Consider the following 57094-nt stretch of genomic DNA (forward strand, 5'->3'; position numbering starts at 1 on the left):
GCCAAAATTAATCCATTATATTGTTCTAGTGTAACCCAGACAGGGTCTTGAACAAAATAATTGATTAAAACCAATGTTGATCGAATAAAATAAAAACATGTATATAAGAAGTCTTAATTACATTTTTCGTTTTCATGACATCAATTTACAAAGAACTTTAAAAGAGAGAAAGAGTTTTAGGAAATGCATAGAAAGTTTTCAAGATTCATCATTTCTCATCATTCAACAAGATCTTGAGCTAAAATCTTAGTATCCTTTTCTAAGATCAATGGAAGTCATCATCATCACCATGTTTACAAGAGCATTCTTCATTTTCTGAATTAATCACAATTAGGTATATCTTTCCTTAATCTTTATATTGAATCTGTCAGTATTGTAATCTTGAGATAGGGTATGTCAAGGGGATCTTGTGGTAGGGTTCTACAAAGGTTCTCAAGTTTCTTGTAGGGTTTAAGAACTTGAAGTGTGTGTACAGGGTTTTATGTGTAATTCTTTGTTTTTAGTTATGTGCTTGTAAAACATTTGAATTAGTGAAAATCTCAATCAAGTTTGATTAAAGACCAGATGTAACTCTCAATGTTAGAGAATGAATCAATATAAAAATGCTTGAGAAGACTACATCATTTCAACCTAGCTAGTCAATTGACAAGAAGATTTCCATTAATTTCAAAAAGGAGTTTGAAGGTTTTGAAAAATTTAGCGGGTTAATTTTTAATATTCAAGAGGATCTGATTCACCCCCTTTTGGATCAATTATATATTCTAATAGCAATTTTATGGTAAATGTTTTACATTGCCATAAGAATTATAGGGTGGAAAGAATCTTAGTCAAGAAGCTTGATAGGGGTTTGCCAAACTTACAATGCTGAATGACATTCCCTAAAGCCTTTATGGAGGTACTTTGTCACTTTTATTTAGAGCATAATCCCATTTTTCTTCTAAGGGTTTACCACATTCTCATGACATTGGCCATTTAGATTTGAAGTTAAGCACTTAACACACACAAAAAAAAAAAACTCTAATATTAAGGTTACTAAAATAAGTGTTTAAGTTAATTTTACGACTGAAAAATATATTTTTTTTAACTGAAGATACTCTTAACTAATAAAAAAACATTGTTGGTATGCTATTTAAAATTATTATAAAATTAAAAATTTATTAAATATAATAATTTATAATTAGATGATAAAATAAAATTAATTTACGTTTTCTATATGTGCATAATTTATTATCTCTAAAATAAAAATCAATATACATAAATAAAATTTACTTCTTAATACATGGAAATTAAAAGGAATATAGAACAAAATATGTTCCCATTAATTTATATGAAAAACCTTTTTTTTTAAAAATGTATTTATTTTATTTTCCTTCATAAATTCATAGGCCGTACATTTTTTATCTTGATTTTTTCATATGATAATTTTTTTAATATACTCATCGGTAGGTAGAAATGTCGTCACTTGGCATTATATTTGCTAATGAAAGATATGTGTATACACTCATCACATGCAGTAAATTTTTTATGGGTTAATTAAATTTTTAATCTTTAAATTATAAAAATTTTAAATTTTTGGTCCTTAAATTATTATTTTAAAATTTAATTTCTAAAAAATTTCTATTATTATAAATAATCCATACCATTAATAATTTTTACATGATAATATATAAATGGAGATTTTCAAAAAAAAAAAGAAAAAAAACTACATAATTCTTTACATCAATCATAAATTCATAATTTCCCTTAAAAAAAGTTTAATTGCAAATTTAATTTCTTATTTATCTCAACTCACAAATTTGGTTTCGTATAATCTAATTCAGTTGAGTCAGTGTCTTAATCCTTCATTTTATTTTGTTGTAATCATGTTATTTTAGTATGTCACTCTAAGATTGGATGCTGACAACAAATTGCTTACATTGATGGTAATGTGTCTTATTTCTATAGAATGTTAACTAGGTGTACCAAATTTAAGCACGATATGTAGGCGATCAACGTTCAATAAAAATTAAATATGTGACAGTCAATCTAAACAATTTGTTTAAATTCGGGATAAGAGACTAAAATTATTGAATTGTAAAAAAAAATAAAAAATGAGAGACTCAATTGCTGAATTAAATTATATGAAGATGAACTTAATGAGCTTAAATAAATAGAACAACTAAATTTACAATTAATAAAAAAAAATCATAAATCCATAACCATGTTGTCGATTGCTCCCTAATTCATCTTAAATAAAAGAGCAAATTATAATAACATTTCCTATTTTTTAAATTATTACTTTCAGAACGTCAATTAACCATTAGAATTGTTTGATTTTAATAAGTGGTTCAGAATTTTTCTTTCTTTTCAATCTTATTATTCTCCTTTTTTGTTTCTTTACCAGATTTACCCCTCTTTTCTTCACTCTTTCCCTCTATCCTCCTCCACTTCCGTCGCAGGTGTTCTATCTCTCTCTCCCTCTCTTAGCCTCTCACTGTAAAGAAACCAAACACCACCTCCACGATTGGAGGCATTTGTTGGACAGATCTTTGTGCGCCACCACGATGAGGCTGGAAGCGCCACCAATTTCACTCCCTGCTCAGATCTGAGTGAATTCTAGATCTGAATCGTTGATCTAAATAGGAAGTAATTTTCTTTTTGTAGTTAAGATTATGTATTATGTTCTGGACTTGTTGGTTCTCCGAAAATGATGCCGGCGAGCCGGTCACACAGTGGCTTGCCATGGAAATCAGAGAAGATGAGAGAGGGAAGGGTATATTTGGAAAATAAAGAAAACAAGGAATAAAGAAAAAAAATTCTTAAACATTAACTTAAAAACAAAACAAAAATCAAACGGTCCAAAAAACTTTGACACCGTGCAAGACATGTGTTTGCTTGCTTTGGCTACCACCGTGCTTTCGGTAGGGGTTACATTTAGGAATTTTAATATTTTCAAACTTAAAAAAGAAGTTTTTAGAAGAAAAGAAATTAAAATTATATGTTATTACATGAAATATCGTTGGAATTTGTTCTAAATAGAAAGATGTCAATCTTAACAAACTCCATTTCTTTGAGAGAAAGATTAAAATAAAGTTTTTATTTTTCTATTTTATCCAATTTGAAAAATTTGTTCCTATATGAATAAAAAATTTAAATATATTTTTTATATTTTTATTCTTCTATTTGATTTTAATTTTTATAACCTGAAATTTTTTATGTTTAATTTTAGTATTTATCATTAGTTAAAATTAAAATCCGTTAAGTAATGATGTTATTCTATTAACCTGTTAGTTCATCTCTTAAATAAAATTTATAATAAATAAATACTTTTAAATTATATTATAATTAAAATTAATAAAAAATAAATAAAGTTAATTCATGAATAGTGTTTTAACTCATAATATATGAACAACTTTAATATTTTATTATTTTTAAAATAAAAAAGATTAATAGGATAAATATTTGTTTTATATAAGAAAAATTATAGTACATAAATAATTTTAATTATATAAATTATATTTTTAGGAGAAGAAGATCGAGAGAGATCAAGTACGGTTAACTAATATGCATTGGAAATTTGTAATCCTATGGTATTGGGTGGAGAAAAGAGAGAAATAGCTATAAAGAAAGAAATATAAAGTGATAAATGTAATAAGTGATGCAATATAAAAAAGTAAAAGGGAGATTATTGAAAGAATAAAAAATGAAATTGCAATGAGTTTAAGTTTATATTCATTTTGATTTTTTTTTATCCTTTTGTCAATTGGCTTTATAATATCACAACATAGTTAAATAACACATACACATTTTACTTTAATGATATTGCTTTGACAATTACAAAAATTTTCATCGCTTAAAAGTCAAGGTCATAGTTATTTATAAACATTCTCTATTTTCAATCCAGTTAGACACATTTTACTAAATACAAAATCGTGATGGTTAATCAGCCACCTAAGCAAACGATGCTTTGGATACAGGTACCCTAATGATACGTGTGGATTTGAAGTCATAATATTGATGCTAGTCTTGACTGTAAGACTTGTTTCGATAACCACGAAGTTACTCATCGTTTAAAAGTCGAGACCCATGATTATTTATAAACAATTCCTATTCTCAACCCTCAGCTACAAGAATGATAACTATACCTACAACTTTAAATTAAGTCAGAACAAGTATAATTTTAAATAACCAAATGACTCTTTTTAAATGTCCTTTAAATTGCAAGAAAGTATTTTTTTAGTCATAACCAATAGAAGCTTAATGTAAATATCTCAACATGACACTTGAAAATGCTCTAAGACGTGAAGAATGTAGAGAATTGTGGGCGAACCATACGTTGTTCCTTTCTCTTGGTTAGTCTTCAGAACAGAATCCACACCTCTCATTCTCTCAACAACAACATCAACTTCTGTCTGTCCCACAACTTTATAACGGGCATCTTTACTATAGGAACCCGACTTTTTAAGCCTACCTATTTATTAATGTTGAAATCTTCAATGAAAGTGACGAACAATAAAACCAAAACAAAATAAAGACAAATGGGGAAAGAGAGGATAGCTAGCTAAAGCAGATAATTAATTCCTATAAGAAACATAGCAAAATTCAAGACTTTTCACGTTCAAAATTTACATTCCCTACAACTAACTGTATACTATTATTCCTGACGACTTTTTAGACCGCACCAAAAGGTATAGGCAATTCAAAATACATACATAGAGGTGATGTCGCTTTTCAATATGGTTGCCCTTGCTCATGTGGGGCAGTGTTTGAACAACACAGCACCTGATCGAACCAATTGCTATATATCTCAATAAATTAGTATTTAATGCACCAAATTAAAGTCCTCGTTAACCTGTAGATTGGGTGTTAATGCTACACGTGAATTCTTCTAATTTAGGTACGAAAATCCTCCCCCACTAGTGGCCAAATCAATTTGCTTATTTTTATTTCCATTTTTTTTTTGCAGAGAACGATATGATAAAATATTAAAGCTAACTAGTTTTTTTTGTATGATTGTTGTCCTTCAATTCCTGTGTGTGATGATGTTTTTCTGTGATAATGATATAATGGGTACAATTTAGTTCCAAGGATACTTAGTTCCTAAGGGATATATATAAGAGAAACATACAAGATTTTTCCAAACATTGATTAATCTGAAACGAATATTAGCTAAAATTATTGACATCTTCCGTTCCTAGAGTTCAAGCATTAATTCTTTAATTTGCAATTCAATGTTGTTACCTGGCTTCGTACAGCTTATTTGCATCTCTATTGATCAACCAACTGTATCCTTCATGGCAATGGTAAGATTTGCTTAGTTGCTGTGTATGAAAAAGAAAATTAATAAATAGAGAGAGACAATCTTAACTTCTCTGTTCAATTTCTATATAAAGAAGAAATTCAAAGTTCTGCCAATAGTAGAAAGTCCCAATCTCATTTGTCATAATTGCACAACTAGCCTATGCCCTTTTCTTTTTTCCTCTCTTGGTGAAAGTTTCATATCACATATTAATAAGACATAACCCTTTTCATACAAAATTGTTCATCTCCTTATATATAAGTATAAAGTTCACTCTGAACCATAAATATACAGTTATGTTAAATATTTAAAACAAAAATTTTATTATTTATCATAACTTTATTCAACTCAAATAAAATTGTCTTAAAAATACATGTGATTTATATAAAAAAATATAAAGTTCACGTTTTATGTTAACATTAAGTATCACAATTTCAACAAAAATACACATCTTAATTAATTGTATTCATTCATTTAAAATTAATTTTAGGAGACTTAAAAAAAATAAAAGTGGCTTAGTTTGATGATAAGTGCATGTGCCAATGTCACACTATTAAATTTATCAACAGAAGGTACGTCGTGGCGCAACTATTTTAGTGAAAGATGAAGCTCAGAGCAAAAATCTCAACGTATCAGATTTGTTATGAGTTATGAAAATGGACATGCCAAAGAAAGCACGTTATTTGAGCTACGTGCCAAGACAGGTGGGGAAAGCAAAAAGCTGTAGATGAGTAACTCTCATTATGGCAGAATAGTGAAAAGGTGGGGCCAACATGAAAAGTTCCACATAAGCACAAGACATGCGAATCCTATAAGGACTAAAATAATATTTGACAATTCCATGGGTCATTTTCTGAAACAAATTATTATTCGTGTGTGCGGAGTCATCTCGCGGAAAAAACCAAAAGACAACACTGCAACACTGAGCTTTCTGTCCAAATTAACCACATGCCATGATAAGAGTTAAACCTTATTCTGCTAATGCAATAATGGAAGAGGACCTTGCATGAAGCCAAAGTTGGCGTCTCCCACTCAAGTACAAGTACACTACCTGGCAACTCACGTTGTGTGTTTTCCAGTTCTATTATTTGAATCTCATATAATTTACATCCTTATTTTAAATTTTCCAATTGATTTCTTCAATACTTATATATATATATATATATACACGCATTTGATTTTTGAGTTTAATAGACATGTTCTCTTGATGCAGAAGTTTTTATACTATTACCTAGTCAGATTTTTTAGTATAAATTTTAAGATAATTTATTATAAAAATTAATAAATTTTTTAAATATAATCTGTAACTAAATAATTGTGGAAAAATAATTTAGAATGTTATTTCATTTATTATCTATTCTTAATTTTTTTTAAATTAATTTCTATGCATTATCAATTAATTAGAAATTATAATTGAATTGTCCAATTAAGACAGGTCCCTAGAGACATGATTGACTCATCCTTAAAGATTAATTGACTTATGGATGAGTCCATCAATAAATTAAGTGATACATTATGTCTTTAACATGTTAAAGACGCATAACAATACAGTTGTACCATTTAAGGATCTCATAAGATTATACATTTATAGATGCGTGCCTCCTAAGAATCAATGTTATGATGACACATATAAAGAATTGTTGGAAAACACTTTATATAAATAAAAATGAGTTCCATGCTACACCTCAAGTTTCATGGTTAAGGTGGGGAGAGCAAAGTGAAGCACTTGAGGGATACTTTGTCCTCCTAGAATAAACAATAATAAATATAACTTTTTAGATGATTATTGTTAAAGTAAAAAAAAAAAAAAAACACTCACTATACAATTTGTGACTAAATGACAATTCTTTACGCTATTAGTATGTATACTATTTACTCCTTTTTAAAATTAATCATGTATAAGTTAAAAAAAGGTAAATGTATAGTTGTTTTATTGGCTATTGCAATAGATACCGACCAAGGAAATTATGGGGAAAAAAAGATGTACTATAAGGATAAGAAAGCAAGAAGAGAAAGTAAAAAGGGAAAGTATCCATGATGTTCAAGTTTTAATAGGCCCCAAGAGTCATAGTAAAATTGATGATTTCATCCCCGAAAATTTTCTAATTCTAGCACTGATTTCAAAGAAGAGGAGCAGAACCGGCATCATATGGATGTCACATTTTTCAAGTACTGCAAGATCCGAAGGTTTACTTAGAATCTTTGTTCTGCTTTCCTGGCGCATCTCATTAGAGTTTATATGTCTTGTGGAAGGACCTGTTCTCATGGGTACGTAGAACTAACCTGTGGTCAAGCGTGTCCTTTGATTCCTTTCTATGTGCATGATAATGATATATTATGCACCTTTTTTTGGAAACAAAAGAACAGGTAAACATTGCAGTAGGAGTAAAGATGTAATATATTTACTCTTTATAAAATTTATATGGTACTATGATGCGTGGATTACATTCTAAGGAAAATCAAATAGAGAGACAGTGTTGTGTCTAAGCATGTTGTACTATCTTGGTCCACAAAAAAAATATGGCATGCTCTGAATGGGTCTGCAAATTGACATGTACAATTTTTTTATTATTTTTTACATGATAAAAATTATATTTTGATACACATTTTTTATACTTTCTTAATACATATAACATGTAAAATTATCATAAAGACTTTGATGTATAAATTTTATTTTTTGGTTACCCAACAAAGAACTAAGCTGGTTGGGGTGGGGAGGGGGGATTAAATAATTATGCTAAACCCCGTGTCTTATGGTGTCAATTGGTAAGAGGCATACAAAGGAACATAATGAGAGGGGTGTTATTATCTAACTCATACTCATATATAGATAAATACTATTATTTATAATAAAAATAGGGACACGTCTCATGTACATAACTCTACAACACATGAGTTCAAGTATGTAACACACTACAATCACAAAACCAACTACTACTGCACGCTCAAGTGCGTTTTGGACCAAACAGGTTATTTGGCTTGTACTGACTTGTTATACTTTGGTCATGTCAAGGACCACACATGCTCAATGTACTTGCATAACTCTTTTAACTTCACCATGGACCACAAACTAGTTACACTAAACATGTAGTAGAAGTTTGTCAAAACCATTGAAACTGATGCAAATTATACTCAAGGATAGATACACTAAAATTAGCAATTGTGACCATTTGCTAGTCGATCTGGTGTTGTATTTAGTCCTATCAAAATGAATCTCGGAGTCGTAGCATACTTATTCTTGTTGAAAACTTGTTTTAACATTAATTTGGGTACTGGTACTTTTCCAGTTTCACCATGAACACAGAAATACCATAAATTACAAATAATCTTTTTTTTTAGATTAAATTACAAAACTCTATACACAGGCAATATTGATGAAGAATGAAGTAACATTATATTGATATGTTGCAAGTGGTAAAGGGATGAACTGGTTATATTAAAAATATATTTATAATATATAAAAACTGAGTTTCTTAATATCTCATGTTAGTAAAATTAGTGATTTGGAAGATGGACAGCATAAGTTAAATTTTTTAATATCACACTGTCAAGCAAAATTAATGATTTAAAGGAATGAGAACATTTTAAATTTTAAGTTTTATATCACTATATTAATTCAAAGTAGTACGGATCAATAGTTGTTAATATGTTTTAACAAAATCAATAACTTCTCACATTAATAATAATTTAAATTATTTGTAATATTTAATTTTACATATTGAATTAATATGAAAAAAATTATTAAATAAAATAAATGTAAAAGTTTACACTGTCTATGTACAAATTTATTTATTTTTATAATTAGTTACTTTAAAATATATTTCTGGAAAAATAATAAATTGAATTCATGACTTTAAAGTTATAAAATAATATAATATAATATGAAAATAAAAAAATATATAAAAGTTATATATATATATATATATATATATATATAATTACTAATAGTTATATTCAATATTAATTATTTAAATTAGAACTAATTAGATAAATATAAATTAACGATAGAAGACTAATAGTTAATATAAATATAAGAATTTTTACATTTTTTTTATTGTAAATATCATTTTATAAACTAATATTTTAAAATAACTATAAATTTACTAATTAAATAATAAATATTATTGGCTTCACTTTTATATAAAAATAACTATATGTAAAAATATATGTTATAAAATCTATCATATGATAAAGTTAACAATAATTTTAAATTTTAAATTATGTTTTCTAAAATAACTCTTTGTTCAATGATAAAAAAATAATTATATTTTAGATTATTTTAATATCACATTGAAGTTACATAATGAATACTAATAAGATTTAACTGTTACATGTATTAAAATTCTATAAAATCATATTAAACAAGATTAATAAGAAATCATTATATACATAAATGAGTTTTAAGATTGAATTTTATGTAAAATAAATAAGTAAATGAATCTTAACTCTAAGTTAACTTATTTGTGAAATATAATTTTCAATTAAGTTCATCCATAGTTATTTAAATGTATTAATCCTAATTATATAATTTTGATACTATTTTAAATAATAATTTTTACAATAATAGTAAATTAAACAATATTTGGCTATGCTTAATTTTTTTAAAATAATGTACATTAAAGTATATATTTCACAAAATAACTAAAAATATTTATAATATTATATACAGTAAAATAATATATATTAAAATTGTCTAACACATTATTATTATGTAAATAAAATAGTAGACATTATTATTATTATTGTTATATATTAAAATAGTATAATATGTTATTTTTTTCTTACTTTTTTTCACTTGATTCATTATAAAAATTTACTATTATTTAAAGCTTTTAATATTGAAATTATTTTTAAAATTAATACTATTTATAGTCATTATTATAATTTACTATTAACTGTGATATTCTTTAACATTCAAATTTTTATTTTTAGTGTTTTTATATTTATATTTTGATATTAGGTCTAATTATTTCTTTAAATAATTTTTGTGAAATTGAATAAACACTTGAATCAGTTTCCTACTTTTATTAGAAATTTCTTACATGAATAATCAATCTCTTTGTCTTTCATTATTTTTTCTTTATTCTTTGCAAGAATTGCTTATGTTATTTTTCTTCTTCTTCATTTTAGTGTTATGTTATTGTAAATTTTAATTATATTACTGTTCAGATTTTTTATATATGCTTTATGTTTTTTCTTCTATAACTATTGTATTAAAAATCTTACTATTACATTATATTTGTTAACAAAATATGAAAAAATTCTATTATTGTGAAAATTTTATTTTTTTATTAATCATATTTTAAATAACTCTATTATAAATTTTTTATTTTTTCAACTCAAATCAATTGTCAAATGGTATGAATAATAATTTTTAACTATCAATTGACTAATCTATTTTCTTTAATAAAATGTATGTTATTGGTGTAAATAATTTAATAATTATCATTAACGCAATCAAATTAGTAATAATATTTTTAGTTTTGAAATATATGCTAAAACTTACAATAAATAATTTAAATGATAATAAATGTTACACAATAATAATAGTAATAATACAACAAGTATTTACAAAGGTCAATGATAAGAAGTTATAACTTAATATCCTTATACATTTAGACTATAAAGACTAATAAACATCAATTAAATACCATTAATTTAAGATTGCTATAGTATGTAAAAATATAATAATAATAATAATTATTATTATAAAGAAACAACAGAACTCAATAGTTAATAACATATTAAAGATTAGTAATAAATACAAATAATTGGTGACATCTTTAATAAGTTAATAAATATATAAGCAATAATATTTAAAGTTTGAAACATATAATTATTTTTATAAATAATTTTTGCAAATTAGTAATATGCAATGAAAATAAAACTAAAACTAAGGGAAAATAAATAATAATAATAATTATTATTATTATTAAATCGAGATAATTCAATTTATAGTGAGGTTAATTAATTCAAACTTCAAAACTTTAAAAATTTTACACAAAAATAATATATTCAAAATAAGTAAAATTATAGTTTTAAAAATAATTAATGACCACATTTATTTAATAGAATTCACACCATTTCAACAAATTTAAAAAATATTTAAATTTTTATCATAAATGTATACTCAAATTTAAATAAATATTGTACATTATATATATTATTTATTATTCTTTAATTTCTATGTTTCATATTGGTATTATGATAATACTATTATTTGAAGAAAAAATAAATTATAGTAAAATTCAACAAGACTTAATAAGTTTAAAAAAAAAACATGTGTTCATTAGAAATATAATATTTAACATTAATTTTTAATTTTAATATTTATATATTTGTTTCACTACTAAAAATATTTAAATTGAATAATTTTATTTATGTATATTTATTTTTTAAAAGATATTGTATCACCGTTATTACTTGAATGAACAAAAAATTACAATAAATTTTAATATACTTAATTTTTAAAATAAAATTAACTAAATTAAAAATATAATTAATCAACTTTTTCATTAATAATATAGTTATGTTTAACATAGTACAAAATATTTAAAAATCATTGTTTTTATCTATATAAATAAATATAAAATAATGTATATAATATTTTAAAAATCCAAGCAACGCACGCACAGATTCAAAGTCTAGTTGATAATTAAGTTAAAGCATTAGTATAAATATAAGTATACACGACCAGTATTCTATATATAATCATTTTAAATAACTAGTAGTAGACTTTGTTATCTTCAGGGACATATTTAGGAGTGTATTAAAGGGGGCTGACAATTTTTTTTACATAATTATTGAAATATCTAACTTCTAATAAATAATTACTCTATAAATAATAAATTTATCAAAAGTATTTATTTATGATCCACTAGTAGAAAGAAGTAAATATCAATTCAATTTTTTTTAAAAGATCTTGTTAAAGAATTAAAAGAAGAAGATAGTTATTATAGAAATTGCATAGGAGAATGCAAAAAAATTTATGTGCAATATAATTTTACGCATTTTAATAAAATATTTATTCTTTTTAATTTTTCTAAAGACACCTGTTAACATTTAAATTATCTCTATTTGCATTTTTTTAATTCTTTCTTATATATATACTTAAAGGATCTTAAGGGAGGAGGAGGGTGCTCTCCTAACAACTATTTTATTTTTCATTCACAATATCACCTAAGATTTTATTTAAGAACAACTATTTTTTTTACTGCTAAGAACAACTAATTAATACCTTAATTATCACCTGAAGAAATTCATATTGGATTCCCTTCCTTTTTCAAAATTAAGAGGATATTGTGCGTGTTGTGTAATTACATAAAGGTTTGAACAAATATAAAAGTTTTTTCTATTGTTGAAAAAAATAGTCTTTATATTTTATAAATTTGAAATTTGGTTCCTAATCAAGATGCCTATGTAAATTAATCTCATGGTGAGAGGAGTTTTTTTTTTTTGAAAGGCAAAGTTGTATTATATATATGATTGTAACAAAAGTTACACGCACAAGGTGTACATATACAAAAGATCTAACAATCTAAGTTAGATGTATTTCAAAAAGTCAATCCAAAAAAAACTACCACAATTCTCCTTCTCCCAGCACAAAAGTCTACTTATATTAGAAGGTTTTCATAGACAAGAAGTCATGCACAACGAGAATGACCTCTCCTTCGGCGTCTACAACGGGAAGCTGCTAAACTACGTTGTGGTGGAGTAGAGGTGTTGGGGAGATTCGAGGGGTACACCTTAAGGCTCAGGTTTATGGGTCTTTGCTCAACCTTTCCACTTCTACCCGATGTGGGACTTCACCTCACACTTGTAACCCAATCTTTATCATCCACGAGTATAGCCATGGCCACCTGTGGTACTTGCCCTGCCCGCTAGCCATTTTGGCCACCCCGCTTCACCTGCGGGGCACGCTGTGCCGCTAACCATTCTGGCCATCTGTGGTACTTGCATACTCGTTTGAGTCGGTCACCAACTTGAACCATCGGCTTTGATACCAATTGTTGGGGAGATTCGAGGGGTACACCTGTGGACCATGAGCCACCACATAAGGAGACTTGACACCACACTCTAACCCAAAACCTTAAGGCTTAGGTTTATGGGTCTTCTCCTCACTTATATGGTACTCAACCTTTCCACTTCTACCCGATATGAGACTTCACCTCACACTTGTAACCCAACAAGAGGTACTTCGATGTGGAGGTTTTTTCGACGAATGATGACCACCCCTCGCAAGACATGGCGGTCGGGGAGATGTTCATGAAGGAGGTGTACGAGGTTTTGAGGAAGAGTCCGTAGTGGGAGGAGATGGCGGTGCTGATTACTTATAATGAGCATGGTGGGTTTTATGATCATGTGGCGACACCGATGAAAGGGGTGCCTAACCCCGATGGGATTGTTGGGCCCCACCCTTATTACTTTTGGTTTGATAGGTTGGGGGTGAGGGTGCCCACATTTATTATCTCGCTTTGGATCGACAAGGGTATTGGTATGTGCTTTAAAGTTTTCAGATTTTTCATGTTGTGTTGGTTAACTGAGATTTGAGATGATTTAGGTTTTGTTTGGTTTGTTTTGTTTCTTTGAAAATTTAGAAGATTATTTCTAACACAAGTGTTTTCAAAAATAAAAAATAGAAACTGCTAATAGATGTTTTCCATTTTTTTCTAATCTTAAATCAGTATTTTCCATTTTTCTATCTCGCGTGCATGTGCTTTGTGTGAATGCAGACGGATGGGAAAATCGTTGGGTTAAATCAGATTGGAAAAAAAGATGAGAACCTGGTTGGGGAGTGGAACCACACCTCTGGTCAATGGAATAGAGACACTAATGACAAAGGTAAACTAAATAGCTATATTGAACAATGTTGTATTATTTCTTGCTCATGTTTACTTTTGGCTAAAATTGGTATTAAGATATGTTTGATTTTGGCTTAATGTTGATATCTATGCATGTATTCAAACTAGTGAGGATTACAGATTCTATGCTATTTCAGCTGAGTACCCTGAATTCAGCAACAAGGATAAGACACTAGTCTTCAAATTTTCTGTCAAGCAATGATCAGAAACTTGATTACGGTGGTGGCTACATGAAGTTGCTCAGTGGTGATGTTGATCAGAACAAATTTGGGATGTAGCACAGGTGATCCACCAATAGATTTTGAATATGCTTTGATATCATATTAAAATAGAAAAAAGAAATAATTTATTTCTCTGATAATGTTTCAATGATACATCAACTAATTTATAGACAGAATTAGTCAGAAAGAGGAAACCAAATCTGCTATAATCAGGAAAGTTCATGAAGCAATAAATAGCCTATTATCTATTTATCTATGGTCTAATCATAATTAGATTTTATTCAAATCTGATTCTGAATAGATTTATTACAAAATTGAATCAATGCATAAATTTGGAAATAATTGATACTCAATTAAGGACATACTTGCAACATATCCAAGATGCAAATGAAAGGAGAGACAACAAATCAAGAAATTCGGTTTTATCATTCTAGTTTCTTCAGAGCTACATAATTGAACACTGTTAACTTTTCCAATGGTGTATTTATTATATGAATTATTATTAACATTAAAAAGTTGGTTTCGGGTGACCTTGCAGTTTGTCAGAGGAAGCCATAGAAGTCCCCTAGCAACACATTTTTACTAAATGACTCTCAACTAAAGGCTTTTAAAAGATTTAATAAAACAACAAATAAAGCAACTAAAAGCATTAATATCGTTGATGTAAATGTTACTTTTATTTCCTATTGACACCACTTGCTCATAATGATATATTTTTTAATTAATTTGTAGGATGTCTCAAAACATGTCTTCCACATTGTTACAGATAGACTCAATTACGCAGCGATGAAGATGTGATTTTTGGTGAATCCACCTGGCAAGGCAACCATTCAAGTTCAAGACATGTTTTCATAATTGAATATATGTAAGATTAGTTACAAATATTATTTCATTAATAAAATTAATTGAATTACAATTACTACTTAGATCCGGCTAATACTTAGTCATTTGGCTATTGTTCTTAATGGTTCTATTCAATATTGATTGTAGTAGCATTATTTTTGTAAAGAAAATTTGTCATACATTGATACCGTAGTGTTTGATGATAAATTATTAACTTTGTGAATTTTTTACATGTATCTATAATTAGTCTATAGGGTAGTTAAGATTGATTTCGCTCATTAAGTATTGTAAATGCGAGGTTGTATTTCTTATGAAGCATTAAGGGAAAATGTTGTAGTGTTGTGATAAATGTCTATTCATGCGTGTGTACTGACGTCAAAGATTGTCCCTTTTTTCTGCTATTCATATGTTTTTTTTTTAAAAAAATAAATTCTAAGACGGTTCTCTAAAAAATCGTCTTAAAATGTCTTCTAAAAGACCGTCTTAGAATACAACAACAACAACAACAACAACAACGCCTTATCCCACTAGGTGGGGTCGGCTACATGGATCAACTTCCGTCATAATGTTCTATCAAGTATCATACTTCTATCCAAACCATTAATTTCGAGATCCTTTTTTATAACCTCTCTTATAGTCTTTTTGGGTCTTCCTTTGCCTCAAATTGTTTGTCTTCTCTCCATCTGGTCTACTCTCCTCACTACAGAGTCTACCGGTCTTCTCTCTACATGCCCAAACCACCTAAGTCTATTTTCCACCATCTTCTCTACAATAGGCGCTACTCCCACCCTCTCTCTAATAGCTTCGTTTCTAATTTTATCCTGTCGAGTCTTACCACACATCCACCGCAACATCCTCATCTCCGCTACACCTACTTTATTCTCATGTTGGCTCTTGACCGCCCAACATTCTGTTCCGTACAAAATCGCCGGTCTTACCGCAGTCCGATAAAACTTTCCCTTTAGCTTGATCGGTACCTTTGCATCACATAACACCCCCGATGCTTTTCAACAAAAAAAATTATTTTTAAAAAAAAATCATTTTAAGACGATTATTTGAAGAACCGTCTTAGAATGATATATTTTTTTAAGATAACTCTTTAGGAAATCGTCGTTAAAAAGTACAGACTTTCTATGTATTTTTTACAACGACAATCAGTAACCGATGTAAAAAGTGTAAAATAATCAACGTAAAAAGTATTTTTTTTTTTAATAGTCATTGCCATGTAATAAAGCGTATGAACTCAAAAACTTCAACAACCTTGACAGCTTGTTGACGAAAAGCGCGATTATTTCTTGCGTTCCAAATGCTCCACATTGTTGCATGCCAAATCACATGGCTCCATTTGTTTTTTGTCGTTAAGGTGATCAAATTGTTCATACAGCTGAGCTGGTTCCGCAAGTATAACAAAGTTCACATTTAACCAATAGAAAATTGCCTTCCAAACCTGAGAGGCGATTTCACAGCTTAGAAACAAGTGATTCCTCGTTTCTAAATTGCTGCCACATAAATAGAATGAATTTTCTATATTTTGAATGTGGATGTTTCTCCTTTGCAATTGATCGCAAGTTGGCAGCTTCTTCCACATATATGTGCTTTGATCAACGTTTCAAATGTCCACTACCATCTAAACATGCATGGATATTCATATTTGTTGATTTCATATAGGAAATAATGTCATATGAGAACATGTAACCAAAAAGACACTAAAGAAGTCCAAAATTTCTCATTGTCTCACTAAAGTTTCATACATCATATAGTTACTATATATTGAATCAATGACTTTTCTTTATCCACATTGACTTTGATTAGACATGTGCCAACTTCTTATTTTTCTGCTCCCCACCCATTTTCCTATACTTTTTAACGTTGTTTTCTCTGACTTTTTAATTGATGTTTCATATTATTAATTGAATACTGTTTTTTTAGTTACAAAATATAAAAAATGAAAAATACTATTTATTATTGATGCAGATTAAGAGCGATATATAAGATATGTACAATTGCTCAGGTCAAAACACGTTATAACAAAAAGAAAAATAATGCTGTATTTATAGTTGTGTTGTCTTAAGTGTGCTTCTAAAACCTTCATAAAACAAACAAAAATAAGCAACCTTCGTGAAGCAAGCAAAAACAACAAGAAACCACTCAAGGTAAAGATCAAACTGTAGTGCTAAGACTGTTCTAAATTGGTCATCGAGTCTTAAACATTGAAAAATAGAATGGAAAACTTGATCGCCATTAATTAATAGTCCTATGTAAGTTGAGTCTATATTCAAAAAGTATAATTTAATCGGTAACACACAAAGTTCCTGAGAAAATATTTGATCTCAATATAATACATTCTTAAAAGAACAAAGAGATTTAAGTTGAACTATATTTTGAATTGAAAATTAATCTAATAATTGATTTAAAAGATCAAAACTCGTGGAATAACTCAAGATCCTATTGAGAAGTCAAAATTTTTAATTATGATAGTTAAAAATAAACTTATTAAAAAAATAATAAAAAATAAATAAATACCAAATAAGTTAATCATCATGTGATAATGATGACATAAACATTTATCAAGGTTTTATTTTTTTTAACCAAGATTTTTTTGGAATTTTTATTTGACATCCAACTATTTTTTTTCCGATTGAATTAACTTATCTTAAGATAAAATTAAATCATATTTATAATTACAATCACGTCACATCTAAACTGGACATCAAACTCTAAACTTTAATTAAAAAACTTAATTATCGAATAGGTTATACTTGCAACTTTATTACTATAAGAAAATGACTAATAAGACATTTAACTAGTTTTTTGGAGATTATAAATCCTCACATTCCATATTCCCATTAATGATAAGGTCTAGGAGGGAGAATTCAGAGCCGTAAGATGGCAACAAAATTGCAATATCCGCCGAGGATCTCGCCAAAATCTGCTGACACTTTTTGGCGAACCAAAAGCAAATATATTCGTACATGTGCTTTGCCCACAACTTTTCAACGCAACCAAAGCAAATCAACTAGCTCAGTAGCTCTTCACTGGATCTGGTTGGTTACTGCTGATTACTCCACAAAATTTGAGAGAAGCAACTTAGCAAAGTGGAATCTCCAAGCTCTATGCTATGCTCCACGAGACCTCCTTTGGAACATTGTACATGCACCTAATGATATTGGAACATTCATGATATGATAGTGCCAGCTACCAACTCTGACCACATCAGATCCATGCCACTGTCTCTTTTCTTTTCTTTTTTCCTTTTGGTAACAAGATCCATGTCACTCTAATCTAGCACATTATTTTCAAATCATTATGGCAAAGGGAAAATTTGGTGGACAAATAAAGGCAATTAGTGCCAAGGGAAAAGAAAAGTTAAAGCTACAGTCTTGTTTTGAATAATTGATAAATTATTCCTTTCAAAAATAGGTTACTATTGGCTTCTATCAAATAAGCCTAAGCGATAATAAATTGTAACATTTATTGGATTTTCATTATATTTTTTGCACTGGAGATGCCATGGATATTTGAGGCAATCCATAATATATCATCAACTTTATTTAATTGTGAGCAGGAAAACGCTGTCGCAAAATAAGAAACATTCAACCTTAACAGTTTTACCATAAGTTATTGTATTCATAATTAAAAAACAAACTAGAAACTAGAACGATGAACGAATCATATCATCTTTTATAGAAGGTTCTCAGAGTCAAATTGCTTTGTGCTGTCCTACCATTCTGCATTGCACTACCAACATGGGCTTAAGTCCCCCATCTCCATCACATTCTTTGGGCTCAATACCCTTAATTGAAGAAAATTGCTTGGGGTACCCAGTAACAAATTTCCTAAATACCGAAAATGTCCTTATGGGTATTTTTAGTTATAAATAGTAGATCAAGGTTTTTCATTTTTGCAGTGCTTTTTTTTTTCCCGTAAAACTATACTCCTTTAGTGTAACTTGCTTTTGTTAGTGTTGTTTTTTTGACTGTTTGTTGTTTCCGGTAGTGTACGTGCATTATTTACAAATATACGGTGAAATTCGGTGAAGTCAGGACAAAACAAAGGTTAAGGATTAATTATTTTGGAGAGAATGGACAAGGATCTTGTAAGAAAATTCAGCTATATAGCTTGGTTGAACGTAAAGAAACTCTTATATATTAACCTCCCCAACTACCAAAGTTTCATCAAAATGAATCTTGAATTAAACTTCTAAAGCATAGCCACAATATTCTAAGCATGGCCCCAAAAAATGCAAACTTCTAATTCTAGTAACAAAAAAAATAGCTATCACTAGTGTCAAACATGGTTATCAAACTCTCGAGTTAACTCGCTAACTCTTACGAGTTTATGAGTCCACTTGTCCTCTGCGAGTTGACTCTTGAGTAAACTCTTTTTTAGTAGACTCTCGAGTTTATCACTGAGTCAACGAGTTAGCAAGTTAAAAAAATTAGACAAAAATGTAAGTCATTTTGATTGTTTTTCGTATGTTTAACATTCAACATACCTTCATTTAAGGTGTTATTCTCAAATACAAATTTCTCACCTTTAATAATATCAAACCCTTGTTCTCTAATAACATCAAACCCTCGATGAGAATGATCTACCACTACTATAACCTTTATAAGTTATTGTCTAGTGGTGATGTATTGTTACTAGACTTGATTATTTAAATATTTTCAACTTTATGATTTATTGTTTCTTTATTATATTGTTGAAATGTTTAATCAATATGTTATTTTTATATATTTTATTATTATTATTTTTATATGAAGTTGATTCTTACAAGTCTACGAGTTGAGTCTATAAAATTCTCACGAGTCTACATAAACTCTCGAGTTTGATAACGTTAGTGCAAGTGTTAGCCCAAAGGGAAATACTCTATATATAACTTGGGAAACTCTTTTCCCTCTAAGTCCAGTCCATTTCTAAAAGGGAAATATATGATAGGAGCATTTTTATGAGCGATAATCATTTTTACGTGAGTTTAAAGATTAAATATGAATTATAAAATTATACATGGATCATAAGATTAAAAAAAAAAAAAAATACACTGACATTTCATGAGAATTTTCAAATTATATGTAGTATCCCTACGTTTTGTACGTTTACAATTAGCAACCTCTCTTTTTTATTCTACATTTTTTTATCTCTAGTTCGAACCTAGATAAGTTCTAACCATTTCTTCTATAAAAAAGAACTAGTAACTCTTGTAGGATTCTTAAATTTTTTTGGAAAACGTAATTTTAAGATTTTTTAAACATTTAAGGGGAAAGTGTAATATATATAAGAAATTTTCACACAAACATACAACAAATATATAATATATACATAAATATACATGTGCCTCTAATATTATCAGAAACATAAATGCTTATTGTTCATAGTGTAAGTTGGGGTTTCAAAAAATTTTCAAAACCAAGTTAAGAATTTGGGTTCTCCCAAAATTCTTAACTTTTTTTTTTGTTTTAAAGATTTTTTTAAAAGATAATAAAATAATATAAATAAAGGGAATTAATTCAAAATAATAAAATTAGAGAATATAAATAAGGATAAATTAATTGTAAGTAATATTTCAACATGTTTATTTGCACATAATAATAAAAAAAATGTTTTATTTTTCATTTATGCCATTTCTTAAGATTTTTATTAAAATATATAATATGAAAATAATTTAATATAAATTAATATTTATATTTGTTTAAGTTATCACACAATTTTTTTATTATCACAATGGTACTTAAATAACCTGTAAAGTTAACGCAATTGAACTTTTATTTAAGTGGTTAAAATGATTTTTTTTGTTTTTCTACTACAATTATAAAAATGTTGTGGATTTTCCTAAGCTTCTATTTTTCCATTGTTGGATTCCTTGACATAAATATAATCATATTAAATTATGATATAATTTTTTTAATTATACTTAAATAAATTAAAAACTTAAGATATTTGAACATGTTGTAAATTTTTATGAAATTTAACTTTTGTTTTATTGGTGTTTTTTTCTTCTTATGTACATTATGTGCAAATACACAAGTTAAAATACTATTTAAAATTAATCTATCCTTATTTATATTCTCTAATTTTATTATTTTGAATTAATTCTCTTTATTTATATTAATTTATTATCTTTTTAAAAAATTATAAGCGAATGGGGGTGGAAACATTGAATGCATTGAATTTTGGGTCCTAAAAAAATAATGAAAATGCCAAGGTCCTCAAAAATAAAAACTTAGAATTTTGGGTGAGAGTGATTTCCACATAATACAACCTGGAGAGGAGCTATTCTGGTCTTGTGGAAGCCATGGGAGAGCAAAACACAACAAACTTGAATTTTACTGTGAGTAAGAGGGTATAAAAATTCACATATCTTATTATCAAAGGAATGGTAGAATTATAGACAAAAAAGCTTATAGGTTATATAAAAAAGCTTATAGTTAATGAGAAATGACTACATGAGAACTATGCTTAGATGCACAAATAATAAGCAATTCTCTCACTTTAAGGGTCGTTTGATACACATTTCTAAAAAGTATGACAAAGAGAAGTAGAGAACAACACATAACCATTAAATAAGTTGCAATATTTTTATTTTGTATTATGTTTGATGGACCGTGTACAATACAAACATAATAATATGAAAATTATTATAATAGCCTCTTTAATATAATTATTTTAATATAATTTATATTATTGTTATATTATAAAATAATATATAGTATTATACATTTTTTTACATTGCAAGTATATATTATACATTTTAATACCCTCGTTTATTTTTGTTCTTGAGCATTGGGGGCAAGAGCACGATGTTATCCAGGATTCTTCCAAACAAATTTCGAACTAGTGTTTCTTAATTAATAAAAAAAAATTGCATTTGTGTAAAAGGAGTTCAATGCTTGGGAGAAACCCATCTGAAAACCAATTTGTGGAAGGACCATGTGACGATGAGATAGGTTACTGCAACAAGCCAATTAAGGAATACGCAGCGTGCATGGTGACTTCAAGGTGGGGATTGAGTCAAGAAGAAAAATCTGTAACCACAAGTGATTCGAAACAAAATCAAATTCGATCAGTTTTTTTATGCACCACTACGATTGTTTTTAAGCGAGAGAGTGGGGAAGGGAGAGGTTGGACATGGGAGAGCGAGAGAGTGGCCAAAAAAGTGGGTATTTTTAATGGAGTTGCTTTTGTATTTACAAAGAAATGTTTATTTACATATTTGGGGTGCATCCTTTAATTGTTATGGAATTCTCATAATCCGAAGCCAGAGAACTAGCTACAGCATATATGACGTTGAGAAATGGTTCTGTCGCTCTAGTTAACAAGCAAAAGATTATGAATTCAAGCACATTGACATACTTTAAGTAAGAATCAAGATTTTAAATTACGAGTATAATTGAGTTTTTTTTTAATCATAATCTTTGATATTGCATACAAATGTAATTAATGCAGCCGTAATTGCAGTTACAATCCGATTGCTTAAACCCCAAAACATTTTTTTAAAACCTTAGTAGCAATGTACACTAAGTGATTGACCCATTTGAGTTACTTTTATAAACTTTTTATTAAAATAGATTCATTTTAAAACAAATTATTGGTATGGGTTTATTTTTTTACTTAGAAAAAAATGACACAACTATTTTGATTTTCTGTTTTATCATCATATATTTTTTTGGCTAAAAATAATTGAGAAAGACCTTCAACAATTTACAATTTATTAGATAGTTAAGACTAATGATGTTTCATGAAACAACAAAAACACATAGTGGATACATGAAATACAAACAAATAACAACCTTGAACAACCGGTGCAAGCAACACGTGCCACATGTCTTTGTTAGATACAAAACATCAATTTATTGATTACATAATAGTAAATATGTTTTGTTGGTCACTATTCACTTGATGTGACGAAACAACATATTACCATGCATTGTCTTGTCACAGCACGAACCCACTCGAAATAGCAAATTCATTCTGCTGCACCATGAGCTGTCTCGTCACATCAAGAGTTCACTTGTCATGTCATGTTGATGCAGAAGATCTTGTGAAAATAACTTTGATCCGACAAAGGTAAAATGCTGACTCTCCAAGTTAAAATAATAATTTTTACTCATGTTAAATAATGAGACCTAGACTATGTTGTTTTCACTTTTGTTCTTTCACTTTCTTCCCATGTGCTAGGATACTTTAGCACATTTCAAAATTGGTGTGCTCTCTTTGCACCAACTACTCAAGTTTTGTTAGCTTCTAAAATTTGAAAGTTAGGTACATTTTGTAGTTCTTACAATATTCTTATTTGAAATATTGCTTTTAAAATTTTTGTATGTGAAACATTGCTATGATAATTGAGTTATATGTGATTTTAGCATGTATAGTCAAGAAAGTTTATTTTTTAAAATTTGAAATCTATTTTCACTACTAAAATAAATTTTTTAGATATAATTTTTTTCTACAAGTTGATCTTTTGTAATTTTCACTACTAAATTTTTTCTTAAAAACTTAAACTGAATAGTAATTAAATTCATATATTAAAAATTGTATAGTTTTTTGTTATTGCCTTTAAATTTTTTGTGATTATATAATTCATCCTTTTGATATTGCAATTAAATTTTTTTGTGATTATATAATATTGATAGTAGTAGTCATATGGCTTCTTCTTCACAATCTTCACTAGGCCACATCCATGATATCTTATGAATGTAAGAAAATCATATCTCTCAACATATTTGAAAAATAAAATAGATTTAAACTTGTAAAAACATAATTAATAATATTTAACAAAAATGAAGTATCCAAAATCACATACAATATATCAAAATTAAAAATAAAATTACACTTTTACTGAAAATCATTTTATAAAATATTACATAAATCTTCACAAAATAGACATAATCATATAACATAAAAACATATACTACATATTTATCGAACCAACAAATTGTGTGAAGAAAATCTAAAGAAAACTATATTTATAATTACAAATCATGTTAATGCAAATTGTTGTTTTGATGCTAAGTATAGCATGAGATTGCCATGTATAGCATGAGATTGCTATATCAAGGAATCAATAATTTCAAATTGTTGAATTGGTCATGCTGAGGTGACAAACCAACAATTCAAATTATTACTTTCTTTTGACGTGACAAAACAACAATTTTAAATTACTACTTTCTTTAAAGTGATCATCCAACAATTCTAATTTGTTTTGTTCTTAGTAAACTATTAACACCTTTTACTTTTATAAAAAAAGGATAAGATCACTCGTCTGAGTGATTTGATAGCGATTCAACAGCTCTCGAAAATTATAGTATTGTGTTTAGAATGAAATAATTATTTAAAATTTCTGTTTTGACTGGACTCTTAGGTCCTTAAATTGTCAGTTTGACCCTGGACTTTAATCAAAACAAAGAACTCATTTAAGTAAAAAATTTCTAAAAATAATCCAAAAGGATCAATCACTCTGCATGCTTTAGATTGCACTTGTTGCTGCATTTTTATAACAAAGACAGATATGATTGTACTGTACATACCCCATGTATTAGTACTACTTATTACTTAGATGTTTCATTTGAAGTGTATGTTTGGTAATGCGATTTTTCGAAGCAACAGATAATTGCTTTTGTGGTGATTTTGCTATGATTTTGTATTCTCTGATTTTCTATCACCAAGCCAAATACACTATATAATAGCCAGCCAATGTACTTCGACGCTCGGAGGTTCTAAGAAGCTCCATAGCTCATACAAATTCACAATGAAAAAAAGATGCCAGAACATGTCAATCCCATTGCCCCAATTGAATGTAAAAAAATGTTAAAGCTAGCATTATGATGGGACATAAGCAAATTTACTTGTTGAGAGCATGCTCCTTTGTGATCTGACCTCAAAAACCGGGGATGCATACTTGGCTTCCCCCTTGTCATTGTGCACAAGATTTTGTGTATGCAAGTACCACCAACATGTCTCAGAATTCTTGTAAACATTGCCCCTCAAATGAGGGTACCCTTTGTGCAAGTTTTTTAATGGATTAAAAACAGGGATTTCTCTCTCAACTTTATGCTTGAAACTGCTTCCATGTCTATAGTCATCTGGATTGTAGAGGGGAGATTCTTTCTTTGCCATTGAATTTTTCCTAAGACAGTTCTCTATCACCTTGGCCTCCTCCTTCAGTCTATCTTTCATGTCCCTAATATTTCTCCAAACTTTGTAAGATCTTGAGTCCCAAATGATATTCCATGTCTTGAAACTTGAACCATTGGAATTGTTAGGGACACGTTTGGATGTATAAGGGATTCTATTGCACTCAAAGCAGAAATTCTTGTGTCTCTTTAAGTCAAAAGCTTTCCTTTTTGCAGCATCAGACAGACATATACAAGCCTACAGAAAGCACAACAAAAAAGTGAAGCCATGCCATGATTTGTGCTTTTTATTAAAGTATTCCCAATCATGGGAAACATTAGAGTTAACAAAAAAAAAAAATTTCACATTTCCAATAAAAATCATGATAACATGACATTTCACATAGTTATTACTATAAAGAAAACAAATTTTCACTATAATATATGATTGGATGATAATATAAAATTAGTATTAGTTAAAGCATTCTACATCACAAACTAACCTCAGAGACAAGCTTGAATGCAATTTCAGCCTTCGGGTGTGTATTCTTGTCCGGATGAAGTTGCAAGGCTGAATCAAAATAACAGTCCTTGTTATTATGCAGGAGAAAGAGGAAACAAATATTGCATAAAACCATAAAAAATGAGTTTTTTTTTTTTCTGAATATAAAAAAAAAGAGTTAAGCCTACCAAGTTTATGGTATTGCTTGCGAATGGTGCTCACCCCTGCATTTTCTTCCACCTATGAGAACCAAATAAGGAGAAATTTGCATCATAAAAAAGAACACAAAAGAAAAGTGGTAGTACCAAGTTTACAATTGCATCAACAAGAAAATTAAGGATAAAAAAAATACTTACTCCAAGAATGCAATACCAATCTATGAAAGGTGGCTTAACATGATGGTTTGAGACATGTCTATGAACACACACAACAGAACGTGTGGAAATGGAGCAAACCTCCAACACCAACTGGGTTTTGTAATCTGATTCTTGTCCCATTCTCTTCCCCGTATCTGAAGTGGGAAAGGGAACAAATGGGGGGTTACAAATAGTGAAAGGTTAAGGTGGTGTTTGTTTTTGTTGGTTTTTTGGCAGGCAGTAATAAATAAACTAATAACGGAGGTGGAGCGGTTTGGAATAATAAAGCATTGCGGAGTAGATTTTTTTATTTTTTGAAGTGGGTCAGTTGGTGGGAACAAACAAGTAGAGAGAGATTGGAGAGATTAACGTTATTTTCTCCAAATGGCACCCACTTGAGGCATTTGGACGTAACGTTTTTTCTTCTTCTTTTATATGGTTTAATAACCTATTGATATTCAAATTAATTTAAAATGGAATTAAAAGTACTAGTTTTCTCGTTTCCATGCTCTCTGCCCTACCTATATTTGTTGCAAGTTGCAACTAATAACACACCCTGCCGCTGGAAAAAGATTAACATCTCTTAGGTAACTGATATTGTTGAAATTTACTTTGATTATGCCATTTATCAATTCTTGTTGAATTTTTCATATAATATAAAAATGATATATTTAGGTTACTTTCTTTTTCTGTCAAAAAAAGGTTACTTACTCAATCAAAATATATAGCACATGATGCAATATAACTAGACATATTATTTAAAGGTTTGATTGTTTCATCATCATACACGTGCTCCAATGCTAAATTAGTAGTTGAAACTTATTTAAATATTATAAATGTCGATTACATATAATGAATTAAGTTTATTTAATTTTAAAGCTAACAGGCACACTTTACTTTTAAACTTCCTATTTTTTAAGTTATAACTTTTAAGTAATTTTCCTCTAAAAAAACTTCAAAGTAATTTTTGATTAAAAAAAATTAAGTCAAACATAGCCTATATATGCTTAGATGAGATCTCAACGGCTAAAATGTTACTACATTTTATCAATTGTGAACTACTGTGAATCTAATAAAATGACTTGGACTTTTCAAAGATTCTATTTTGGTCTTTCAATTCATTATATCAGGCTATACTGAAGAAAAAAAGAAGAAAGAAACCATAGGCTATAGTGAACTCCCTAGTACCTGAGGCTATAGTGAAAAATTAGAAACCATAGGCATATAGTATTGATGAAAAGGGAGACCCCTCCATTTTCGGGGTACAGGAAAACCCTTAATTGGAGACCAGTAACACTTCAATATGATGCAGATTTATGGGTAGTAGGTAGATGCCAATAAACACGAAGGTTGAATACTTGAACCTTAGGCATAAGAAGGTACCCTGGGGTGGGTGGTGAAAACATAATTATCTATATTTTTCTTCCGTCTTGTACCCTTAGTTCAATGAGCGTATCATTTTTCCATCTTCTTCTTGGAATTCATCATATGAAAGTTGTTGTTTAGTATTAGGTGCAATGTGACAACTAGCATTGCAATGCCTTCGTTAGAATAAAATAAGAAGTAGCAACATATTTTTTTTGTTTTTACATTTTTTTTAAATTTTTTTATTGGTTGAAGCATATATGAAGCTGATTAATTTGGGAATGAGACTTACTAAATGAAAAATAAAAGCCATTTATTTAAGGAGATTGACATAAATTTCACCTAATAAAAAAGAGTCTGGTATTTTGCTAATATTTCTCATGAAAATTTAGTTTGTCCTGGTTCAAGATGATTTTGGTATTGAATTCTCTCAATTGCTCCAAACCCTTTCCAAATTTCCTAGTAAAGACAAAAGGGCTTTCACAATCACCAGTTTTTTGTTGGATCAAACTACTATTTCAGGACAGAGGTACGTATATTATTAAACTGTTCAAGTAGTTTATTAAAATAGTTCACAAAAAAAAAGTAGTTTATTAAAATGAACCGATCACCTCCATTTTTTAACCTTACACTAATTTGTACCGATGAACAACGTATAAATAACGAATGTATAAGATGTACTATATACTGGTATAATAAATGTGGATATTGATCGATTACCAATATTGAATTATTCACATTATTCACCTGTATAAAAGTAACATGCACAAAATGCTGTGAGAGTATATATGGGGACTCTTAATCTAGATATTCTCTTCACATGAAGTTGTACAAATTTGAAACAAAGAATGACCAAGTATCATTTAATTTTATAATGCATTGGTAACTGAAGTTTTGTTTTGGATCGAGAAGGCAGCAACAATATCCAATATAGGCTTTCTTTTGCATAGAGCCAATGCCAGGAAGAGTAGGAAAATACAAATAATTTGTTGATGTAACTCTCATAACCCAATATAAAAGGTCAATAGAATACGATGAAATTCAAAACTCAACAATTTTTGCAGAGTTGGGGTATGATTTGGAATACCAAAGTCTAAGCAACTGTGCCAGTCATGTGCTAATTATATGAGATCTCCCAGTTCATGGCATCCCGATGGGAGGAAAAGAGAAGTAACTCGCCGCTACCTATGTAAACAACCTTGAAAATGAAAAAGAGGACAAGTTTGACCTATACTACTTTGAATGCATTAAGCATGAGTTATTCAAATCCTCTATGACTTTTTTTAAAATTTGATATTGGTATCCAAGGTGAATTTAATGAAAGGAGACAAAATGTTTTAGCTAAAAGGTTGGTTTAGTAGGTAAAAATTGAAACTGCATTTCAATTAGGACACAAGTATTCATGTTAAGACTTTGTTACTGAATAATTTTTATGTAGTATATTTGTGAGTACTATTATGGATGAAGACAAATGTTGACATTGATCAGTTAATGCAGGTTCATTTGTATTTCTTTTACGAGGCTGAATTCAGATATTTTTGGAATTACTTTATTAATTTGTTGGATAAGAAATATTAGGATCAGATATAGGATTAAAATTTATTGAAAATTATAAAATTTAATGGGCCTCATTTTATTGAATGACTATCTCTTTTAATTTTGTAATTTTTTTATTACATTTTAATAAATAAAAAAGAGTGTTAATGAATAAATGAGTTAAAAAAATATATTATTACAGGTTCATACTCTTTAAATAAACTATCTAGAACTACTTGACATTGATAAATTTCAGGAATCTAACTTACCCCAACTTTTTTAAAAACAAAAGTTCATGCCTTTACATGAGACATGCAAGTCATTGTCTATTAATAATTCAACAATCATCGGCCGAATCCTGCTTACATGTGTCCGCGGACACTGTTGATATCAATAATCACAATCATGATTGCTTCTAAGTATAACATTCTCTTCTAATTTCTGATACCCGATTAAGTTCTTAAATATTACAAATTTATACCCCATGTTTCTAAACTTGGATACACCTCGTGCCAAGTTTGGAAATTCTTTTGCCTTTATAAAAAAAAATACAAATTAAGTGATCAAATTACATAATTTCATTACTCAGCAGCCCATAATTTTCATTAATCATTTTATAAATCGATAGTATAATACTCCCTGCTTTTGTGAAGGGAGTACAGATGTAAACTCCCATAGTTTCAATGTCATTAATTTAGACTGATATATAATCATTAGCCTCACTTTCTCTTCTATCATCACTATATTTTTTTTTTATTCATCTAGCTATCATCACCATATGACATAAGGTTCCATGACACATGCAGTGACAGATCCGGGTTAAGGAGTGCAGGAGCAGCTGTCCATAACCCAAGCTTTTTAACATATATGTGTGTATAAAAAAAGAAAAAAAAGAAGCCAATCTACTTCTTATCTATTACCTTGAAATGCAAAACAATTAGTCTACCAATAAACCACTGCTCCAACTCAATGTACAAACAATGAAAATTATGAGAGCCATACAAGAAGCAAGATGCCTTGGGGACAAAAAAAAAGCCAAGCAAACAAAGGTTCAAGGTCAGTTCATTTTGCTGTTGGGCCAAACTTTACCTTCACATCAAAATTTCAAAGAAAAACAGACGAATACATATAACAACATTAAGCCAATACCAATATCCCTATATAAATCACCAATCAAGTGAAAAACAGAAATTATCTTGACACATTACAACAACCAAACGTTGTAGCACTGCTACATGAAAATGGATATGTAGATGCCCCCTAGGTTCTATTAACGACCTACTTTTAGTAAAAGCATTTTGTGCGTGTCTGGATAGTGTTTGGATAGGCAGTGCAGTCACCGCACCTTGCTTATTTAATTTTCCACGGTCACAGCAAAGCAACTCTTTGTTGCTTCTCTATTTTCAATTATTCACCATGGTTTTTGGGATTAAAATCGATTTTTCTTGGTATTCAAACGTGCACTTAAAATTTAATTATTATCCTTTTAATCTAAACTTGTTAGAATATCTTTTTAGTTTTTAAACTTTTCTTTGATTTTAGTCCTCAAAATTTTTTTGTCCATTTATATTTTGAAATTGTAAAAGCAGAAAGAGTAGTGAAACTGCAACTACAAAATTTGTCTGGAACATGCTGCACCACTTGAATTTAAATTAAAACTATGTTTAGTCAAAGCACTTCCACTTAAAAGTTACAATTTAGTTCTACATTAAAGTTTACACCTCAACCTTCGAACAGGGAATTTGAATTCTGAAACAACACAATAAGAATGTAAGTTGGATTATTAAGACCCCATAGTGGAGGAAAGAGTTGAACATGAATAAATTATTCAACCCTGGTGGTGAATTAAGTTATAAATCCTTAGGGCCTCTATGATTCTAGAACAATATCTAGCATTTTCTTACTTTCCTCATCTTTCTCAAATGAAAAGAATGTGTCTATCATGTTGGCTTCTCATTGACCACTTTGCTAAAATATGGACGTGACTTTTCATCATATCACTCGAATTGCAGAGAAGCTTCTTCCTTGTAAGTCAGGCTTCTTTAGGGACACCATTTAAGCATAAAAACTCATTGTAAGCGAACTAACTTTTTTTTTTTTTAATCTTTCAATGAAATGAGAAGTAAAACTAAGTGAAGCAGAAAGTAAGCTACTGCTTTCACTTACTATTCTCACACAAAACAACTCAATAAATATTCAATCACTCAGATTTATTGATAACGGCTAAATATGAGTTATTTTGATAATAAAAATATATTGAAAATATCTTTAAAAATATTAATTTAACAGTTATCTTTGACTTAAATATTAAGATTTGATATTTTTCTTATCTAATTAATTTTCTAACTTTTAATCACAAATAACTGATAAATAATTAATTTCAGGTCAATATTTGACTAATTTTCTACTATCAAAATACAATTATTTAGCAATTATTAGTATTTGAAATCTCACTGTTTTAGTCAATCAAAATGATTTATAAAAATATCAAAAATTAAATATCCTTTCAAATACTCTATCCAAATAAGTTATTTTATCACGAATCATTTTAAATTCCTTGAAAAAAATGAATTCTCTTGTTAAATCTGAAATAGGTCCAGTAATTCGTTGTTATCCAAGTAAATATATAAGATTTTGAACATTTAACAAACTCTTGGTATTTGACCGAGAAAAGTATTGAAGCTAAGGTCAATATGGGAGATTTCATTGCTAAGATTAAAAATCCAATGTGGCAATTCAGAGTGAAAATAGTTCCCAGACAGGTCAAGAGTCACAAGTGAAGTAAAATTCACAAACTTGACAGAAGGGCTGATATTGTTTAGATGACAACTAGCCAATCTCAACTCCAAAAGAGAAGGATGCATGAAAGGGTATGCGTGTGTTTGAGGGAAGGAAGGAGAGGGACAATGGAACTTGGAGTGTGATGATTAAGCTGTATGCGTTGGAAGTGTTGGGTTTGTTTCGGAGAATGCAGAGCGAAGGGTTTCCGTTGAATTTCCCTTCGTTGATTAGTGTTTCTTTCTGTATGTACCAGCCTGGCCAGTCTTAACCATGGCAGGCAGGTGCATGCCCAGTTGATGGCATCTGAATTTTATCAGGGTTTATATGTTGCCTCGGTCTTGATTACGATGTATGCTAAGTGTGGCGATCTTGTAAGAGCGAAAAAGGTTTTTAACAGGTTTCCTTTGAAGAATGTTGTTATGTGGACCTCTATGATAACAGGTTATTCCCAGCATGGCTAGGGAGAGGAAGCTTTGAATGTTTTCCATGACATGTGCTCTTCTGGAGTTCCACCAGATGATGTTACCTTCATGGGAGTTCCTTTCAGTATGTAGCCGTTGTGGTAAGGTGAAAGAAGGGCTTGAATTGTTTGAAACAATGAAATGTAAATATCAAGTGGAACATGGAATTGAACACTATTCTTGCCTGGTTGATTTGCTACTCGCAAGTATGTATGCTTATAAAGGAAGATGGCGAGATGCTGAAGTCCTTAGGAAAAAAATAAAAGCTAGGAGTGTTATCAAATTACTAGCTGGCTGTAGTTGGATTGAGGTGGACACAATCTCAGAAAGCAATCTTGTCTAGGGGTCATTACAAACGTGTTTGGACACATGTTAACAGGGCCAGATAGAAGGTATTAGTTGTACCTTTTAGCATCTTTTATGTATTTGACGTGATTTCTTCCTTTCCTAATGCATTTCCAAACACACAATATCTGCATGTTTGGCTGAGCGCAGGTAAAATTGATTTTGAATAAAATTGGTAATGACAGAAATTCAATTTTTTATATCAGAAATTTGTCTTTCACAGTATTTTCTATTTTCCTTTCAGTTGACTAAAACCAAAGTTGGGTACATCCTTCATGTACTTAAACTATTATTGAAAAGTAGATATCGGAATAGAAAGTAGACACAGTCATAACTCTCTGATGAAGTCTGTCTGCTCTTGCTGAACTATTTTATATACGAGGCCAATGTCTTGCCAATATCAACTTCATCTAGCTTCAAAATTTGGTCGATCTCTCGCAAGAATTGCATTATCTGATAATAATGGTAATCAAGGTCCATGGTGTTCCAACTTTCCCAGCAACAGCACGTGTTTTGCGAGAAATTGTTACATGTGTGTGTTTGGTTAAGCGTTAAAATCCACGTTCCAAGACACAAAGCTAAAACAATGTGAGGGAATTTTTTTTTTCAACAGTCAGTTGCGTTCAGTTCGCAAACACACCCAAATTCAAGACCATGTAGTTAAAACTAATTTTCATGTGACACGTTATTATTAATGTTTTCATGAATGAAGAAAATATGATTACATATCACGTGAAGATTGATTAAGATTACATGATTTGTGATGATATAATAATTTCTCACGTTTTGTCTTCTTTGTGAGAACATATATAGCAGATTGTCCAATAGGCTTGGCTTCTCCTTAGACAAGAACTTCACCTTTCTTGAAAAAGTGAGAATTCCTTCATAACTATATCACCTTCAGATTGCCTTCGGATAATTCTTTTTATTTCCCCTATATTGGTAGCATGTTTGAAAATTATTCATAGAAAAATCATTATTTGTTTAAAAAAAATTCTTGAGAATTTGATAGATAAAAGGCTAAATATCTTTTATAAAAAAAATTGAAATAAACATTTTATAAGTCTGTTAAAATCTAGGATAAGCTACACCATTAAAAGTGGTGCCCAAGGGAACCACACTTGGAGCCAAAAGGGAACTAGGAAATGGATGTTTCAGGAAATTTCCTAATAATAGTAATATATAGCGATGCGCAAATTTATTTTTCACACAGTAATTTGTGAGAAAGCACAACTAACAAGAAATAATGGCATGACACGAGTGGCAACTTGGTGATCTTTGGTACCAAATAGAAAGCAACCTATTATATGACGCAAGGCCCTAACTAGCAACTTCTTTAGTGACTAGAACCCTTCTTTTAAAAGGAGAGGCTAATATGGAAAGAAATATATGAAGGATGCCGATACGAGCAAGTATCTTGTTTTGTTAAATATAGGACTAGGATTTTGGCTTTTCTATGGGACAATCACAAGGGCTTGTAGCCAAATGTGCTGGGGGAGGATGTTTTCCATCTGCTGTGGAGCCAACTCTTTATGATTCTGAATGTTACATGGGATTAAAAGAAGCATGTATAGAAAGGTTGTTGTTTTCGGGCTAAGCATATGTTCTCCAAATAACTTTATTGCACAAATAAATATGGGAAAAATAACAAAAGGAATGGGTAATGTTGACATAGCTTGTCAAGAAAGCTCAACATGGGAAATTTTGGTTTGGATATTTAGAATTATTGTCTGAGGGGGATGGTTATTGTGAGTGGCTGAAACAAGTTTTAGCGCAACCAATGGTTTTCGTCATTAGCCTCAATTGATTTCATTAGTTTGGTAGGGTTACTGATAAATAATAATTAAACAGGATAGATTTTAATTTACTTTCAATCTAAATGTTTTTTTGGATGATTAAGGAAGCGTTTGGATTTTGGAAGAATTTTACAAATTTATTTAAAGAAGCTGATTTATGACAATTGAAAGTAATTTTATAAAAAAAAATATTTTGACAAGTTTTATAATTTAATAAACACTTAATTAAAGTATTTATTCAAATGTGTTTACTGCATGTCCAAGTATTTTTGACGGACGCATATATTGTAATAATATCTGAAATGTCATAATAACGTAAAACAAAATTGAAAATGAATGAAACAAGCTTCTAATTGTATAACTTAGTTAGTGCCTATCAGCTGCCTCCATATTGAGAATTTAGATGACAAATTATTTATATGGCTTTGCATTTATAGGAGAATTGAATTAAATGGAGTTATCAACTAATTGACGGAACATTACAAATCGAAAAAACTCACGTGGTCCAATGGGCACCCAAAGGAATTTAAGCTAAATTGACTAAAGGAGAAGCCCCCATCAAAATCTTTGTCACAACATATGGCAAATTAATGAAATTAGGGTCCTATATAGGTAAGCATCGTAGTCACAGGGACCGTGTGGCACGAGGAGGAGATGGCTAATTGATGCAGAGTCACGACCAAAGGTGGGTTGAAGAGAATGTGTGTCCTAAAGTCCTACAACTTTGATGGCTCAACTTTGATTTGGTTGGGTGGGATAAGAGTTAGAATCTAGCACCACTGTTATTATTATTATTCACTCTCAAGTTGTGCTGGCTCCTCCACGCACATTTCTCCATCTTATTCCAGAAAATTCTATTGGGATCATCCCATGAATTCTCAAAATATATATAAAAAAAAGGATTTTAATTTATGATCTGTAATCATAATTGCAACTGCAATATCATGATTTTAGAAGTCTGTACAATACTACGGTCACATCGGTCTTATATATTAAACTATACAATTCTTTTGCAATATCATAATTTTGAAAGTATATTCATATATAACGGAGACCATATATCACAATTTAAAACTTTGTATACAAGACAAATACATAATGTCAATTTGTAATATCCACATGTAAAATATTATATTCTCTATTTGTGCATGTTTATAGAAATAAGACAGTGCATGCATGGCTAGATAGTAATTGAGGATGCACAAGCATGTCTTATTAGTTACTAGTACTCTCAGAGTTGACTGCCATATGCAACACACAGTAATGCATGAGTTGGTGCCTGGTTAAATACTTAAATTAGAGCTTAGATTTTGATAAATTTAATGGGACACCAACTGATGAATAATGAAGCTAGCTCTTGGTTCAAATTAATTTATAGGTATTGTTAATTAATTAGTCTATATTCTCTCATTCTGCTGATATATGGAATATTAATTAGAGCTTAGTTTACACAAATTATTAGCCACAAGGGAAAATTGCAGATATCATTTACAATAACTAGTAGTAATAAACGGGCTACCTACCTAATCCATTCCCTATATAGCTGGAAAGAAAGCTGAAAACGGATATGGTTCATATAGTCATTTTCAAAACGATTTCAGCATAAGGATTTGGTGCATGTGATGGGGAGAAAAAAGTTTATTATTCCTTGTTATCATCCATTGACCTCTTCTCCCATAAACTATGTATTTCTTTTTCTTACAGTCCCATAAATTTTACAATATTTTACTCACATTTTTCTTTCCATCTTTCTCCATATCGTTGAAAGTATTATAAGGATTAAAATTAACGTGTGAATGAAGGCTGGCGATTGAATAATCAACACTGGTTAGGCAAACAAAAACCCTTTATATACCAAAAGTAACTATTAATTAGTCTATTAATTAGCCTAGACAATTAGGCAGCATAAACAAAAACAAATGCATGGAAAACCTCGTGCACACACATGGATTTCCAAATGAAAATCAGCAATGTTTATTTTTCCACACATAACGATCAGAATTAATTGAGATAAATTCCTTTCATCTTCGGTCCCCACCCTCCACCACTATGTACCTGATAATCCTCCCACAAACCATAGGAAAACTTTTTCAAAAGAGCATATTATTCACTTGAGTCTTCCGTGCTCGAGCATCCTCCTTTCTTCTTAAAGAAACTTATTCCACAGCCACATCCAAGTCCAAATGATATTTTTCCACATTCTCCCACACATTAATTTTTCTTCACCAACACTTAATGATACAAATTTGTGATACTAGATGGTAGGTTATCTTTTGCCTCATTATAGCTAGTCTCGGGCCAATTAATAATGAGCTTAATTTGCTATATTTCATGCACAAATTTATAATATGCTTCCAACTATCTTTGTGTCAATTATATTTGTACTAACTAAGCTGGTTAGCAGAAAGTGGCGTGTGCATGTAGTATATATTATATATATGTTCACACCAAGTTCTTATATTATTAACTAACTGCGATTTTGTTTCTAGAATAAGTTTCTCTTCTTATAAAACAAAGATTCTCTTAAGTGGGGTAACAAAAAACTTTGTACTCCGCCAATGGTTAAGGGAATCAGGATTCCCCCAATCCGATTAGGACCAACGGTGATGAAATAAGCCCCTCAAACACCCCCCTCTTCCAAATGTACACATAAAGCTTATAGTATCCTTCCCCGGTGGGTCCCTCCTTAGCTGTACTCACATCCAAACATCTCAATATACTGTCCTTATCACCACCATGTAGTTTTTATTATTTCTACATTATAAAAAAAAAAATTTAAACCCATCTTACCCATGACTTCAATTCACCACCACTATATATACATCAATACCCCATACTCCCCTCCCCATCTTGCATTGCACACTAACTCAGAAGCACTCAAAAGTAAACACTCAAAACACTTGGTATTAATTTGTTCTTCTTATTCTTCAATTTGTTGTGCCTCTAGTTCTTGTTTCTAAGCTAAGAATATGTCTGGGGTTTGGGTTTTCAAGAACGGTGTGGTGAGGCTGGTGGAGAACCCTGGCTCAGAGCGCAAGGTGTTGGTTCACACTGCAAGCAACGAAATCATCACTTCCTATGCAGTGTTGGAGCACAAGCTTAGCTCACTGGGGTGGGAGCGTTACTATGATGACCCTGATTTGCTTCAGTTCCACAAACGCTCCACCGTGCACCTAATTTCTCTCCCAAGGGATTTCAACAAGTTCAGGTCCATGCACATGTATGACATAGTTGTCAAGAACAAGAACTACTTCGAAGTTAGGGATATGTAATAAGGATTTGTGGAAAAAACTATGCATGGCCCAAATTGGGCAGGGTATGTATAACCTTCATGATGTGTCTCACTCGATTTGTGTCAACCCTACAAAATTTAATTCTTGGGAGAGCAATTTTCTTTCTTAATTTTTTCTTCTGATTTTTATATCTACATGTAATGTTGGTTTGATTTTGTATTTGTGGCCGTGGGGGGTGGGTGTCTGTGTCTAAATGATGGGGACATTAATTTGTGTAATTTGTATATGAGTTTGTGGCATGATTAATATGTATGCATAGAGTTACGGTCTGATCGGTCGGAGAATATTGGTGATCAAGCCTGAGGAGTGGATGTGATCATTTGTGTGTCGTGATTGTAAATTAATCTTTGTAATCATTCTAATCAAAGTTGTGTTTTTCTATACATTGGGATTTGCTTTGTGAGTTTACTTCTCAGAACAACTTCATGGTGTTAATCATGGTGTTTTTTTTGTCATAAGCTAAAAAATTCATTAATAATAAAAATGCTTAAAATGAGCATAAGCTGTTAATTATGGTGTTAGTATTAACTAATATGGAAGGATCAACAATATGAGTACTTCTAATTTTCGTTAGAATAGATTTGAGCTATATATAAAACTCTTTTCCTTAAGTATAAATCGCATTCCATGTATTTGAATCCCTTCTTTATTTGATTCTTTCATCTTTTTCTACGAGGAAATCGACTGTACATTAGAAATTTGTTTGGTTTGCTGAGGGGATGGATTCGTTTTTTTTTTATCAAGTTTGTGTGACTTTGTTCCAATTTTGTGTCATGCATGATCGAAGATCAGAAATAAATTATATATTTCAAAATTAATTATACAATGAAAGTTTTATCAGAATGTCTTTGCTTTCTATCATAATAAATCCTATACTATAACCCCTCCCCTTCTCTCTACATAGATCTAGAGAGAGATCACAAGTAGCTTATTTTTATTATTTTTAAGTGAGCAACATGTATCTTTTATATATATAACTACTAAATATGATGTGAAATATACGGGGAGAGGGAAAAAACCTCAAACCATTATCCAATATCCACTTGAAAATGGCTGAGAAAAACGAGGCTGAACTCAGTGGTATGCAATATGCATGTCATATGACGAGAGGTATGGGGAGAATGAAAAGGGTCACGTGAGGGGATAGAGGTTCTATTGTTGTCAAGTTGACTTTTCCCTCTCGCTGAAGCCGCAATCCAAGTAAGCATGTGTGTATGGAAAGGAAGAGCTCTTTTTCTTCTCTCTCTCTCTCTTTTTTTTTTTCTTTTTCAGCACAAAAATGAGATTAATTTTTCTCTCTCTTTCAAATGTTACACAAGGAATATCTAACATTGCATTAAGGAAAGTTTCAGATTTAAATTTTATAAAAAAAATAATTAAAATAAAAATATTTATTAAAGATGATCGATTAAATTTTTTAATAAAAATTAATTATAAGTAAATGGATGAATATTTCACACCAATATTAATTAAAAAAAAACATGACATACAAGGAATAGTTTTGGAGCAAGCCTGACATATCTCATCTTATAAAGTTTTCCTTTTAAAATATCATAAGAATTAATGTTCTAAAAATTAGATGGCATTAACAAGTTGAATTTAAATCACGACCTAATTATTTTCAGTTCAGAAATTTAAGAATTGTACGTTCAGCATGATTCTTAATTTTAAAATTTACAATTTAGTTTTAAATTTTATGTTTGCATAGTATTTTAATTTTTTTATGGTACATTGTAAATATTTATTTTATATGGTAAAATTCATAATGAATAATAAAAAATTTGAATATATAAATTATATTACAATTAAAATTTATAATAAATATATAATTTTCAATCTATAAATTAGTTTTATATTTATGATAAATATTTTAAATTGTAATTAATGTTATTTTTACATTAAAATAAATAGGTGGTTAAGAATATCACATATACACAAAAAGATACATGCAGAGAAAATAGTTTGAGATGATTAAGATATATACTTTTTAACTAGTAGGAGTATGTGAGATACATGTCCAAAGGAGGTAAGAGAAAGTGTAAAGAATATCTATTTAAAAAAGTGTGAAGAGTTAGAGTCTCATTTTCTAAATTATGTATTCTATTTGTAAAGAAGTGCAAAGAATTATGTAAAAAATAGAGTCTCACTATATTTTAGGCTTCTTTTATGTGTATGCAAATATGTTTTTTTTTTTCTTTTAGTATGTATTTTTTTTTTAGTCTTGTAAAATTTGATGCATATGACGTGATAATTTTGACTAGCGTGGCATCATGATGTCAAAAATTTATTTATTTTTAATTAAATTTGATGACAAACACTGAAAATAAAAGATTTGGAATTTTTTTTTTGAAGATGAAAGATTTGAAAATAGAAATTTTAGCAATGATTTTGAAAAAATAAAAAAGGAATTGCAAGACCAAAAAAAAAAAAATTTGAAATATCCACACCGATCATCTACATACTTTTATAAATTTTTGCAAATAAATACTTAGACCAAAATTCAAATCTATTTATTTATATTAATGGATTTTTTTATCAATAAATAATAATTGTTAGTATTATTAATTTTTGTTAGTGAGAGAATTCAAACATACAACTTCTCATTTCTTTCTCTATTCACGATTAGATCAACCTTTTATGTCTTCTATATTAATGGATTAATTCTATCCTTATTGAAGATCATTTTTATATGTATTTTTTTTTCCTTAATGAAGCAAGGTATTTTCATGTCAAAAGTTATGAGATTAATCCCTTTAAGATGTAGAGATCAATAAATTAGATTTTACATTTTGAAACATTTAAGAGATTGTTGTATATTTTGTTGATATTTCAAAAGGTTAACATTTCTATTTAATTAAATTTAGATAATATTTTTTAAATTAATTTATTGTTTATTAAAAATAGATATTTTATTTGACTTGTACATTTAAACTCTCTCACATTATCCTTTGACTTCTCTTGGTTAGAAACTTTATTTCATTATAAATAACTATGATTTAAAATAGTTCATTGGTGCATTTTCTCTCACCTTTTTTTTGTGATTTTCTATTCTTATTAAAAAAAAAACTTACTTGTGTATTACGTCTTGTCAGCGTTGATACATTCAAAATATTTTAGTTGTGAGATGAGCACTCACATATATAAATTAATGAGAACAAAACTCATATTATAACCTATTTTTTAAACTGAATTTAGAGAGGTAATTTATAACTACACATGCAAAAATAAAAATTTAGTAGAAGTAGTTGTCCCATTTCTTTCCAATTAAGTAGACTTTGTTTTTGCTTGCCAACATACTTAAAGAACCTAATTATTTAGGAATTGTGCTCAAACTTATTGGTTTTATATGTGCCCATTAAATATGAATCCAACTGTTATTTCTAATCTTTGTCAACTTGGCATTCATTCTATATAAACTCATGCAATGCGAGGACTTCTTTAGTTCTTTATGATCGACTTACGTTTAAAGTAAGAAATTACTGTTGGAATTTAGGTTGAGAATTTTAAATTTAAGGTGTAGAATTGAGACCCCATAGGTGCTTTACATAAAGAGGGATCAGAATACACTAAAAAAGGTGGAATGGAGGATCAAACCCAGCACTCGACATGCGCTAACACGTGAACTCATGTGTGATATAATAGAAACATGTTCTTATCAATTGATATATTTCTCGTATCTTATTGAAAAGATGTTATTGATGTTAGCATCAACTTTTAAGATTGATTTTAAGTAACGAAAAATAAAATAAAAATTATCAAAAAATATTTACTATATTTTTATAAAATAAATACTTACTTTTTTAATATAAAAAAACATTACTTAAAAATTAAAATAAGTCCAAAGGAATTATGTTAAGAAAACCGTTTTCTTTAATCTTTAAGTTTGATGCAACGTGATACTGTGCCAAATTTTGTATTGCTAACCAACTAAAAAACAGTTTAGATAATTTTTTAAAAAATAATTAAAATAAAAGAATAACAATCTTATTGAATGTTATTGATTAAATTCTAAGATCTGTACATCATGGGAATTATATAAATTTTAAATTATCTTTTATTTTCACAGTTTGTTTTATTATTTGTCAAAATTTAAAAATTATAAGCCATGCCCATATATTACCTCCTTTTAAAAATAATAATGATAATGATGGGGGACACATTTTTACTCTAAACATCTTTCTATTATGTCATACAACCTAGCTATTATATATATATATATATATATATATATATATATATATATATATATATATATATATATATATAATCTTTTTTCTCTCAATATCAACCATGTCTGATATGATGAAAATGGTGGAAGGAGAGAAGAGAGAGCAGAAAAATAGAGTGGAGATTGGAAATCTCCATCTTTTGGCAATGTAGACATAAGGGGGAAGAAAAATGAAAAGGAGTGAGTCCACACCTTTTTATTTCTTCACTCAACTCTATAGAAACTCATTAGTAACAACATCAATATGATAATTGATTAACATGAACTACAATTGATTAACATTTTTAATTACAATCGTACACGATTTTCATACAACTGTAATTGATTGTTACACTTTAAATCGATTAACAACATATGAAATATGGCTATAATTGATTCCCTTTTTCTTTGTTTATGTCTACAATCAATTATCTTCCTTTAAAATTGATTAACAACCTTTTTTATATTTTTCTTTTTTTCTTATTTCTATCAAACCAAACACTCTTAAAATCTACTCTATTTCTCTCATGTTTTTATCTACTTTGTTCTCTCTTTCCTATTTTCTCTAGCTAGTTCCTCTTGCATTATTTAGAGTAGAGGTGTTAACCAATCTTTATTGTTTTATGCAACAAATATTGTACTGAAAAAAACATATTTGTAAATAGCATGATGTGAATGGCTAGAAGCATTTCTTATCAACATAGTATCGAATCCCCCCAATAGTAATGATTTGAAATGTCAGTGGTACATTTTACATTCTCTACATGCATATGCAAAGAAAGAGTCTTTGGTTTGTATCTATTGAAAACCTGTCATACTGGCCGGAAAATATTTTCCCAATTGGATATTACATAAACTACCATTGGACCCAGTAACATGTGCCCCCCATAGGTTGGAATTGGATCACATGGATCTCCAATTTCCTGTCCCTCTAATCCTTGAGTGTTCTTCCTCAACCAATTGAAAATTGTTCAAAAATTAAAATCAAGGATTCCATACATAAAAGACGAGAAATAAGGTTAGATCAATGACTAGGGAAGGATGAATGGAGAAGGATGGAGAAGTCGCTAGTTGAAATCCTATCAAATGATATTTCTAACAAAATAATATTTGTCAATTAAAAAAAAATCATAACAAATATGGTAATTAAACACCACAAAAAGAAAAGGCCCATCAAATGAAAGTGAAGATAAATTCTACAGCTAACTTTGCCGTCTCATCAGTCATGGGAAGGTGTGGGTGCGATACCTTAAGCCCATTCTGTTCTTGAATGGGCTAAGTGCTCTTTTTCATTGAGTGGTCAGTTCATGCTTTATTATGTTTGAAGCCATGGAGAAGAAGCTCTGTGTAATTTTTTTTTTCCTTTTATTTGTGTCCTATCCGTAAAGAATGGCGGCAAATTAGTTCCCTCTGTCTTCTAGTGATTTGCCTTTTTTACTGGACCAAACCACTGGACCTCGTGTCTTTTCATGTACTTTGTTCACATTCAATTTCAAAGTTTGAGATTTTGAAATTCTTACATAAATAAGAGAGTTGAATATGAAAAATTATAATACTCCATGAATTTAATTTTATATGACGTTTTAGTAAAAATAAAATATTTTAAATTATTTATTGTTTTAAAAAATTAATAAAGTGTTAAATATTATTTTCATTGAGCACACTTAACCAATATTAGGAATATTCTTTTCAATTTTCTTAATTAATCAAGTAGATAAAGGATATAATAGAAAGGTTACATAATATATTTTACAAATTTCAAAATGTTAATTTCATTTGTTAATCATCATGTTAAAATCTTAAATGTCATATAAAATGGAATGATGAAATTAGTATGGTCGGAAATTCTCTATTTAGTCTTTACTTAAATAATTAATTACTTTTACGGTTAATTATAATTAGATATTTTAATAATCATAGATATTATAAATCATTTATAAGGCATATTTAATCTTTAGTGTTACAAATAAATTGAAGATCTAATTCAGTTGATTGAGCAGGATATATCACTTTCTCTTGAAACTCAACTGATTCTACCATATTAGAGATCAACAATAAACAACAATTTTTCTTGAAAAATAACTCTTCTGATAATATGTAAGTTATTGTAAAATCTTTAATACTTATCTTTAAATCTTATAGATACAAAATTATATATACACATTCATTTACTTAAAATCAGTTGTGAAACAAAGTTAATTACCATTAAAATCTACAATAACCTCATGACACCATCAACACTTGTGAGTAAGAATAACAATTATTCATAATTATGGATATTTGATAAAATATGCAACAAGTCAAAAAATGGATAGTTAAATGGATACACACAAATAATTTTAATTAATTACCTATTATACTAAATTTACTTAAATACCCTTGTTAAATATATGAAATTGAGTTACTTTAGTTTATTGATTTTTATCTAGGCCTTTGAGATTGAAATATTATATCTTATTAACTTTTGTATTGACTTATAAGAATAAATTATTTTATTTCATTTATTTTTGTTTAGACTTATGGAATTGAAATATTTTAACATTTAAATTTAGTTTCTAACTGTGTAGAATATTTGAAAAAATTTAGTTTTGACCTTTAAATTATTTATTTTAAAGAAATTTTCAAAATAAATATTAAAGTGCAGTTAAAGACTTGAAGTATGTTTTTTTAAAATATTTTAAGGTATTTTTTTTACATTTTTAGTAAATATCAACTGATAATTGTAAATATTGAAAAACATTGCAAGTATCGACTTAATAGGTATTTAAATGTACAAGGGTGAGAACAAGGCAAATATTTATGTGACAAGACGGGTAGTGAGGGGTTACTATAGTTCTCACCCCACCCAATTGCCAACTCTACTTGTGAACCATATTTAACCATTATTGTCACAAGTACACATTGATATTTGCATATACATTCATGGCTTAATTATATATTTGGTCCTTTAATTATAATTTAAAGTTTAATTGGGTTTCTTAATTATTAAATTGTTCAATTAGATTCCTTATATGTTAAAAATGTTACAATTATACCTTTTTCGTTAGATCCATTAATTTTAATAACAAGAATTGGTAATTTTGCATTGGTTGCTAATACAACCGATGTAAAAGTTGTATTTTTTAAATAGCGAATTATGTAAACTACTTTGTTTGCATTAGCAAATAGTTCCACACCAAGAACATCCAGAATTTTTTTTTTTTTACAAATATCTTCAAATTTGTAAATGAAAAATAATGTTTTTGGATGGGTTTTGTTTGAAATTAAACAATCTACAAAAGCCCTCCACCAATTTCATGAAAGACAATCTCAATAGAGCAAAATCGAGAGTTGGGTTAGTAGTGGAAGTTGGTGGCGCGACAATGTCTATGAGCGATTTGATCTAGGTTCGTGGAGGAGGTTGGTAGCATGACCATGTCTATGCGCATTTGGATTTGGGTTCATGGTGGAGGTTGGTTGTGTGGTGGTGTTTGTTTGAGGTTGGATTTGGTTCCATGGAGGAGGTTGGTGGCACAACAGTGCACAGAGCACAATGGTGACAATGCATGGTGGCTTGTGGTGATGGTGCATGTTTGGGTTGAGTTCATGGAGGTTGGTGGTGGTTGAGTTCATGGAGTTTTGGTTAGAGAAAGGAAAGGAAGAAGAAAATGGATCAACATTACAAAATTGACAAAAAGAATATGATTGTTGCATTTTTAACAATTAAGAAACCTGATTGAATATTTTAATAATTAAGAGATATAAGTGAACTTTAAATTATAATTGAGGGACCAAATATATAATTAAGACTATATTTGTTTACTCTTAATCACTTGTAAGACAAAATTAACTACCATTAATGATAGATGTCTAAAAAAAATTTGAGGTTACATGAGAGTCAAATAATAAATTATAGAATTGTATAATTTTTTCCTCTCAAAAGAAGAATTGTATCATTTTTGTATTGGACCTTGTTGAACTTTTATGATGTTTGTTATGATTTTACAATTAGAAGCTTAGCTTAGATTGGTCCTCCATAAAGTTGGGCCTTCTAAAGCTTTTAACTTTTAGTTTTAGTTAGTTGGATTAGTTAGTTAGCTTGTTAGGCTTTAGGTTAGCTTCTTGGACCATGGGTCTAATTAGTTAGTAAAGGTATAACTACAACTTTTTAACTCTTTATAAGGAGCTTTGGATTAAATCTGATATTAGCATTTTTTTTTTATCGAATCCTCTTAAACTTATTAATTGAATTTCGATTGTCGCGTGGTTTCCATTTCTATTTCTTCCGTTCTGATATTTTTTCACCTTTTTTAATTTCTTTTGTAAGTATTGATGCTGAATTTGAGATCCTAGAAGAGGGTTTTATCACCCTTGGTACAAGTGTTGTTATTCTATCTTCTCTCATTCCGCGCGCTGGTGGAATACTAGAGCTTAATTAGTTTAAACGGATTCTTAGCCACAAGGGAAATGCAGATAACAACTACAATCTACAATAGCTAGTATACAAGCCACTTCCCTCTAATCCAATCCCTATAAAGCTGGAAAGAAAGTTGCAAGAGGATATGTTTCATATATATATAATCATTTTCAAAATGATTTCAACACAAGGATTTGGTTTGATGGGGAGAAAAGTCTATTATTCCTTGTGTTATCATCCAAATAAACTCTTGTCCGTTAATTATGTGTAAGAATAACCATTTCATTTTTTCTCATAATTTTTGCAATATTCTTTATAATATCATATTTCTCTTAATTTCCTTCCTCTTAATTTTCCATCTCTCTATACTTAAATTGTAGAAATTATTATAAAAATTAATTAACGTGTAAATAACATATTCAATACTGATAATTTGAAGGATGTCAATTGAATAGTCAACGCTAGTTAATTAGGCAAACAAAAATTCTAGAGCATGCACAATTATTTTTTTTTTACAAAGAGCATGGCCAAACAAAAACAAATGCATGGAAAACCTCCCGTTAGGGATACGTAAATTTTACTTCGATAAATTGGTTCAAAATTAAACTGATTTTAAAAAATTAGTTTTGAATTAATTTTTTTTATCAATTTTAAACCGGTTCTAAGAGCTCAAAAATCAAACTAATTTTCTAGAAACAATTAGATTAATTGAATTGGTTTTATAAAATAATACATTCATTTTATCTTAAACTAATTTAAAAAAAAATCAAATCAATTTAATTTAAGTTCAATTACAATTCAATTTAATCTGAAACTATTTTTTTTCAGACCTGCCGCACATACATGGATCAACAGTGTTATTTAATTTTCCACACCTACGATCAGAATTAAGTTTAGATAAATTTCTTTCATCTTTGATCCCCACCCTCACTGTATACCTGATAATGATATATATATATATATCCTGATCCCCATAAACCATATATAGAAAATCTTTTTCAGAAGAGCCTAATATTCATTTGAGTCTACCGTACGTGCCGCGAGCATCCTCCTTTCTTCCTTAATTAAAGAAAATTATTCTATAGACACATTCAAGTCCAAATGATATTTTTTTCACGTTCTCTCACACAATTTTTCTTCACCAACAGTTCATACAAGTTTGTGATACTGGTAGATTAATTTGTGGCCTCGTTAGTCTCAAGCCAATTATCAATAATGAGCTTAATTTGCTGTACTTTATGTACAGACGTGCACCGACCATATGTTTGTATATATTAATTAACTATACAACTAGCTGGTTAGCAGAACGTGGCGTCTCCATGTATATGTCTTAACTCTCCAACTTTGTTTCTAAAATAAGTTTCTCTCACAACACAAAGTTTCTCTTAAATGGGGTAACACAAATACTTTGGACTTCGCAGGTTAAGGGAATCAGAATTCCCCCAATACAATTAAGACCAATTAAGGCTGATGAAATGATGAGCCTCAAACACAAAAAATATTATATAGTTCATGGTCATAATCTAGAATTACATGGTCTTAGTTAATATTTTCTTAACACGAACTATTTCTTAATTTATATATAAAAAAATTAATAACATTGCATCTCATCACAAATCTAAACAAATCTAAACCACGTACGTACGTGATTCTAGAGTATGTATTAAGTTTTCTCTAAACATCTTCCAAGTGTATAGGCTTTGTATACTATATATATACACCGTCGTCTTTAGCTCCACCGTAGACTTTTTATTAAATATATATTATTATATAAAATAAAATAAAAACAAAATCAATTTAAAACAAATCATAATTACCCAATACTCCCAACCCCCCTCTCTCACATTGCACAATATATTGCTCACAAAAACTCAAAGACAGACACTTCAATTTCCTATGCAGTGTTAGAGGAGAAGCTGAGCTCACTGGGGTGGGAGCGTTAGTATGATGACCCTTCACTGCTTCAGTTCCAGAAACGCTCTACAGTGCACCTAATCTCCCTCCCAAAGGATTTGAAAAACTTCAGAGCCACGCACATGTATGACATAATCGTCAAGAACAAGGACTACTTCCAAGTTAGGGACAAGTAAGGGTGTCAAGTGAAACTGCATGGCCATTTGGGTAGGGCATTCTGCTTCCGTGTGTCACTGTTTGTGTGCTCTACAAAATTGAATTCTTGAAGAGCAGTTTCTTTTCCTTTTATTTTCTTATTTATATCTGCATGTAATGTTGGTTTGATTTTGGATTAGTCACCATGGGGTGGGTGTTTTTGTGCCTAAGTGTGTAAACCAGTCAAGTCGAGATGAATACTTAATCTTTAAACTTACATGGAAAAAAATTAAATAAGTTGCTTAAATTAAATAAAGCTTATCAATTTACTTAAGCAGCATAATTAAAAGTTTGAGTTTGAATATTGTTAAAAGAAATGAAACTTAAGCTTTGTGTAACTCATTTACAAATTATTTGTTCATATTTTTATACCTTTCTTTAAAATTATTTATGATCTTATCAATTTACCGTATATTAATTAATAAACATTTTAATATAAAACGATAATGTATAAATAGAACTATGTGCTCAATATGGTATGTGGAATTTAAAAAAATTAAACTATTACATTTTCATAATCTAGTAAATAAAATTTTCATAGTTTATTGATTACAAAAAAAAGTCCAAAATTAATTTTAACATGTTCAACAATAAATATACACATAACAAAGGCTAATAAAATTTGGTTCCAATTTTTATTTTTTTTTTACAATAAGTTTGATTCTAATGTGAGTTTGTTTATTGAATAAAATTATACACTACTAGAAATAATACTTACTAAGTCGGTTAAATAGGATATTTTATGACCATTTTGAACCGTCATAAAAAGCATTATCGTAAAATGGAGAAAAAATATAACAACGATTCCGATAACGGTCTTAGTATACACAACTTTCTAAGACAGTTATTACAATAACTATCTTAGTATGTCGTTTGTTTAGATGGGAATCTAAGACGATTATTTGCATAACCGTCTTAGAAGGTTAGCGATACTAAAACGGTTGTAGAATAACTGTCTTAGTATGTCTTTAGTGTAGTTGTCTTTCTACGACGGTTATACTGATAACAGTCTTAATATGTATCTTATTTTAAGACGGTTAATAGTATAACCATCATAAATTCCTAAGTATATCAACGACATACTAAGACAATTATTTCAATAACCGTCTTAGTATGTCTAGCATTTTTTTTTTGGTAAATTTTTATTTTGTGCTCTTTTATTTTTTTCTGCTCTCTAGTATCTTTAACAAAGACACTATACATTGATTTGAACCAAAACTATTATCATCATTTTTAACAATTGTAAAATAATTTAATTACATAATATAAGAATTTACATAATAAATGAGAAAGTCTACAATTTACAATAGATTTTGCAAGAATTTACAGGACTACATAATTTTACTAAAAAAATTGAACACGCAAATGACCATAACGATCTTTTAACAACACAGAATTTATCAAATTGTAAATTATCCAAACATCCTGTAAATAAAGCAAATGGTACTTTGTATCAGTGAATTGTAATTAAATATATATCTTTCCCATGTTATTATGCATTACAGATATAAACGAGTGGCAGAGACCATGCATGATCCACTCACACAGATAAAAAAATGTATTAAAATCATAACTTTTATATGGAAAAGGAGTTGAACCTAAGGAACACTCATACCAAGTTATAAAGTAAACTAGCAGCATGCTTATGTTTCATAAGAGGAAAAGAAAAGCAAAATACAAGAAAAAAAACTCAATCAATGAATATTGCAATTCATATCAATCATAATGGAATTCTATCAAGTCACGTATGCATCACATGAGTCTGTGTGTTGCATCCCCAAGCTCCTGACTAGAAATAGATCCTGGAGGGTTTTTCCTGATATAGAAAAAGGGAGAATAAAAAACAAAGTCTTACCTCCCATTTTCAGAATGGTGTCTCCTGCCTGAATCTTCATGCCACAAAACAGGTTCAGGTTTTAGATCCCCAATTTCAACAATCTGTACAAAAAAGCACATAATTTTATTTTTCCACCAGTAGACGAAACAAAAGCATACTACTTTAGAAAGACCAGTGTCTGCAACAAACATTTGAAATTGAACACTAGACTGGGAAAGGGACTTAGAAGTTGGAAGGTATAAATAAGGAGCACCTACTAAATTTAATACCTTTTTTAGAAATTTAACTCCTTGTGGTGGTCGGCTAATATGTTTATGTGCATCTGGGAGTCTATATATTGCACATCTGAGCAACAAGGTATGAAAAAGAAAATACGATAAATCACAGCAACTTTCACATCCATATGACCATTAATCATGTTCTTATTAAATTATACACACAGCATCAATAGACTTACATAACATGATTGTCCATGATATCTTCCATGCTTGCAATAAGAGACCTAAAAATAGGAGGGCAAGGTTCTCCACCATATAAGGATATGTAACCATTCATTCCACCACTGCATGTATCCCTAAATAACATCAGAAAAATAGTCCAGCAAGATATTAAAAATGTCATTTTGAATTTGAGTACATAAAGTAAACAAATTTGACAATTTCGTGCATCTGAAAACTATAGTGAAGTTCTATTGCAGCAGCAACAGCTATCGTACGTCTTTTGGAGAAAAAAGTCATTATCAACTTTTCAAACAATTGCTTCTTTGCTACTCTAAAATCACAATCCTTCCCAAAAATTTACAAGGCCCCCTCATGTTATCATAATATAGTAATATGCATATGTTCTTGTATTAATGTGGTGATTGGAATATTTTTTTATAAAATATTAATTTTAAGTCTTTACAAAATGCATCATCTGATACTAAAAAATTATAAAATATTTAAGCTTCTATAAATTATAATTTACACAATTAGTGTATTTGTGTGACTTGTTTGTTTAAAAGATAAAGTGATAAAATAACTATTAATTTTTTTGTCTATTTTATCTCTTAAATTTTTATATTTATTTATAAAACAGTTTCACATTATGAGAAAAATATCTATTTTTATGGGGATAAATTTTTATCAAATATATTTAAATCAAAAAAATATCTTAATGGGCAATTATCCCCATTGTGCTTAAGGTGAATCTGTGCCCAGTATAAATCTCATCAAAATTCTTTATTATTCGGTTAAAATTCATTAAAAATTATAAAATTATGAGTAATGTTTATTAGTGAGAACAAAAAAAATTAAAATTTTAATTAAATTCCAACTAATGATATATATTGGCTATTATTATGATAAGAAAAGAGAGGGTAAGTTGAGATAGGAATTGATGAAAAGAAGAAAAAGTAGAAACGCAGGGGTTTTAGGTGCTATCTAATTCCTCCTCTTCCTTTACCCATCCAACTTTATCCTCTCCAAAAATTAGAGGCACACTTTAGGTGCTAGTGGGTTTTAATGCCTTGAGACAAGAAACACCAAATATCACAAGTCTGACCAAAGAAAGGCATGGGTTTTTTCATGTGAATATTAGGAAAAGAAAAAAGTTAAATATTTGACTATACTGAGTCAACCACATCTCATGCATTGGTACTTCTTACATAATGATCTTTAATATAGGAATTAGGAAACCAATACATACTTATAATAATGAGTAGTTTATTGCCTTCAATTGTGATAAAAATTTCATTTTGTCATTTTGTTATGTAGCTTTGCCAAAAATTGAAATTGCTTAAGTCAAACATACATTGAACCAACCATTCAAACCCTTTGCAGTGAAAAAGTAGGAATTGTATCCATGTATGTTGCAACAGAAATAATTTTCATGTGTTTTAATTGCTACTAACTTAACCATGATGTAGGCAAAACTAGCAACAAAGTCCAGTTTCAGCTATTCTATTTCCCAATATGGCATCTAAAAATATTAGTAAGAGCATATAAGGTTGGTTATATTTTGATTAGAGTAGATAATATACATCAATTCTACTTAAAACATGTTGACTTTCCTACATGAGAAGGTCAAGCACATAACGAGAATAACTAGTGATGATGCAGAAAATGACTTTAGATAATATATGTGAACATGGGAAGTTCTTCAATATTAAATGTCATTTTTCTAGTAATTTAACCAACCTGCCACAAACACACAATAAAATAAATGCACAAGGGAGCACAATGTCCAACATTTTAATTGAAATAGCAACCTCAACAACATTTTATTCAACAAGAGACTTGTCCTATCACTACTGGTATAAACATATGTGTAATAAATAAGGTCAACATAAGAAAAATTACTTCTATACACACACACACACATGTATAGGGTCAAGAAGAAAGTCCTCACCAAATAGCTATAGAGCAAACCAACAAATTAAACCTTCTGATGATGGGGAACTGGAGAGATTTACAGCAAATCTGAGCCTTCCAAGTAAGACTTCAAGACACACAAAGCTAAAGCAAATAGAAAAATGCAATAGATTAGAATCACTATTATTAATCACAACACTCATTAAAACCCCCCAAAAAATGTAAACAAAAGAAGAATTAGTCTTCTAATGTTAACTCTCTTCATGAAGTTTACGCATTATTGTTAAGCATGTAATTGACATTGTGTTTGGTATCTTCCAAGAAGGATTAGTCTTCTAATGTTAACTAAAGAATATTCTCGATACATAAAAAAATGAATTAATTTAATAATTCTATACAGAGAGCTTTGGCACTAAGTGTACCAGTCCAAAAAAGTAAGCTCAAATAATAGCATTGTCATATTACTTATAGGAAACACTACTAACTAGTATTATTTATATAAGTACATATATAATTTATTCAGGCACTTAATTGCCTATCTCATGTGGCCAAAGCAACTCCTAATTAAGTACATATAATTTATTGTAGTCTTAGTTCAATTGTAACTTTTTTGGAGAAGTAGCTACTTACAAGGTACACAAGTTGGCTTTTGAAAAAAGTAAAGACAATCACGATTTTTTTCCACGTATTCTACGCGCTACTAAAGTCAACTAGCTAATAAAGCATAAGAGAGTATGTTCACTATCTTGGTGCGTAGCTCTACAATTGAACACCAACTTCAACTTGAATTTTGGTGGCAAACATGGAATCAAACTACTCAAACCCAAAGTTGTTGTATTAGCATTCACAAACAGAGCACCATCATCCAAAGAACGCCAAGATTCTCCACATTCAAAACCATTAGATTCATGAGTTTTCTAACTCTCACTAATTACTTGATTTTTTTGCTCATATTTTCCAGCTTCTATATGGTATCTGTGCATCATAACAGGTAAGAAAATTGAGTATGGGTCACCAAGGATGTCAACTGAGTACCTATATGGATGGCGTTTTGAGCCAAAGGATAGTGGAACACCTTATCTAACCTACAACTTTGGAGTCTTGACCATAAGTCCACATGGAACACTTAAATTGGTAGATTTTTTTAACAAAAAGATATTTCTGGAGCTTGAGGTGGATCAAAATAAGTCTGACCTTTATGGGACATGTGGGCCGTTTGGAAGTTATGATAACTAAACATTACCAATTTGTAGCTGTTTTGAGGGGTTTGAGACCAGAAATCCAGAGGAATGGAACCGGGAAAATTGGAGGGGTTGATCTCTTCATTCATGTGCCAGCAAATCTTCTAGTTGTAGGTATGTTTTTCTCTACTTTTACTCAATATTTTGGGGATATTTATGAAGGATACAAATAATGAGAAGTCAATGAAAAAGCAGAAGAAAAGAAAATCCTAAATCCTTACATAAGTACACATTTCAATGAAAAGAAAGAAAACCAATTGTTCAATTATACTGCGAGTAAATTCTAGTTTCTTCCCAACAAAGGATCTAAACACCCCAAAAAGGAAAAGGATTTTTTTATTTATAATTTTTTTATCCTAGATTGGAAGATACTTGCCAGCAACAAAAGCAACTTCAAATACAAGCAGATCTCTCAGTAAGCAATAGAAAAAATTTGAGTTACCAAAACGAAGCAGATATGCACCAAATTGGCAAAATCAAGGGAAAATATTTTGAGTCAAGGAAGAGGAGCTACAAATAATAAAGGCTTGAGCCTAGAAAAGGAAAAGGAAACAAAGAAAAAAAAGAAAGCACAGAAGACACATAGTGAGCGAGGGAAGTATAGGAATAGGTATGGAAATATTGGATCTGAATTGTGTAGAAAATATGTTTCTTAAGGGAATGAAAATGACAACAAAAACACAAACTTCGTCCAATGCCAATATTTCTAAGACTAAAACTAAAAATATCAATGCAAAGAACAAGAATAAAACCAACATATCGAGCTTACCTAGCTTAAAGTAACCACTTTCTGCAACTTTTTCATCCTCGCTAAGTATTGAGTTGTAGGATATTGAAAAGTAAAACCCATTAAAAACCCTTGTTTCATACCTTGTTCAAGGTTCCTCAAATTAAAACATGAATAAACAGAGGCTTTCATCACATTACTTGTATCACAACCTAAGACGTACGAAAGTCGCTAACACAGACAATCGATGCCTCCTGAGCTTATAAGCAGGTATAAGTGAATGATAGTGTTTGAGGGGGTTATAATGTTTCAATGAGACTAAGGTTGACGGACACAAACCTAGCGAAGACTCATAAGACAACGGAGTAGAGGGCAGAGAAAAAAAGAACGCGTGCTGAATGGGCCTAGGGTACCAAAATTGAAAAGCATATACAAAGACGGTCATTAGTAAAAACTGTCATTGTCTTAGTTCCTAGTAATTATAATATTTCCACCGAAGGACATTCTAAGACGGTCGTCTACAACCGCCTTAGAATGTGTGACGTTAAATACAAAATTTATTTCGTTTATTACAAAATTGTCACCGCTCCGTATTCTAAGACGATTATGGACAACCGTCTTAGAACACACATCCTAAAAAACCACTTTTGTAGTAGTGATAGTATTTCGTATGAGTTTGTGTTTATATATGTATGTATAGTGTATGGAGATACAGATAATGGTGAACCTTTTGGAAGTGAGTGAATGTTATTTGTGTATTGTGTCGTAAATTTTTTTATATATTAGGTTTCACTTACATCTAATTAACATGAACACACATATTTCACATGAAAATTTGAAGCCAATAAAGGAAACTTTTGCGATTAAGTAAATAAAAAACGTGATTTTAAAAGCAAATTAATGCAGATCCAAACATACTTTATATCCACTTGAAAATGGCTAAGCAAAACAAGGCTTAAATGTTATATATTTCTTATTTCTTACTAGGCTTTCTGCCCATGGCCATGCGATACAAGAGATTATTATGTTGACGGTAAATAATAACAAGAGTAAATAATATATAGTTTCATACATTAAAAATATAAAAAAAAATGAAAATATTATTTGATCATAAACTGTGATGTACGATAAATTTATTGATCAATTTTACACAATTCTGAAAAGTTATAACAATCATGATTTTTAATTAGTTGATAATGTAAAATATTTTATACAATAATACATATAAATTAAACTCTTATAACAATTGTGTAAATTATATTTTTATCTAATTTATATCTTCTAAAAAAAATTCAAAAAAACTCTAGTAACTGAATATCTTTTATGGAAGTTAAAAAATAATTCCTTAAACTTTTTTATATTTTTGTAAACATTTAATTATATTTCTGAAAATTTTGCTTAAAAATTGATTTTAGACATTAATTTTATATGGAACATATAATAATAAATACATAGATTTTTTTGTCAAGTAACTAAATATAAATTAATTGGGTAAAAAATTAAACTTATTTGCATAAAAATCATCAATAAATTAGTTGAGTGAGAAAAAAATATATTCATATCTAAGTTATTACAACAATGAATTATAGAAAGATACTAAAATTATAAAAAAAAATATAATTTTTATAGTAATTCATATGTTAATGTGTTTTCGTGCAAAAATGTTAATCTGGCATGCTATATTCTATTCATTTTTATATTAAATTTAAATATAGACATTAATGTGTAAAATAATTTGCTTATACTTTTTTTGAGAGTTTAAATCTTAGATTTTAGTAATATAAATTATTTAATTTAATTTTTAAAAATTCAATTTTGATTAGATTAAAAAAATCAATAAAAGTGAACATTGTGTTTAGTTGTGTGGAAATGAGGGGGGCAAGGAAAAAAACCAAACATACATAAAAAATTTATTAAATATCAAAATATACGTATCCCCCATTATTTACCAAAATACATGTTTACTATTTATAATGTAAATTCGGGTGGAGGGATCTAAATTTTCAACGTAACTTTTTTTAAGAATTTTTTTTTAAACAATATAAATAAAGGAAATTAATGCAAAAATAATAAAATTAGAGAATATATTAAAGAAGATAATAAAGTTAAAGAAAAATAGTTAAAAACACTTCCGTTTAAAAAAAATTATAATTTATATATAGTGTGAAATTAAATACATTAATAATAAACAAAAAAAATTAATTTATTTGATTAGAACTTCCAGGATGACAATGACCCTATTAGCCTCCAGATTGACTAGATTGTGTTCTAGGTCAATTTATTTTTTTAAAATCATTTCTCCTTTTTTAATTTATTTTAAGATTACTAATTAATTTTCTCATTTTTTTAATTAATGTACATAAGAAAAAAAAGCCATCAAGGAAACAAAAATTGAACTTGAGAAAAATTCAGAACATGTTCAAATGTCTTACGTTTACAATTTATTTAAATACCTATATGATAATTAAAAAATTATATT

General features: G+C 29.2%; 3 protein-coding genes across 7 annotated transcripts; 1 reads left to right on the forward strand and 2 right to left on the reverse strand.

Annotated features, from left to right (window-relative positions):
- Positions 1-24696: 24696 nt before the first annotated feature.
- Positions 24697-26485, reverse strand: LOC100778573 (uncharacterized). Its single transcript, XM_003547325.5, has 4 exons — positions 26171-26485; positions 26003-26054; positions 25816-25883; positions 24697-25571 (listed from the first exon to the last, which is right to left on the reverse strand). Exons 1-4 carry the CDS (start codon positions 26309-26311, stop codon positions 25020-25022), a joined length of 813 nt encoding a protein of 270 aa, XP_003547373.1. The 5' UTR covers positions 26312-26485; the 3' UTR covers positions 24697-25019.
- Positions 26486-37290: 10805 nt separating this feature from the next.
- Positions 37291-38130, forward strand: LOC100815630 (flowering-promoting factor 1-like protein 3). Its single transcript, XM_003546304.4, has one exon. The coding sequence runs from the start codon at positions 37424-37426 to the stop codon at positions 37724-37726; it is 303 nt and encodes a 100-aa protein (XP_003546352.1). The 5' UTR covers positions 37291-37423; the 3' UTR covers positions 37727-38130.
- A 9930-nt stretch (positions 38131-48060) lies between these two features.
- LOC100816685 (5'-3' exoribonuclease 3) lies at positions 48061-55025 on the reverse strand. Of its 5 annotated transcripts, none has more exons than XR_005888825.1 (6): positions 54658-55025; positions 52718-52791; positions 50754-50870; positions 50566-50641; positions 50315-50397; positions 48061-48567 (listed from the first exon to the last, which is right to left on the reverse strand). XR_005888825.1 is itself a non-coding variant. In XM_041010034.1 (6 exons), exons 3-6 carry the CDS (start codon positions 50849-50851, stop codon positions 49872-49874), a joined length of 270 nt encoding a protein of 89 aa, XP_040865968.1. In that variant the 5' UTR covers positions 50852-50858; positions 52718-52791; positions 54658-55023; the 3' UTR covers positions 49741-49871. The 5 variants fall into 5 exon arrangements, 2 of the variants coding, with proteins under 2 accessions (XP_040865968.1, XP_040865967.1); XR_005888824.1 differs by lacking the exon at positions 48061-48567 and adding an exon at positions 49741-49884 and having other exon boundaries at positions 52685-52791; positions 54658-55024; XR_003264695.2 differs by lacking the exon at positions 48061-48567 and adding an exon at positions 49741-49884 and having other exon boundaries at positions 54658-55023.
- Positions 55026-57094: the final 2069 nt, after the last annotated feature.

Source organism: Glycine max, chromosome 15, assembly GCF_000004515.6.
Source record: "Glycine max cultivar Williams 82 chromosome 15, Glycine_max_v4.0, whole genome shotgun sequence".
Lineage (NCBI taxonomy): Eukaryota > Viridiplantae > Streptophyta > Magnoliopsida > Fabales > Fabaceae > Glycine > Glycine max.

Bases quoted from the DNA above. Each gene is read 5' to 3' on its own strand.
- LOC100778573 (XM_003547325.5), bottom strand. From the start codon at position 26,311: ATGGGACAAGAATCAGATTACAAAACCCAGTTGGTGTTGGAGGTTTGC. The intron at 26,055-26,170 runs GTAAGTATTTTT...TGGTTCTCATAG, and splicing joins ATTGGTATTGCATTCTTGGA to GTGGAAGAAAATGCAGGGGT. The intron at 25,572-25,815 runs GTTAGTTTGTGA...TGCTTTCTGTAG, and splicing joins CATTCAAGCTTGTCTCTGAG to GCTTGTATATGTCTGTCTGA.
- LOC100815630 (XM_003546304.4), top strand. From the start codon at position 37,424: ATGTCTGGGGTTTGGGTTTTCAAGAACGGTGTGGTGAGGCTGGTGGAG.
- LOC100816685 (XM_041010034.1), bottom strand. From the start codon at position 50,851: ATGAATGGTTACATATCCTTATATGGTGGAGAACCTTGCCCTCCTATT. The intron at 50,642-50,753 runs GTAAGTCTATTG...CTTGTTGCTCAG, and splicing joins ATCATGGACAATCATGTTAT to ATGTGCAATATATAGACTCC. The intron at 50,398-50,565 runs GTATTAAATTTA...TTTTTTGTACAG, and splicing joins GAGTTAAATTTCTAAAAAAG to ATTGTTGAAATTGGGGATCT.